The sequence below is a fragment of the Trichosurus vulpecula genome, chromosome 8 (assembly GCF_011100635.1).
Source record: "Trichosurus vulpecula isolate mTriVul1 chromosome 8, mTriVul1.pri, whole genome shotgun sequence".
Classification (NCBI taxonomy): domain Eukaryota; kingdom Metazoa; phylum Chordata; class Mammalia; order Diprotodontia; family Phalangeridae; genus Trichosurus; species Trichosurus vulpecula.
The window spans coordinates 213,951,596-214,023,684 of record NC_050580.1 but is presented as its reverse complement, the minus strand read 5'-3'; the positions used below and the strand labels follow the sequence as shown (position 1 = coordinate 214,023,684).

The 72,089-nt window shown below is 38.8% G+C and overlaps 1 protein-coding gene across 1 annotated transcript; it reads left to right on the top strand.

Moving 5' to 3' along the window:
• The first annotated feature begins 25,524 nt into the window (after positions 1–25,524).
• On the top strand, positions 25,525–59,068 carry LOC118827971 (potassium channel subfamily K member 16-like). The gene is made up of 5 exons (XM_036734331.1): positions 25,525–25,719; positions 33,990–34,110; positions 36,412–36,578; positions 47,140–47,308; positions 58,734–59,068. The coding sequence occupies exons 1-5, from the start codon at positions 25,525–25,527 to the stop codon at positions 59,066–59,068; spliced, it is 987 nt and encodes a 328-aa protein (XP_036590226.1).
• The last annotated feature ends 13,021 nt before the right edge of the window (positions 59,069–72,089 follow it).

The window sequence follows — 72,089 nt, the reverse complement described above, 5'->3', positions numbered from 1 at the left end:
TGGAGTTGGAGTAGGGACAATACATTCAGTGGCAATCTTTGCTAGTCGATCCGCGTGTGCATTGTACTCACACTCTGGTGTGGTCAGGGTCGCGTGAGCATCAACATGAAAAACTGACAAATCCGTAACCAAAGACATGTCCCATATATTTTCCCATAACTCTTTACCCCAAACTTGTTTGCCATGAATCTCCCAATTCTGATTCCTCCATATAGGCATCCAAGTAGCTAATCCATTAGCTACCGCCCATGAATCAGTAAATATATGACACTGTCCTCCCTTCTCCATTCTGATGGCCTGATGTACTGCCATCAGTTCAGCATATTGGCTACTTCCCCCTATCCCAGAACTTTCCAGAGTTCGCCTAGTACAGGGGTTATAGGCTACTGCTTTCCAATGTCTCTTCTGTCCTAAATATTTTGCTGTCCCGTCAGTAAACCAAGCGTGTTTCTTCTGTTCTACACTTAGTCCATCATACCCATTATTCCATTTCACTAAGGATGGCACCATCTGTTGCTTAGATTCAATGGGTTTTTCATTTCTCTCAGTGCCAATGTTCGCCACCGATTCATGTAAAGCAGAAACTCCACTTTTGCCTGCTCTGGACCTATTCTGAATATACCACTTCCATTTGATTATGCTCGCCTCTTGTGCATGTCCAATTCTGTGAGAAGCTGGGGTACTCATTACCCAAGTCATAATTGGAATTCCAGGCCTTAATATCACTTCATGGCCCAGGGTTAGTTGCTCAGTTTCTACTAAAGCCCAATATGCAGCTAACAGCTGCTTCTCAAAAGGTGTATACTGCACTCCAGATGAGGGCAGTTTCCTTGACCAAAAGCCTAAAGGTACACTTCGGCTCTGTTGTTTTTGCCACAGACTCCAATTTGCATAGTCATCTTGTACAGTCACTTGTAACTCCACTGGCCCATTTTGCATAGGCCATAAGTCCAGAGCTAATTGTATAGCAGCCTTTGCTTCCTCAAAAGCTCTACTTTGTTCAAGGCCCCAGTCGAATTCATATTTCTTTCTGGTGACTTTATACAAGGGTTTTAAAATCTGTCCCAAATGTGGGATGTGGTGTCTCCAATAACCAAATAGCCCTATGAACTTTTGGGCCTCTTTCTTATTAGTAGGGGTGGGAAAATCCTGAATTTTTTGTCGAGCTTGTGGGAGAATTTCTCGCAGTCCTCTATTCCACTGTATCCCCAAGAATTTTACAGTTTGAGCTGGCCCCTGAACCTTTGCGGGGTTGATTTCCCATCCTTTGCTTTTCATATGGTCAGTTAATAATGCTAAACTCTCCTCCACTTCTTTTATATTCTTTCCCTGTATCATGATATCATCTATGTAATGTGTAAGCTGTACACCAGGTAGCTTTAATTCATCCAAATGCTCAGCTACAATCCTGTGGCAAATAGTTGGGCTATGAATATATCCTTGTGGCAGGCGTGTAAATGTATACTGTCGGCCTTGCCAAGTAAAAGCAAACTGGTTCCATTGCTTGAGGTCTATTGGGATCGTAAAGAAGGCATTGGCCAAATCAATAACTGCATACCAAGTCCCTTCATGTTTTTGTATTCTCTCTATTAAAGTAACCGTGTCTGGAACAGCAGCATACAAGGGAGGAGTCACTTTGTTCAGCTGTCTATAATCTACTGTCATCCTCCATGTCCCATCTGACTTTCGGACTGGCCAGACAGGGTTGTTCCATTGAGTAGTTGTAGGGACTAACACTCCTGCCTCAACACATTCTCTTATAGTGTTGGCAATTTCATCTTGCCCACCTGGCACACGATTTTGCCTCAAAGTAATTACTTCAGAAGGTTCAGGCAAAGTGATTGGATCCATCTTGATTTTCCCCACAAAGACTGCATTAATGCCTATTTTCCTCACAGCAAATTGGTATTTCCCTTCAGGTAAATTTAAGGTCATACCCTTCAAAATGTCTATTCCAATGATGTATTCAGGAATAGGCACAATAACCACACTATATTCTTTCTTGGGCAACTGTCCAATTTTCATCATCAATTTAACTTGTCTGGCTGATATTTCAGTCCCTCCTAGTCCTGTGATGGTAAAAGGAGTTCCATGGCTGAATTTGTCTGGATTCCCATAGATAAGGGTGGCCTCGGCCCCAGTACCTATTAATGCCCTAGTTACTGTACTTGACCCATTTTTCCAATATATGGTCAAGTTAATGTGAGGTCTGCAATCCAGCTTACGTATTTCCTTAATTTGGGCTGGGGCCTGGCCTGTTTCCTAGTATTCCCTAGCATGTGATTCACTTGGGTATGAAGGTTCAACATCTGTAGCATTTGCAGGAGCAGTTCTGATTTCCCTATCTCTCCTGTTATCGAGTCCTTTATCTCGGTACATCCTGTACAATTCATTGGTTGGAATGCCATCTATCATTTCAAAACCCACCCCTGCTCTCAATAGAGCAGTGAACATTTCTTTTCTTGTCACTCCATTTTGGAGCCAAGTTTGCTGGCTGTTCACCCTTCTCTCTCGAGGAGATCTGTCCCTTCTCCAGTCTCCTAAGTCATGTAACTATAAAATCTTATTTATCACCTCTGTAAGATGGGTCCCTACTTCCCCAAGTAACAGATTCAAAATTAGTTGTTTATAAGCAGGGGGAGCTGTCCTAATTATTAAATTCCTATGAGGGATTCCTATGGGATCATTGTAATATTTGTCTGCAGTTCCTGTCATAATAGCAGTCTTCATTACCTCCTCCTTTAGTCTCATGATACAATCTTTAAGTGAATACCAGGGTCTGTGCTCAGTGGGCCACATAGAATCATTAGTATATCTCTTATTGCATCCCGCAGCAGCTAATGCCAACAGAGTAGTCCTGCTAGCATCATCTCCTCGCTGATGATGTTCCCTAAAAGCTTGCTGAACTAGAGGATCGTCGCTGATACCTATGAATCTCATACAGTCCCTCTTATCTACTAATATTCCACCGGCCCCTTGATCACTGAGCCTTACCATCCAAGATATTAATGGTTCTCCTACTCTTTGGCTGAATCTACTCAAAATATCTGTGACCTCTTGTGGTGAGAAATCTTCCTGAAATTCCCTCGTAACTAAATTGCCACCTCTGGTTTCTGTCCTCCTCCTCTCTACGGGACGAACGCTTGTCTGAGTATTTAACCATCTCCCATTCTCTGTGCAAGGGATGTCCTGAACCCTAGTAGCGTTTTCTGTCTCAGCCCCTAACACTGTCTCATTTTCCCCCCACTCGCTTCCCCTGCCACCATGGCAAGGACAAAGCAGGCGGTCAGGCTTGGTCTGGGCTGAGTTGGGATGCACTCTTGGCTTATTTGGCCTCCTGTTGCTCCTAGCCACATTAATAGAAAAGTTCTCATCTGAGTCAGTGGGTTCTTGAGCAGCAATTTGTTCTCCTGCTATCTGAGATTCCCGTTCTTACTGTGGGGTAGGAGTGCCCCCATCTCTTTCACTTAATCTCAATCTTTCATATACTAGCCGGTAGGCTGATAACACTATCCAGCTTTGCCTAGATAGCGATGCCCCTGACTGAATCCCAACCTCTTGTAAACACCTTTCCAAATCCTTAGGATCTCCTCTCTGTAGCCTTGGTTCCCAGTTTTCACAGGGTCCGGCTTTTTTAGCCAATTCCTTTGCTAAGGAGGAATAAAAAGGATCCTCCCACCCTGGGATATTCATCTCTTCCTCTGAAGTTCTTCTGCTTCTGAACAGAGATCTTATATCTAGCGATCCCATCCTCGTCGCCAAATATATTAGGAAGGCAGAATTTATGATTTCAAAGAGAATCTCATATGTGCCTAAAAGGTCCGGAACCGCAGGATATAAGGAATTCTCTAGGCAGAAGGCAGGAGAACTAAAGCATGTATTTACACTCCACAGTAACAATCCCACAAACCAGCGTCCCCATTTTGATATTTTCATCAAAAGCTTCCAGGCCCAATAAGTCCGCCTCACAAGAGTAACTAGGAGGCCACAGAGAAGCGAGATGGTATAAGGCAAAATCGTATACATGCTTCCCCTCTACGGTAAGAAGATTACCCACTAGCCTCTAGTCAGCTCTGCTACCGGCAGCTCAGCTTCGGCTGTAGGCGTCTCTGGCTCCAACCGGAAAAGGAAAGGAGGATCTTCAAGCTGTCCTCTCCCCTCTTATAGAGTTTTTGACATCATCAAGCGCCGCCTGAACGACCAGGGCCGATTGGTTCTTGACTTGGCCCCTCCCCCAGCGTAGACCACGTTAACACACCTCCCCTCAGCCAGCGCCACGACTCATCACACAGGAAGCTCTGGTCCTGCCCCGGAAGAGCAAGCCCCAGCGTCCAGGGAAGCTCAACGAGGCAAGCTGAGTCATTCAAAGAAAACAAAGTCCATTCTGGCTACAGTACACTGGCAAAGAAGATGGTGATACTCCTCTTTAATAGCATTTCCACTGACAAAATTATATGCTGACATATAGAGCACTGGACAGTGCCAAAGAGTTTGGTGGCAAGAACTTTCTTTTCAAGGTCTTTTGCCTTGTACATTTCATATTTTGTTGAGTGATTTTCTTCCTCTTTAATCAGGTTGGCTAAAGCTCTATCAATGTTGTTAAGTCTCTTCAAAGAATCACTTATTTTTGTTTATCATTTCTATAGTACTTTTGGTTTTCGGTTTACCTGTTTTTCTTCTCATTTTTACTACCTTTCTTTTGTGATTTTTTTAGGTTTGTTAGCTTTCTAATTTTTTTTTTACCTTTATTGAAGTTATTTTCTTTTTCTCAATTTTTTTAAAAATTTTTTTTATTTTTAGTTTACCACACATGGTTCTACATAATTTTGAGTTCCAGATTTTCTCCCCTCCCTCCCCAAGACAGCATGGAAGCTCATATAACCACCATGTATAACTTTGCATTGAATTAATTTATACACTAGTCAAGTTATGGAGAATAATTATGACCAATGGATTGAGTTAGGGGAAAGAAGAGACAGAACAAAAAAAAACCCAAGAACAAAAACAAAAGGGAAGAATAAAGGCGAGCATGTAGTGTGCCTCAATCTGTATTCAAACTTCACAGTTCTTTCTCTTGATGAAGATAGCATTCTCCATTGTGAGTCCCCTGGAGTTGTCGTTGCACCTTGCATTGCTGAGAAGAGCGAAGTCTGTCAGGGTTGGTCCTCACGGAATCCATATATCTGTGGTTGTGTACAATGTTCTCCTGGCTCTGCTCCACTCACTCAGCATTATGTCATGTAGGTTTTTCCAGGTTGTTACGAAGTCTGTATCATCCCCATTTCTTAAGGCACAATAGTATTCCATTACCTTCATATACCACAGCTTGTTCAACCATTCCTCAATTGATGGGCATCCCTTTGATTTCCAATTCTTGGCTACCACAAAGAGAGCCGCTATAAATATCCTTGTACATATGGGTCCCTTTCCCTCTTGTGTGATTTCTTTGGGATACAACCCTAGAAGTGGTATTGCTGGGTCAAAGGGTATGAACATTCCTATGGCCCCTTGGGCATAGTCCCAAATTACTCTCCAAAATGGCTGGATCATCTCACAACTCCACCAGCAATGTAACAATGTTCCAATTTTCCCACATCCTCTCCAGCATTTGTCATCCTCCTGCTTTGTTATTTTAGCCAATCTTACAGGAGAAATGTGGTATCTAAGAGTTGTTTTGATTTGCATTTCTCTAGTCAGTAGTGATTTAGAGCATTTTTTCATATGCCTATAGATGTCTTTAATTTCTTCCTCAGAAAACTGCCTGTTCATATCCTTTGACCATTTCTCAATTGGGGAATGACTTGTATTCCTATATATTTGGCTCAGTTCCCTGTATGTTTTAGAAATGAGGCCTTTATCAGAGATACTAGTTGCAAAGATTTTCTCCCAATTTTCTGCTTCCCTCCTAATTTTTGTTGCATTGGCTTTTTTTGTACAAAAACCTTTCAATTTAACATAATCAAAATTATCCATTTTTGCATTTTGTAATGCTCTCTATCTCTTGTTGTGTCATGAATTCTTTTCTTTTCCATAAATCTGATAAGTAGACTATTCCTTGCTCTCCCAAATTACTTATAGTATCAGCCTTTACTCCTAGATCATGAACCCATTTTGACTTTATGATGATTTATCTAGAGAATCCTAGTGAATCAAGTAAAAAACTACTTGAAATAATAAACAACTTTAGCAAAGTTGCAGGATATAAAATAAATCCACATAAATCCTCAGCATTCCTATACATTACTGACAAAGCCCAACAAGAAGAGATAGAAAGAGAAATTCCATTCAAAGTTACTGTAGACACTATAAAATATTTGGGAGTCTATTTGCCAAGACAAACCCAGGGCCTATATGAACATAACTATGACACACTTTTCACGCGAATAAAGGCAGATCTAAATAAATGGAAAAATATCAGTTGCTCATGGTTAGGCCGAGTTAATATAATAAAAATGACAATTTTACCTAAATTAATCTATCTATTCAGTGCCATACCAATCGAACTACCAAAAACCTATTTTACTGAGCTGGACAAAATAATAACAAAATTCATCTGGAAACACAAGAGGTCTAGAATATCTAGGGTATTAATGAAAAGAAATGCTAGAGAAGGTGGCCTAGCCATACTAGATATTAAACTGTACTACAGAGCAGCAGTCATCAAAACTACCTGGTACTGGCTAAGAAACAGGGGTGTGGTTCAGTGGAATAGGATAGGGACACAAGATGGAGAAGTCGACAACTATAGCAATCTACTCTTTGATAAACCCAAAGAGGCCAGCTTCTGGGCTAAGAATTCACTATTTCACAAAAACTGCTGGGAAAATTGGAAAAGGGTAGGGCAGAAACTGGGCATAGACCAATATCTTACACCATATACCAGAATAAAGTCAAAATGCGTTCATGATCTAGGAGTAAAGGCTGATACTATAAGTAATTTGGGAGAGCAAGGAATAGTTTACTTACCAGATTTATGGAAAAGAAAAGAATTCATGACCCAAAAAGAGATAGAGAGCATAGCTTTCTAATTTTAAAATGCATTTGTATGTTTGTTGCAAATGTATATTTGCTCATCAATACTTTCCTTTTCTAATTTTGTTAATTTATCTTTGTAAGAATATAATCCCCCTCCATAAAGACTGCTTTAGCTACATCCCAGAAATTTTAATGTCACTTCACCATTATAATTTTCTTTCACAGAATTATTAATTTCTATGATTTGTTCTCTGACCCATTCATTATTTGGGATTTCATGGTTAAGTCTCCATCTGGATCCAGGTCTTTTGTTTTTTCTCTCTGAACTAGTTACTATTTTTATTGCATTATGGTCTGTAAAGGATGTGTTGAATGTCACTGCCTTTTTACATTTATCTGTATCTCAGTGTCCTAACACATTGTAAATTTTAAAAAAATAACATGTGGTGCTGAGAATATGTATATTTTTAGAAGTCCCATTTAGAAGATGCCATATTTTTCTGAAAATATATAAAATGCTATATTGTATTTTTTGTTTGTTTTTTTGTTAAATTTGTACAAAACTGAGAGGACAGTAGAGTCTTTTATTACTTTTGTATTTCTGTCTACATTTTCTTATAATTCAGTTAATTTTTCCTTCAAGAATTTAGAAGTGAAGGATTTGTGGCACATAAACTTTATATTGATATTGGTTTGTTGTCTAGGATTCTTTTTATTATGATGTTTTCTCGTTTGCTTCTGTTTTGTTGTGAATTTTTTTTTTTTGCAAAAACAACTTTTTATTTTTTTTTTGAACATCTGCTTTTAAAACTTTTAGTTCCAAATTCTCTTCCCTCTTCCCTCCCCACCCACCCTCCCTAAGAAGGCAAGCAATTCAACATAGGCCACACACATATCATTATGCAAAACCCTTCCACAATACTCATGTTGTGAAAAACTAACTATATTTTGCTCCCTCCTATCCTGTGCCCCTTTATTCAATTTTCTCCCTTGACCCTATCCCTTTTTGAAAATGTTTGCTTTTGATTACCTCCTCCTCCTATCTGCCCTCCCTTCTATCATCCCCCCTTTTTTATCTCCTTCCTCCTTCTTTCCTGTGGGGTAAGATACCCAGTTGAGTGTGTATGTATTTCCCTCCTCAAGTCAAATCTGATGAGAGCAAGATTCACTCATTCCCCCTCACCTGCCCCACCTTCCCTTCCAACAGAACTGCTTTTTCTTGCCACTTTTATGTGAGATAATTTACCCCATTCTATCTCTCCCTTTCTCCCTCTCTCAATATATTCCTCTCTCATCCCTTAATGTGATTTATTTTTTTAGATATCATCCCTTCATATTCAACTCACCCTGTGCCTTCCCTCCCTCCCTCCCTCTCTCTCTCTCTCTCCCTCTCCACCGCCCCCAGGGTGGTGGCCAACTGTCAACTCCTTTCACTCTGTCCCAACAATTTTTTCCCCCTAACTTGCTCTGCTGTCTTTGGCATTTGTGGGTTGAGAAGTCTGGTAACTGCCACAGCTCACTGATTTAGGGTGCTACGCCTGTTCTACCTGGCTCCTGGTCTGGTTGGTCCTGGCGCAGCTCACGCTGGACTCTGCTCTGCTCCCCTCCCAGCTCTGTGCAATAGACCTTACCCAGCGACCATCCAGGCTGTCCTGGGCTAGAGCCCTGCTTCCCTATGCTATTTCGTGGGTTCTGCAGTTCTAGAATTTGTTCAGAGTCATTTTTTGTAGGTGTTTGGAGGGACCTGGGGGAGAGCTTTAGGCAAGTCCCTGCTTTCCAGCTGCCATGTTGGCTCTGCCCTCCTTTGTTGTGAATTTTTGTTTCTCTTTTTGGATTCACCTGATATATACTAAATTTTGTTTTATTTTATGAGACATGACCAAAAAAATAGGGGACAAATAAGTTCTATAAGACAACAACATTGAAACCGTTTAGAAGAGAAAATTCAAAATACACCTTAAAATCTTTAATTCCATGAAAAATAAAGACTGAAGAAGAAAAAAAATAAGTATAGGGACTATGACTTAAAGAATAAAAGACTAGAATAGGAAAAACAGTAAAGAGAATTCATGAAAAGCATAAAGGAATGAAATCCTTTTTAGAAAAACATGCAGAAAAACTTGAACAAAATGAGTTGAAAGGAAGGTGAGAAAGGAAGATTTAACTAATTCAGAAAAAAATCTTAAAGATAAATGGACAAAAAAAAAAAAACAACCCTCATAACTTTGAATGTCAAGGGCTTAAACAATCCAATAAACAAAAAAGCTACATATTCCATAAGAAAACAAAACCCCATAATCTCTTGTAAAACAATATAAGGATCATTGTCTCCCAGAACATGACAAATCAAAAAGCCTGAACATAGTAATAAAGAAAATAATAATATAATACTGCTTAGAATTTATTAATACAAAAAACAAAGCAGCGATTTGAATAATTCATATGTCACCTCCAGGAAAGGGGGAGGGAAGAAAACAAACTATTCTTAAAACTCATATAGACTATATATATATATATATATATATATACACACATACGTCTATATAGACATATAAAAGTTAAATTTAACAATTTCAATGACAATCAATAAATTCTATTAGTGGCCAGGAAAAAGACCTTTAAATATAAAGGAAAGGACATCAAACAATACAAAATTATTCCAAAGTGACAAGAAACCATATGAGGGAATGCAATAGAATATACTGAAAAGCAAAGATGTTCAAATTGTAACACAAAATGACATGCCCTGAAAACTTGAGCCTAGTCATTCACAAGAAAAGATGGGCATTAAACAATGGAGAAGAATTTGAAATGTTCTTTTTCCTTTTTAAAGACATAAACAGAATAGTGGACTTTCACACTGCCCTACCCCAATACATAAATGTTAGTTGTTTATATACAATATTGCTGTTACTATGTAGATTATTCTCTTAGTTCTTCTCCTTTCACACTTTTCATTAATTTCTTGTAAGTCTTACCAGGTTTTGCTGAAAGTAATCCTATAAAGCATCCTGTTATAAATATTTATAGCTGTACTTTCTGTTGTAGAAAAGAATTGGAAACGAAGTTCATGCCTATTCATTAAGGAATGGCTAAACAAATTGTGGTACATGTGTAATGGTCTATTTCTGTGCTATAAGAAACTACAAATATGATGACTTCAGAGAAGCATGGACAGATTCATACCAGCTGATTCAGAGTAAAACAAGATATGTGTGTGTATGTGTACGTACATATATACATATATGTATATGCACACATATATATTATGCACATATGCATATTGATTACAATAATGTAAAGAACAATCACAAAATAATCAAAAGTGAAAGTTTAAAAATTATAAATAACAAATTTGGCTCTAAAGAAGAGATATGACAAGACACCCTGACATTATGTATTTGTGGGAAGTGCAGAGATCCACAGGTTTGATAGACTATACACATTTTTGGATTTTTTCAACAGACTTGCTGGTTTTCTTTCTTTTTCTTTAAAAATATTATTTGTTATATTGGATGACTCTCCAGGAGTAGTTGGAGGAATTATAGTTATGTTTTTTAAAAAATCAATAAAATTTACTTTTTAAAAAGTTGTTTCTGTGCATCCTGTCACTTTAGTCTGTAAAGTCATTTTAATGTTGTTCCTTTTTCTTTCTCTTCTGCCAGATTTTCTACCAGCAATATTTTTTTTTACAAAATCTGTTAATTTCTCTTTCGCTTTTAGGGAACTTTTTATTTCAAATTGATTTTTTTTCTATTCTGTTAAATCAGTTTTAAAATTCTCCACCAAAAACTGTAAGTTCTATCTGATATTTATTCATATTTTTTTCTTTTGTGTATTTCATTTCTATTTAAAATTATTTTGGAGCTATTGGCTGTTGTTCCACTATCTCTTGGGAGTTTAAAAAATTCTGGATTTTTTCAGGCATTGCTTCACTGTCCTTTAATTTTTTTTTAAAGAGCTTTGCATTCTTTTTGAGGATTTAATTAACACCAATCCTTTCTTCTTGTTTTGCTATCTTCTTTTTTGATTTGTAATCTAGCTTTTGAGGATTTGAAATGATTGATTTTTCAGTCTTTTGTGGGATATTTTCTCATCATTCATTTCCTATTCCTTCCCTTTTGCTGATGGGTCCACCCCCATTTGGATCTTGTAGGCTGGCCCATTCTTCTTTCATTTGGGCATATAATGTTTGCTGACCTGGATCCCTTTTCTGAATATCAGCTGGGGGGGGACAGGACTGGCCCCAGTTAGGTTTCAGTCTCTTTTTCTTCAGGCCTGGTGTGATCACCCATGATTGTACTCCTACTCCCACCTCAATCCTTTATTTAGTTCTCCTCCTTTCTCATGACTAGACTGAATAAATCTTTACTGTGTTTTGGAGGTTGGGGATTTTGGTTGAGAACAAACCCCCAAACCTGAAATAGTTGTATAAAGGATTTTGTGAGGTCATTTGGCAAAGGAGAGAGCTGAGGAAATGTGAGGTTCCCTCCTCTAGTGTTTGTGAGGTTATGTTATATAGAATTAAGACAAGGGCATGAGGATATTTCAGTTTGTAGTTTCCAGAGAAGAGCAGTTTTGGATGTATATCAATGGGTAAGTATAAATGTTCAATGTAATTTGGGGAATCCAAAACACAAGGTTTAGATGGTTCCAAAACAAGATCTGAGCAAACCCCAAATAAGCACTGGCTGGGATCTACGCATTCCATACAGCCAGTCAGCTTTCCTAGAAGTCTCTGAGATCAATCTGACCTCCATGGTAAGCTTTTGGGTTAGACAATTTCTAGCCACATAAAGCTAAGTTCAAACAATATTACTAATTAATAAGGTTTTCTAAATAATTTAATAAATATTTTTCCCAAAGTGGATGGTGTTTTGGACAGTCTTTTGGGGGGTTCATAGCCAGGCGTTAGCCCCATTCATAAAGCAGAATATTTTTAGCTCCTCTCCCCCTGTTCCTCATTTATCTGAGCAGAGTCATTGTCTGTTGCTTGTGTAGGGTGGGGCAAAATTGTGCTCCCAAAGTCTCTGTGGTGGAGAGGATAACTCAATGGACCCCAGGCTTGTAAGTCAGCTTGCGTCCTTGACATTGAAACATGGAGGCTGATGGGGAATGTGGTTCTAAATGAGGGCTTTGAGGATTAGAATTCTCAGGTCTTAATACATAAGGATTTTACCTTCTTGGGGGTTCTCCTTTTTAAATGGATTTATGTGTAATTACTCTACATGTAGCATACAATTTCTTTCTTTCTTTCTTTTTGGTGGGTGGAGAACTAGAGAGTTAAAGGGGTCTGGAGAAAGTGACTAATCACCCATCATCCTCCCGGTTGTTTGGTCCCACATGGAATTGTGGTGGTAAAAAACCTGATAAATGGTTCAGAAAGATGCAATTATCATGCATTTGTTTTTAGAAACACTAAGTCATATATTATCATTTATGAACCATTCTTGAGTCTGATGAGTATCATTTTGGAAAGGCAGCAATCTCCCTGTGGGACTAGGAATTGTATTCTTTTTTTTTCTTTTTTTCCTGGAATGGAACATCAACAGCAGAGATTCAAAAGTCTGGCAGTGGCAAGAAAAAAAAAACAAAATAATGAAAGATCCACAATCATTAACATAGTGAACAAATAATTACAGTCCTAAAATAGACCCTGGAGAGATAACAGATGTTACTAGCAATTGAGAAGGAAACTGCCTGGGTATATATGTGAAAGGGAATATATCTTTGCCAATGCTACCCTTTGGCAGAAGAAAGGAAAATGAAAGCTTGCAATGCAGCAGTCTGAAAATTGGTGTTTTGAGTTTTTTAAAAAAAAGCATGTGTGGGGAAATAGGTTGGGGGAAAAACCCTCTTTTCCTTTGTTCTTCACTTTATTTAAAAAAGAGAACATCCTGTTTGGAAGCGAAAGGTTGACTACCCAGCTCAAAGGCACCACCAGTTTTCAAAGGCTCTTCCATATAGATTGGGTTTGGTTTTGTTTTCTCCAGGAAAATTACCCCAGGTGAATCTAACCAAATGTTTCTTTGATGACAGTAACCTGTCAGAGAAATTGACCAGCTTACCTAAGAAGCAAAGACACTTTGGGGTAGGAATTGAGGTGGGGACAAGGAAGGTGTGTTCTGATTCTAATCTAGAGATAGCCATAATGTAACTGACAGAGTTGACCTTGAATAAGGAAGTCCCACCTCCAACAACACTGCTTGTGTGACCCTTGGCAAGGAACATAACCTTTTAGTGCCCCAGGCACTAAGACTAAGACTAAATTGCCAAGCAGGAGCCAATTTGGGTTAGTGAAAGGAGTTTCTTCCCAAGGATTTCCTAATGTGCATGAACCCACCCAGCTAGTTCTTCCCTACCCCCTCAAAAAAAAAAAAAAAAACAAGAACAAAAACATAAGAAAACAATCCTAGCCTAATTTAGTTAATTCTAATAAGCTTTGCGGTTATACGCTCCGATGCCTCACTTTCATTTGGTTACATACTACACATGTTATTGTGTGGATTTAACCATCATTTTCCTGCATTTTGACTACAGCCAGGGATTTGTTTTTTAGAACTGGCTGATGTTTGACTCTATGGAAATGCAGTGCCTTAAGGTTCTTTTTTTTTCCTGTGTAATTACAAATTTGAATTTGTTCATATTACAAAAGCTCAGCCTCCTTTGATGTTTTTCTTTGCAGCATTTCATACAGTTGGTCACACCTATTTAATATTGTCACCTCTTGACTTCTGTGATACCATATTTTCCTGGTTTTCTTCCTTCTTTGACTTTTTTTTTAAACTTAACATATGCTTATTAATTGTCTTGAGCAATTCATCACTGATATGCATATCAAAATGTATGCCTAAGCTTTTAAAATTTATTTTATTAAAAAAAGATGATTGCACATGTAACTGCAAGTCTATTGTGTACAACTTGTTATTCCTTTTAAATATATAATAAAAAATATGATGTAACTTTCTTTTTCTCCTCTTTTTTTGCCTCCTCCCACCCTCCGCCCCCAGAGAAGGCTACATAAATGTGTGTGTATATACACACCTATGTAAAATCATTCCATATATACTGCTATTTATCAGTTCTTTCTCTGGATGTGGATAGTATCTTCTTTTATAGTCTTTTGTAGTTAATTTGGGTATTTATTATAGCCAAAATGACTTAATTGTGCTCAAAGTTGTTCTTAAGACAATTTTGCTGTTCTTTCTATCTCTTTCTTTGTCTCCTCTTTCCCTTCCCGACTCTTGAAAATAATGCCCAAGGGAGTGTGGCCCATTCTCTTCTTTTCACTCTCTTTTGAAAATCTAATTCACTCCTAGAGCTTCAAATATCACCTCTCTGAAGATCATTCATGTGTATATATAAAGTTCTCTCTTGTGCTTCAGATTCATATTTCGACTAATTTAAAAATCATCCACTACAAACATTTATTAAGCACTTACTATGTGCCAGTCACTACCATGGTGAATTCTGGGGATACAAAGCAAGACAAAGTCAAGGTCCCTTCCTTCAAGGAGCTCACATTCTAATGGAGAAGGCAACAATGTAAGCAGCTACGCACTCATGAGATATATACAATGAGTAAATGAGAGGCAATCTCAGGGAGAAGGCACTAGCAGTGGGAGAGACAAGGAAGAGCTTATAACAGAAAGTGGGATTTGAATTGAGCCTTGAAGGAAGTCAGGAGATGGAGTTGAGGATGGAGAGCATGGGAAACATGACAGGTTCACTCTTGATCTGGTCAGACAGGAAGACAGCTTTGGAAAGGTTAATAATCTTTATTCTAGTCTAGTCTTCTCACAAGAGGGTTGCTAATAATGGGAGCACCAACTCCTACAGCACTCCCTAATCACCCTTCTCTCAGGGGCCGGAAAGAAGGGGGTGCAACTACCCCTCCATCTTGATGAGTTCAATCAAAACAGGTACAGCTTGTGTACTCCCCTAAATCCCCTCAAGCTTCAGTTGGGGCAAATTGAGGCGAGCACAGATTCCCCCCCAAGCCTCGATGGGGGCCAATCAAAGCATTCCAGCTCGTGCATTCAACCCTAAGGGTTCCCCACTCACTAACCAGGGCCCATCTGCTTTATAGGGCAATAGACAAAGAAGGCATATTGCTAGCAATAGCCTCACAACTTTATATCATCTCATCCCTGTATGTCACTGTGCAGTTGCGATGGATGTTTACAGTTTCAGCACACATGTTTATATTATTTATCATTATATAATGCTGCACAAGCATGGTGGAGATGTTCACAAGTCATGAGCCTGGGAAATAGAGATTGCTATGGCCATGGATCCTGGGAAAATAAACTCTAAGAAAGAATAGCAAAAATCTGCCTTACACATGCTAAAATCTACCTTACTTACGCATGGGTAGTGAAGACACTAAGTTGGGTGCTGAAGTGTAATATGATAAAAAAGAACAAATAGACCATTGTCAATGGGTAACTAACTGAGTGCATGGAGGGGAGCAAAGTCTAAGAAGACTGGAAAGGTAGGAAGGGGTCAGATTGTGAAGGACTTTAAAAGCCAAACAGAATTTTGTATGCAATCCTTGAGGTAATAGGGAGTCATTGGAGTTGAGTTGGGAGTGGTGGTGGTGTGTGACATAGTCAGACCTGAACTTCAGGAAGATGACTTTTATAGCTAGGTGGAGGATGTTCTGAAAAGGAGGAGAGAAATGAGGCAGGGAGCAAGCCAGCAAATCATTGCAATAGTCCAGGCTTCGGGTGATGAGGAACTGACTCTCATAGTGCAAGATGCATGAATGGAGAGAGGGGGATGTATTAGAATGACAAGACTAGGTGACAGATTAGATATGGAGTATGGGTGGGGGTAAGCATGAGTGAGCTGTGAGACTGGGTGACTAGAAGGATGGTGTGCCCCATACAGTAACAGAGAAGTTCAGAAAGGAAGGTTTAGGGAGAGATAACGATTTCTTTTTCTGAAATGTTGAATTTGAGATGTCTATGGGACATTCAGTTCAAGATGTTCAATAGGGAATTTAGCAAACATTTTTTAAATGCCTTCTCTGGACAAGACATTTCCAATTACCAATTGCTATCCTCCTAGTGCCTAGTGAAGTGCTTTGCATATTTGTTGTTGTTCAGTCACTTCATTTGTCTCTGACTATTTCTGTCCCCTAGGCAAAGATATTGGAGCGATTTGCCATTTCCTTCTCCCGCCCATTTTACAGATGAGGAAATAGAGGCAAACAGGATTAAGTGACTTGCCCAGGGTCACACTGCTAGTGTCTGAGACTGGATTTGACCTCAGGAAGATGAGTCTTCCTGACCCCATGCCTGGCACTCTATCCACTGCAACACTTAGCTGCCCTGCTTTGCAGATATCATATGCTTAATATAGGTGGCTGGGTTTTTTAAATGAATGAAAAAATGGGTTCAGCCTTTAGGAAGCTGGGAGTTCAGAGATGACCTTAGGATGAGATGAGGTATAGGACCAAGTAGAAGTACATGCTACCCACATTTAAATAATGTATTAATGTAAAAGAAACCTCCCTGTCATAACCATAATATTTCTAAATTCTAAAGTACTTACATCATTCCTTTGAGAAATGATCATTCTATGGCCTACATAGATTTCTGGTAGGTTCTACTGAGGATTCAGCTGAAAAAAAAAAAACCTCTTCATTTTAAGTTTGCTTTATGAATGAGTAGATACTAACATCTAAAAACTGGATCAGAGGCCAAGAGAAAGTTAAACATGAAGAGCAGATATTAAGAACGCTATTCGGGAAAATTATAGCCAAGATAGAGATTTTGTGTGACCATAGATTTAGAGTCCAAAGGCATGGACGGAGCCATCTAGTCCAAGATCCTCATTTTCAGAGGAGCAAACAGAAATCCCAGAGAGAGAGGAAGTGATTTATCCAAAGCCACAAAGGTAATGAGGGACAGAGCTGGGAAACAAACATGGGTCCCATGACTGTTCTTTCTGATGGACTGTTTCATGTGAATTTGCCCCAGCTGTAGAACAGTGTGTCAAATCACTTTGAAAGTTTAAACAAAAGAAAACAAAGAACAACTTTTGAATGGTTTATAAAGAAAAATAATAGATTTCATTTCAGCAATCACAAAAGCATTGATTGCAATAAGTTGGGCACTACAATGTGCCTTGAATTAGGCTGCTTTCCAAAAAAAATTCCAGCTAGAGGTTCACCCCATCAAGTCAACCTTAAACATAACACAAAATGCATTTTTCTTGGTAAGGGGCCCAAGGATGTTATAGAAGGACCAGAAAATAAAATTTCTTTGCCAAATGATTACTAATTTAATTCCTTTTGTTCTACAGTGTTCCAGTGATATATTTGATTCAAAGAATAATGGAATGTCAGAGCTGAGAGGAACCTTAGAAGGAACCTATTCCAACCCACTCTTAGCTGAGAACTTCCCTTGATATAAAAACTGAGGTTATTTGCTGAGTGTTCCCTCTTCTCCTCTCCTCATCTCACTATCCAGATACTTTCCCCTACTATCCTTTCTTCATTCCTATCTTATATGAAAAGATGGCCTTTCTGGTGAAGATAAATCCCTCTACAAGCACAGGTGATCCCTTTCTAGTTTGTCTTCTCTACCAGATTGCCCTTTCTATTATTCCCAGTCTTTCACTTATTTTCAATTTTTCACTATCTACTGCCTATAAACATGCCCATGCCTCACAAGCACAGGTGATCCCTTTCTAGTTTGTCTTCTCTACCGGATTGCCCTTTCTATTATTCCCAGTCTTTCACTTATTTTCAATTTTTCACTATCTACTGCCTATAAACATGCCCATGCCTCCTTCATTTTCAGAAGTCCCTTCCTTGATTTGTTCATCTCTGCTAATTGCCATCCTGCATCGCTCTGCCCTTCCATGGCTCAGCAACTTGAGCAGGCTGTCTCCAAAAGGTGCCTCAGCTCCCTTCCCTCTCCCTCTCCTCTTAACTCTCTGCAGTCTGACTTCTGACTTTATGATTTAACAGAAACTGCTCTCTCCAAGGATATTAATGATTAATTTCCAAATCAAATGAGCTTTTCTCAATCTTCTGCCGCTTTTGACACCAACCATTCACTTTCTTCTCCTTAATGCTCTCTTTTCTCTAGGGTTTCTTGTCACTGCTCTGTCCTGGTTCTCTCCTACCTCAATCTTCCTTGCTGGATCATCATGCAGGTCTCACCTATTAACAGTGGGTGTCTCCCAGTGCTCTGTTCTGGGCCCTCTTCTCTTCTATACTATTTTACATGATGATCTCATTACTTACCATTGTTTCAATTAGCTTCTGTATGTATATAATTATCAGATCTATTTATCCAGCCTTAACTTCTAGACCTGTATCTTCAATTGCCTAGTAGACATCTTGAACAGGATATTCTGTATCCATCTTAAATTCAATGTGTTCAAAACAGAACTCATTATCTTTTCCTCCAAACCCTTCCTACTTCCTAAATTCCATGTTATTGTGATATAATAATCTTCCCAGTCACTCAGACTCATAACCTAGGTGTTAGCTTCTACTCTTTACTCAACATTCACCGCCCCCATTTCTAATTCATTGCCAAGTCCTGTCAATTCTAACTTCATAACATCTCTCGAATACACCCCCTTCTCTTCTCTGGCATTGCCACCACCCTTGTCCCTACCCTCATCACCTCACCTATCAGATATTGCAATAGTCTTCTGGTTGGTCTCCTTGCCTCAATCCTCTCCTTACTCCAGTCCATCCTTCATTCAGCTGTCAGATTTATCTTCCTAAAGAGCAGGTAAGACCATATCACCTCCCTCCCTTCCCCAATTCAGTAAACTCCACTTGCTCCCTATTACCTCCAGGATCAAATAAACTCTTGTTTTGCTTTTAAGCACTTTGTAACCTGTCCCCTACCTTTCTGGTCTTCTTATACCTTATGGCTACCCATCCCTCATATATTTTGTTCTGTGATATTGGCCTCTTTGTTCTTCATCAAACTCTATATTCTGACTCCAGGAAGTTCGCATACATAGGTACCAGGCCATCAGGTGAAAGTCCCAAACATCAACTGGACTTCTATTTAATTGTGGCCCAGATCCATGGATATTACGTATAATCTTTGACATATAAAAAGTTTGAGAGACATAATTTCTGGGTAATTAATCACTTTTTTAATTATGACTAGCAAGTACGTAATAAAAAGATGGTCATTTGGCCATCTCTCATGATGGATCACGGTGGCTTCTTGTTGTTTATATGCCCTTTGAAGAATGGGTGTTCCCAACAGGCAAAAATCAACTCTGATTAGTTAATAATTAATGAGAAGAATGAATATTACAATAAGAGGTGGACCTATTCTAATGAGGGGCTGGAGGATGTGATTTCGATTACCTCCCAAACCACCCTAGCTGGCAATCTAGAGAAAGGATCTCCCCCTTTACCCCCCCAAGCCTGAGTAGAACACAATGGGCCAGAATTCACTTAGTGAAAGTTTTTCTAGTTGAGTGGGGCAACAACTCCACCTGGACAAGGTGGTCTAGGAGGTGGGGTAAATTTTTGAGCAAGGTTAGAGATCTCTCTGAAAGACTGGACTTTGAGTGAAGAAATAGGAGAAGAAAAAAAAAACCTGAATCTCCCCAATAATTCATTAGTTGATAATTATTTCTCTCAAATCTTCACTCTTTTCTTAGGTATCACCATAGCTTTGATGTCATATGGCCTTTAAAACAGAATATCTGCTTACAGATTAATCTTCCCTGGCTGATAGCATATGCTGAATTCCTTTTTGGCTAATGCTGTTACCTCTTGCTGGCCATTGACACTTGTCAATATATGTCAATGGATTGTTGTCAGTCCATAGTTGTAGCTTTCCTTGCTACACACAATCTTTGAACTTTTTAGTGATAGCCCACTCCTAAACCCAAGAACTCCATCTGTGTACGGGTAACAGATCTTGCTATTACTAAGCCTCTGCTGACAAATGAAACTGGCTTCTGGTGGCCATCACTTTATTAGAACAAGACTGTTTCCAAGCCCACCAAGCTAGGATTTGTATACAGGACAAAAGTATGCTTGGACCTGCATAGACCAACACTGGTACATGTTTGAAGCAGTTGACTACATCTTTAAAAGCTTGTTTACAGCTATCTGTCTTCAAAAGATATGAATTTTAAAACAATTTTGCATTTCTTGCCATTATGCTTCTGGGTCTCCTCAGTCATCTGTGCAGGAGTGAGGTCATTCAGCTAACAGCAATAGCAACGTAACTTTTAACAAAATTATGATGACTCCCCAATCCTGGAAAAGTCCTTAGATTGCAGAGGCTTTATGGATATGGCCAAGTTAGGAGCCTTTTCAAAAATGATCATAATAAGACACTATCTACTGAAAGCACTATTATGAGAAATATGCTTTTAAAACATTAATTAATTGATTAAATTGGTGTGCTGAAAAAAGATAAAGTGTCCTGCTGTTACGCATTTATTGTGGGTATTATGAGATAAAAACAAATTGTCTATGAGGGAATTTGGGAAATTCCATTAATTGGAATTCAACTAACATCTGTTAAATATCTACTTAATCCTGTGGAGTGGAGGTGACCCTGAGTGTTGCAGGTGCATGAAGCTGTAGGGGTTAATAGCAAAAGAGGAAGACCTGTGCACCCCAGACAGGAAGGTACCACAGCTGCCAGTTCTAGTAAAGAGCATCGGGATGTAGCCTCAGGACAGATTAGTGTTGGTTGTTGTATTAGCAATTTAGATTTGAAGATCTTTCCCACCCATTAATAGGCCATGTGACCTGCTTATGTCACAAGAAGCCTAAGTCACATGTGGTGAGAGGAGCTTACTGAGAGGAAAAGGAAGGTATGTCACAGAAAATGCTGAGAGAGAGAGCCTTTATGGTTGTTAATGGCTGTTGTGACTGTTAGAGCTGAGGTAACGAATGTCGACCTCTGATAGCTGAACAGACTGTGACACCTGTACTGTGAGTTTGTTTTTGGGAAGACCCCAGCAGGGGGTTGGAGAGGTTTTGGGATGGTGAGGCTCCATGTTGTGATATTATGTATTGAATGCTTCACTGCTGTGATGGATTGAGTAGATGGCTTATGGAATATGGTTCTCTGGTGTCTGAATAAATGGTTTACTTCTTCTACCTTCTATGTGGAGAGTCTCCTATACTTTACGATACAGAACTACATGGGCATTTTGACAATTATCATCTACATTGTTATTATTGCCTTACTGATACAGTTGTTTTGTTAGAAAATGGCAAGGTACATGAACTATGAGAGGTTATTTAGTTTGAAAGAAGTAGGGAGACAGTTTTGATCGTGGGAGCTTAGAAAGAGAAAAGAGATAAAGACCCAGACCCAGATCAAGTAAAGAGAGAAATCAGTGTGAGGACCTCTGGTTAGGAAGGCGATATGGAAATTCCTAGATGAGCTCAGCTCTTCCAACAAACACTTTCAACAAATCTATAAAAATTCACCACATGAAATAACTAGCTGCAAAAACTGACCTTCCCAGTCAATCCAGGACAGCATAAGAAGGTGGCCAGAAACCTGAGGCACTCTGAGCAGGGACATACAGTGGTACCTGAAACTAGCCCAATCTCCAATAAATGGGGCTCTGGCCTGTTGGAACTGAAGTAAGAGCCAGAGCCAGCTCCTAGTAGGTCACTGTGTAGCAACTGGGGTCAGGGAGTTTGTGTACACCTTGAATCCCTCCAATAACTTTAAAATCAACACTATTGTCAGAGTAACAGCAGGAGGGAGGGCCAGCTCCCATAGGAAGATTGCCAAGGAGGGAGATCTGGGAAGTCTTTGGGGACTCTAGAAGTCTTGAGACCACTGCAATCTGTGACTTTCTGTCAGAGCCACAGCAAGGGAATGAGTCAACTCCCTACGGGTGATTGCTCAAGAAGAGGCAGACAGATGCAATGTAGAGGCCTGGACCTGCCCTGATCCATTAGAAGATGGAGGCAGAAGCCACGAATTGCAGCAGAAATGGAACATGGCTTCACTTCATCTGTGATAAGGCAGAAGCAGTGTGCAGACACACAGAGGGATGAGTGCTGCTGGGACAGGTACAGTCTAGCTACTCCATCTGAGAGTGTGGTCTGGGATGAGACCGGTCCATGGCAAGAAGCAGCTTGGCTTTTTCTGTTTCATAAAGAGATTTCATTAGTTCTTGGCTGTAATAGGTATTTTCTCTCTAAAAGGAGATTTCTTGTCCCAGGAGCTAAGCTCACAAAACATAAAATAGCTGCACAGGTCCTAAAGATTTCAAATTTATTTTTTAACCTTTTAACTTCTTACTCACTAAGGCTAGAATCTCTGCCTCCAACTGCTAATGACTTAGGGTTAGAAAATCCTGCCTTCTTTCCCATTTTGTCTTCCCTACACAGGAAGGCCCTTAAAGGGTACAGATATATCCTTTGCTTGAAGAAGGGGGTAAGCAGAACAGATCAGAGGCTGAATAAAAGTAATAAAATTAACTTTTGATGTCTATAAGGTCTTTCGATATCTAAACTCCCGAGTAAATCAGTAATATGGCCTTGAAGTGTTGAAATCCAAGGCCTGCAAGTTACCAGTTGCCAGGATGTGGGATTTTTTTTAACATCTAGAATACCCAAAGTAAAAAAAGTTAAATATTTCTTCTTCAAACAGAATAAGGAAAACTGTAACTGGGTTAAGTAGTGATAGTTGAAGTTTAGTTAGTAAATACATGATAGTTTGGGGGAAAAAATTATTCCACTGATGTAGAAAAGGGGAGATGGTTAAAGGATACAGTGTAGATGTAAAAGAAATTCATTGAACAAAGACAAGTTCAGAAATTGGAAGCAAGGGAAGGTAGGATAAATACAAATGTGTGTTCCGTAATCCTACAAGAATAGTGTCAGTAAGGCTAAAGTTTAGGATGAGCTGAGGCTGGCAAGGAATGGTAAGTATAATAAAACAGGATTCTTAAGGTAGAGTGTGTATGTGTGGGTGGTGGTGGTGGATGTGTGTGTGGTGGAGGCTAGGAGAGATGATCAACAAAGACGGGTTATGACAGCTTTCCAGTAACAGAATACTGATCGAGTATGATGGAGAGAAGACAGAACCACTCAATTCTTGTTTTGCTTCTCTTTTTTCCTTTCAAAGAGCTTAATCTTTGGACCACAAAGGACAGATGAAAAATGGCCAGTGGGAAGTGGAGACTCAAAGGGTATAGGGAGAAAGGGAGGACCTAGCTATCCTTGAGGAGCAGAGGTGCCACTAGACTAGAAAAAGGAAAATGTTGCTCTGATTTTTAAAAAGGTAAGAGAATGGAATATGAGAATTATATTCATATATATTCAATTCCTAGAACAATTTCAGAACATTTAAAGGGGTGGTTCATGAACATCTAGAAAAAGAAGTACTGATCGGCCAAGCAAGGGTTGGTCAAGAACAGGTCATGTCAATCTAAGCTTTCCTCCTTTTGTGAAAGGGCTCCTGGAATAGAGGAATCCTGTAGTTTCAGTTTATCTAGACTTTTGAAAAGCACTAGCAAAGTCTTTCCCACCATTCTTGTGGAAAAGCTGGGGAAATTTGAGCTAAACGAGAGCACTGTTAAGTAGATTTAGAACTGAGTGAAGGGCCAGCCCCAAAGGGTAGATGGTCCTTGTTTAATGTCAACTTGGAGGATAGTCTCTAGTGTATCGGAGGGATCTATCCCAAGTCCTTCACAATTCAATTGTGATTGATAAGAGCAGAAATATCACACTTATCTGATTTGAATATAATAAAGCTGAGATAGGTAATATACCAGATGACAGAATAAAAATCCAAAAAGTTCTCTATACGCTAGACCATTGGATTGAATTTAATAGGATAAATCTGAATAGGAGTAAATGTGAAAATTTACACTTGGGTTTGAAAAGAATTTCACAAATTCAAGATGGCGGTAGAAGGAGAGCCAGGGATTGCAAACTTAGTGACAATATATCATGGCAGATTAAAAAAGTTAATGCAATCCTAGAGTACATTAGTGTCTTGCATTTTTCCTAAATATTTAATTTTTGATATCTATTTTTTAAAATCCACTTTATTTCCAAGTATATTTCCCCATCTCTTTCCCATCTGGCTGTCTCTTATAGCAAAGAATCAACAAGAAAGAAAAAAAAAATTAGCAAAAATAACCAAATCTGAGTCTTCCATTTCTTCAAAGGTAGTTTTTAATATATTACAGCATCAAATCACATTACACAGACAGAACTGGCAAATTTCAAACAGCAAACAAAAGGGGTGTTGCTTTTTAAAATTGTCATTTAGTGTATCACTAGGTCACAGTGCGGTATATCAGGGATACCTTCAGGATATTAAACTGTACTAGGATGAAACTGTGAGACGTTTTGTAGTACCTGAAGAGTCTGGCCTAGTTAGAGTCATATGTGCATCAGAGAGTCTCAGCAGGGCAGGACTCCTGGGTGATGTAGGTGCCCTCTACATAGTGTTTAGGGATCTAGAAGAACCAGTCTTTAGGGTACTCCTGATAGCAGAGCAATGTAGAAAAGGTGAAGAGAGAATTGACCTGGCCTCTTAGGACTTCAATTGGCTCAACAAATCCTTGAGGTTGTATTTAGATTAGGACTTAAAATCTAGATTTTTAAACAACTGGGCATTCACTGCCCATGGCTTCCTTTAGAGACCACAAGAGCGGGAACCAGACAAAGACTCTCAAGTCACCTTAATGTAAACTTGTCCCTTCAATCCCCTAAAAAAATAACAAGACCCAAGAGAAGAGGCTTTTCTAGACACAATCCAAATAAGTTTTTTTTCAAGTTTAATTTTAAATAAATATACAAAGGAGACTAATCTCATATTAATGGTGAAGCCATTGAAGCACACCCCCCTCCCCACTCCGCACCCAAAGAATTTCCTAGCTGTAGAGCCAAAAAGCTATCTCCCTGCTTTATTGTCCAATTCAGTCTTGGTGAAAATAGTTCCATTTTCATATTACTGGTCACCAACGCTTTCTCTCTCCCACCAAACCCCCAACCCCTGCCCAATCAAGGCAGAATTCTATAGAAGTGAGAGTCACAAATTAAGCCCCTAGATAGCTGGTCTCAATCAACTCATCCAAGCCTAAAAACAAAATAATGGGCTTGTCTCTTTTAAAAAATCAACATGGAAAGTGCCCCCAAGGACAACCATTATATTCATATCTTCTAGCCTCTAGCAAGTCTATGCAACTAGTTTATGTGAACTAGTTTCTGGCCTGGTGCCAAGTTCCCTCCCCACTTTTACCCTGATTCACTTGCCAGGGGAACTGAGAAATTCAATATTTCACAGAGTGAAGGAAGTCCCCGGTCAGGAAGAGTTCAATTTTCCTTTTCCATTAATATTATGAAAGTAGTCTCCTTTGTATATTTGTTTAAAGTTATACTTGAAGACAAAAAGCCATTTAGATTCTGTGTCTTCCTTCCTAGGCCTTTCCTCTTGGGCCTTGTTTTGTTTTTTTCTTTTTTAAGGGTTGAGGAAGGAAGCAGTTTTCTACTAAAGAGATTTGAGACTCTTTGTCCCTCTCTGGTTCCCACTGAAACCAGCTGTGCAGAAAGCCATGGGTGACTCTAAAATCCAGAACAGCCTACTGCTGGCTAGTTATTTTGTCTATTTACTATTGGGATCTCTGATATTCCAAGCCCTGGAGACTGACTTTGAGAGAGAACTGAAAACATCAGTGTATGAAATGAAAGCTGCTTTCCTAAGAAAACTTGGTGATCTAACTCCAGAAGATGTTGAACAATTTGTGGAGGTAAGAGGGAGCAATGGGTTTGCAACCCATCCTGGAGAGAGGTAGTAGTAGTAGTGGTAGTAATAATAGTAGAAATAGTGATAGTAGTAGTGATAGTGGTAGTGATAGTGGTAATGGTAGGGGTAGGGGTGGTAGCGGTAGTAGTAGAGGAGTGAAGTGGGAAATTTGAGAGGAAAAAAGAGAAAAACAAACAAGGAAGAAGTTGAAGCCTTGGCTTCCTTATTTGCAAAATGATGGTAGGGGAGGGAGTTGGACTAGATACCTACAAGGTCTCTTCTGCTTTTAAACCTGAAATGGCGACAGAGATAAAATTGGGGGAGAGAGAAGTTGTAGTACAGACTTTCAGGAGTATAGGAACTTGGGTCACTTCTGCCCGGTCTCATCATCTGGGATGAGAGGGAGGGAGGTTTAAGGGTACCATGGAACCCTTAAATTTGCCCCTGTTTAGTTTCTGAGTAGCAATACACTGCTGGACACACTATTTCAACATTGCTATTCCTCTCCTGTAGCCCCTTGCCAGGTGCCCTGGGCATCGCTCTTGAGTCCAATATTCTAGAATGTAAAATTTTTTAGTTGTTTTTAGAAACTCTCTTTGGGTTGTCTGTTTGCTATCTGAATGAAACTGCAATCACCCTTTGCTCTGGTTTGGTTAACCCACAGCACTTGGTTATTACAGGAAGAGGGCAAGGCTCAAATGAAAATCATTCTAATTTCAAGTCACCTTACTGAGAATGCCAGGGGATGAGACAAACAGGAGAGAAGCTGTAAATCTAGGAGATTGGAGAGGAAAGCTAAGGAGAAAAGGTACTAAAAGGTACTAGTAGGTAGAGACGTTTCAGCATGGCCCCTTTTGATAATGGAAAAGGATGATCAAGAGAGAAAGGAATAAGATGGGATTTTAATAGTCAATCGCATTTAATAATGACCAACCAATTTCCTTCTCAGTGTGCATTCATCAACACTCCTCCTCCATCTCCAAGGAATGTTAATATCCTCACGAAAAGGGTGGAGGGAACTGAGCTATAACTGTGACATTGACTGTCACAGGATTAAAATGTATGAATGAAACCATGTGACATAGTTGAAAGAGAGGTGGATTTAGAAGAACTAGGGAAGACCAGCTGTGTGACCTTCAATAAAAAACTTCACCTTTCCAAAGCTGTTTCCTCATCTGTAAAATGGAGATAATGCATATCCTACTCTACCGCAGAGAGCTGTCATAAGAAAAGCATTTTTAAACCTCAGAGTGCTACAGAAATATGAATGATGAGGACAAGTTAGGTTATTTACTACTGTTATCTAACCAATAATGAAAGGAGGACTTGCCACCTTTCCAGACCTAGTCAAATGTGAAATGTTCTTAACAGCCAATTAAATATAGCCATTCTGTAATGCATGTAAATATTAGAGAATCATGTTTTCCTTTACAACCAAGATTTCTAAGACACCTTACAATTTACATTAAACTAGCTTTAACCCTATCCAGTTCAGCCAAAGGAGAGAAGAAAAGATAGAAAACGTGAAAGAGAAAAATATCCTTGAAGGGGAAAAAGGAAAGATTCATTACCATCTCGACTGCTTTCTTAAAATATCTATTTAACACTTATATGCACAGAATACTATAATAGGTCATGTACCAAAGTTGGGCAGAGATATCTCACAGTTGTACAATTAAAGTATAACAGAGAATCTAGGAAATGGGTCATACTATGATCTACTACAGAATGGGCAAGGGCCTTCCTAAGTGGAGAATCTATTTTGTGGGAGATATTCCAGGATTATGCCCCAGGTGGGTTGGAGAGAATGACCATTCACTATCATGATGCTTGTTACACACGTAACATATGAAGTTTCCACTCAACTCTGTAATTCTTTGAGATATATGCATATATATATATACATACATATGTGTAAAAACACATGCACACACATACACAAATATACATGCATACAAAGATACATACATGCACACATATATGGCACACATGTATATATGTATGGATAGAATAACAGGCCTGGAAGTCAGGAAAACCTGAACTCAAATCTGGCCTCAGACACTTACTAGCTGTGTGACCCTGGGCAAGTCACTTAACCCTGTTTGCCTCAATTTCCTCATCTGTAAAATGAGCTGGAAAAGGAAATGGCAAAGCACTCCAGTATCTCTGCCAAGAAAACCCCAAATGGGGTCACAAAGAATGGAACATGACTGAAAAACAAATTAACAATAAAAAAGTTTTTCCACAATATTCAAATTGTTTCTTTCTGACTACTTGCAGTATTTTCTCCTTGACCTGGGAGCTCTGGAATTTGGCGACAATGTTCCTAGGAGTTTTCTTTTTGGGATCTATTTGAGGAGGCGATCGGTGGATTCTTTCAATTTCTATTTTACCCTCTGGCTCTAGAATATCAGGGCAATTCTCCTTGATAATTTCTTGAAAGATGATATCTAGGCTCTTTTTTGATCATGGCTTTCAGGTAGTCCAATAATTTTTAAATTATCTCTCCTGGATCTATTTTCCAGGTCAGTGGTTTTTCTAATGAGATATTTCACATTGTCTTCCACTTTTTCATTCCTTTGGTTCTGTTTTATAATATCTTGATTTCTCATCAAGTCACTAGCTTCCACTTGGTCCAATCTAATTTTTAAGGTAGTATTTTCTTCAGTGGTCTTTTGGACCTCCTTTTCCATTTGGCTAATTGTGCCTTTCAAGGCATTCTTCTCCTCATTGGCTTTTTGGAGCTCTTTTGCCATTTGAGTTAGTCTATTTTTTAAAGTGTTGTTTTCTTCAATATTTTTTTCAGTATTTTTTTGGGTCTCCTTTAGCAAGTCATTGACTTGTTTTTCATGGTTTTCTTGCATCATTCTCATTTCTCATCCCAATTGTTCCTCTACTTCTCTAACTTGCTTTTCCAACTCCTTTTTGAGCTCTTCCCTGGCCTGAGACCAGTTCATGTTTTTCTTGGAGGCTTTTGGTGTAGGCTCTTGCACTTTGTTGACTTCTTCAAGCCATATGTTTTGGTCTTCATTATCACCAAAGAAAGATTCCAAAGTCTGAGACTGAATCTGGGTGCGTTTTCACTGCCTGGCCATGTTCCCAGCCAACTTACTTGACCCTTGAGTTTTTTGTCAGGGGTATGACTTTGTACTTTGTTCCAAGCTTGAGGGGATGTACCATTGATTTCAGAGCTATTTCTATATAGCCAGCTCTTCCACCCCAGCACTCCTCCTTCCTCAAGAACCATTAACCGAGACCTGATGCAAATCTTCAGCAGGCTCTTCACTCCTGCTCTGATCTGCCACTTAATTCCTCCCACCATGTGGGCCTGGGGCTGGAAGTAACTGCAGCTGTAGTTCTGTAGCTGCCCCACCTCCACTGCCCCAACTGTGAACTCCTTCCACTCCCGCAACTTTTCCCACTAACCTTCTCTGTTGTCTTTGGTGTTTGTGGGTTAAGAAGTCTGGTAACTGCCACAGCTCACTGATTCAGGGTGCTAGGGCCTGTCCTGCCCGGCTCCTGGTCTGGTTGGTCCTGCTGCCTCCCAGGGTGAGCTCTGCTCCCCTCCACTCTGTGAGCGATAGACCTCATCCAGTGACCATCCAGGCTGTCCTGGGCTGGATCCCTGCTTCCCTCTCCTATTTTGTGGGTTCTGCAGTTCTAGAATTTGTTCAGAGCCATTTTTTATAGGTTTTTGGAGGGATGTAGTGGGGAGCTCATGCAAGTCCCTGCTTTCCAGCAGCCATCTTCTTTATATTTGATCTTGAAGGTAATAGGGAGTCACTGGAGTTAATTGAATAGGAGGAAGAGGGGGTGACATGATCAGATCTGCACTTTAGGAAGATCCATTTCACAGCTCAGTGAAAGATGGATTGGGGTGGAGAGAAGCAAGGTGACCAACTCTTAGGCTATTGCAATTGTCCACGTGTAAGGTGATAAAGGCCTATTTATTCCAGGATGGTTTCAGTGTCAAAGGAGAGATTTACAACCTTTGGAGGGAATAGGAGTGGTGCTTCCCATTCCCCGATGAACATTCTCACAGTTGCTCATACTCTGCATGCCCCAGTGGTTTTGAATACCTCTAAGTCATCATTCAAATCCCATTCCCCATCAACTCACCGACCAATTTCTTACTCTCATCCCTCTCAACCCTCACATTGCAAAGTCCCAGCCAAACACCATCCAAAATCCTTCATAACCTAGCCCTCTCCTACATTTCCAGTCTTCTTATATCTTATTCCCCATCATGTGCTCTTCGATGCAGTGACAATGGCTTCCTAGTTATTTCACAAGCAAGATGCTCCATCTATTTCTTGGCTCCAGGCATTTTCTCAAGTTATGCCCCATGCCTGAAATGCTCTCCGTTCTCATCTCCACCTTCCCTGGTTTCTTTTAAGTCCCAACTAAAATCCTACCTTCTACAGGAAGCCTTTCCCAACTCCTCTTAATTCTAGTCCCTTCTCTCTCTTAATTATCTCCTATTTGTACTGTAGCTTGTTTGTACATAGTCATTTGCTTGTTATATCCCCCATTAGATGGTCAGTTCCTCGGGACAGGGCGTATCTTTTGCCTCTTTTTGTATCCCCATCACTTAGCAGAGAACCTGGAACTTAGTAGATGCTTAATAAAAGTTTATTGACTGACTGATAGGAGAAATGTGTGAGAGATGGTACAAAGATGAGAACCACAGGACTAGACCACTGACTTAATGTGAAACAGAAGTAAAAGACAAGATAGTGGCAGAAAGCATCTGAGTGATGTGAGATGAGGGACAGCGAAGAAGAAAAAGCTCTCTGAGAGTTTCTTTTAGTCACGTACTTCTGTACCATACAAACTATATAACTTATTAGAGCTTGGCACCTAAATCAGTACTAAGTATGGGAGGTAAGAGAGAATGAGTAGTCAAGAATGACACCTAGCTTGTGAGCTTGGGTAACTGGGTGCTTGATGGGGACCTGGAGATGTGAGACTGGAGATAGGGAGAGAGGTTAGGGATAGACAATAGGATCTGAAAGTCATATGTGTAGAAATGACTATCAAAATCGGGGAGCTGATAAGATCACCAAGTGAAATAATACAGAGGGAGAAGAGAAGGCAGCCCAGGGCGGAGGCTTGGGAGACCCTCACTTTTAGCAGGTGTGACCTAGGTGAATATCCAGCAAAGGAGAAAGAGGAAGAGCAGACAGGTAAGAGGAGAGTCAGGTGAGAGCAATGTCATGAAAACCTAAAGAGAAGAGAGAAACCAGGAGGTCCTAGAAAAAGTCATTAGATTTGATAATTAAGAGGTTTTAGTAAGTGTGGAGATAGGTCTGACAAGGTCAGAAGCCAGACTTCTAAGAGTTAAGAAGAGAGTGAGAGGAAAGGAAGTGAAGGCACTTATTGTAGACAGCCTTCTAAGGACTTTAGTCACAAAAAGGAGTATGAGACAATAGCTTGTGGGGATAGGTGGATCAACAGAAAGTTTTTGAGGATGGTGAAGAGTTGTAGGCAATAGCATGATTGAACATTAGTGAGAGAGGAGGGTTTATAGAGGGGGCACTCTGCTGGCAAAGACAGGATGGAATGGGATCACTTGTACATGTAGAGGGGATTGCCTTGGCAATGAAAATAGCCACTTATTCATGTGAAACAGAGATGAAGAAGAGAGCAGCAAAAGGCATTTGAGTGCTATGAGATGAGGAATGGGAAAAGAGGGAACTCTCTGAGATTTTCTTTAAATTCTGTATTATGTAAACTATATAACTTATACCTAGACCCTGGCACCTAAGTCATTGGGAAGTTATAATTTCCAAGATAAAAAAACCTGCAGCATCTAACAGTCTTTGGGAAGATGAGTGAGTTGGGTACAATTACAGAAATTCAAGACAAATGCTGCAAGCTCTACCCTAACCCTTCATTCTTGCCAAAGGGAACCTCTAGCATAACTTGCAAGGGTAATGTTAGTTTCTAAGAACATAATGGGAATTAAAATATTGTCTTACCCTAACCCAAATATCAGACAGGTTTGGGGTAATTGATGCTGAGGCACAACAAAAGCAATTAAAAGTAGTCGCGACCTATTAGCTTTTGATCAGTGGGTAGGTATGGAAGTGGGTCTGACTCACAAAAGAGGTGAAATAGCTCTGGACACTGCCCTATGGGGAAGAGACCACATAGCCCAAATAATTTATCCACAAACCAGTAGATGGCTGCACAGAGGGGAAGACAGTCTAGCATACAGCACTAACGACTACAAATACAGCAGAGAAAGCGGTTTAGTGGGGACAGCTTGACAGGTGACTTTGCCAGAACAGCTGATGATCTAAGTCAGAGGTGGGAAACCTAAGGCAGGAGATTTGTCCTCTGAAATTTGAATTCGAAGTGTCACACTTGAGGTCCTAGAGGGCCGCATGTGGCCTCGAGGGTGCAGGTTTCCCACCCCTGATCTAAGTAATTCTATGTATGAGGAAGCAACTAGTGGCAGTGTTAGAGGCAAAGACATATTCCAGCTGTAACACAGTCCTAGGGGTGTGAGTTGGCTAGGGTACATGTATTCTCTCTTATATGTGTTTCTTGGCTACGTAAGTTTCCTGGATGCATGTGTTCCCACTCCCATGTGAGTTCTCTCTGTGTGTTTCCTCTCTCACACATGTCCTCTGCCTATGTATGTTCCCTATTCATATTCTTTTTTTTCCACTAGTGGTATGGCAGTCTGTGGGAGGATGTGCCCTTGTGTATAGAGGTGGGAGAGGGGGGTTATTTATCTTACTCTTCTGTTTTAGATAAATATTTGTGCTTTACATTACTGTGCACTTTGGTCTGGCAAAAGAGAAACATCGGTTAGAAGGGTGGGCTGTGGTTTTAAATAGATGTTGACCCAAGGCCTTCCTTCAACCTGGGTATAGCTTTCAGGATCCCATATTTGGTGGTGGTTAGGGAAGGAAGGAGCTACAAATCTAAAATGCATCCTGAAAGCTAATAATATGAATTAGACTTTGATAGATGAGAATTTTATAAGACTGTTTTATTTCTTGTTCTAGGTTTTTCAGTCATGTTAGGTTAAAGGTAGATGTTAGAGGCAATCTAATCCTAAATACAGGGCAGTTGGATAGAATGCCAGCCCTGGAGTCAGGAAGAACTGATTTCAAATCTGGCCTCACACCCTTACTAGCTGTGTCACCCTGGGCAAGTCACTTAACCTTGTTTGCCTCGGTTCCTCATCTGTAAAATGATCTGGAGAAGGAAATGGCAAACCACTCAGTATCTCTGCCAAGAAAACCCCAAATGGGGTCAGAAGAATTGGACATGACTGAACAACAACAGTCCTAAATAATGGTTGGAGGAAAGCAGTTAGGGTAGTCCCACCAGGATGCAAATAGCTCATTATAATTCAATCTGGGCTTTCTGAGAAAATTATTTCCATTTCTTTGGCTGACTCTAAATTAACCTTGCAAATGACTAGATCCACCAATGTGTTAGTCATCCCACAAAATATATAGATATCCCTTTCATGGGCTTTCAATAATAAAAGCCTATTCGTACACCTTGTTTCGATCATTACCACGCCTTGCTCTGATACACAGTTCCTTCTAGGGTCATCTCCCCAGAGGTAGGTAAGACAGCTAGCATTTTATTTCAACTTTTAATGACCCTCAATCCAATTTCCCAGAGCTTATTTCAAGATTTGAATTTGACTTTAGTTGACAAAGGCCTCAATTTTCCATTATTGCTCTAAAGAAAGGATGACAATAGTAACAAGAAATGAGAACTTTTATTTATATAGTGCTTTAAGGTTTTGCAAATAATTCTCCACACAAAGGAAAATAGGTGGCACAGTGAATAGAGTGCCAGGCCTTGAGCTAGGAAGACTCATCTTCCTGAATTCAAATCTTCCTTCAGACATTTACTAGCTGTGTGACCCTGAGCAAGTCACTTAACCCTGTTTGCCTCAGCTTCCCCATCTGTAAAATGAGCTAGAGAAGGAATGGTGAACCACTCCGGTATCTCTGCCAAGAAAACCCCAAATGGGGTCATGGAGAGTCAGACATGTTTGAAATGACTGAACAACTCCACACAAAAGCCCTGTGAAGTCAGTTAAATGATCATTATCCACATTTGACAAATAAGGAAGTTCAGGTTTTGGGGAGTTAAGTGACCTGGCAGTGATTTGTGGTGGGATTTTAATTCAGGACCCCTTGTTCCAAATTCAATGTCCTATTCATTACACACACATGATTCCTATAAAAATCACAAGCAGATGCAAATTTAAAGATTGTTTTTTTCCCTTACTTACAGAATCTGACTCATGCAGTCCGAAGAGGAGTATATCCCCTAGGAAATGGAACAGAGGTTGACCATAACAATTGGGATTTTAGCAACTCTTTTTTCTTTGTGGGCTCCATTGTATCCACAATAGGTGGGTATTACACTTATTTTCCAACCACCCTTCTGAGATTTTCCCTAGGACCGTAGGATCACAGATTTGGAGCTATAAAGTACCTTGAAGTGCATATAGTCCAACCTTCTTACTTTATAAATCAGGAAACTCAAACGAAGTAAATTACTCAAGGTCATGAAGGTAGTAAGTGGTAATTTAATTAATTTGATTCCAAATCATCTGTCTTAAAATCAGTGTTCTTACATGGGAACACTACCTGTTTTAGCTTTGTCTTAGAAATCCTAAGGAGAGATTTTCAAGAAAAGCTGGAGTGAACAGAAATATCCAATTTTTCTAGTGACCATAATGACAGTAATTCATACAACCTATAAGGTGCCATCAAAAAATAATTGCTTGAGTCAGTTGAGAATCTGTTATCAGTAACAACGATAAAAATAATACCTGGGAAATGGAAATGATATCTGAACAAAAGTTTAGTCCCCCAAAATGACAAATCAAACATTTCTTTTAGTCATTAATATGTATTTCATGAAAGCAAATACTTGCATCTAATTCCATGTGACATTATAATAGCAATTTTTTTTATCGTGGATCTGTAATTTCATCAGTGAGGAAGAACTTCCAGAATGAAAAGTTTCCTCACCCCTACAGATAGGAATTTTGCCTGTTACATGTAGTCTTCGAGAGTTACTTGGAGGGAATTTATAATTTGAGTGACTTACCCATGGAACACATAGCATATATTAGGGGCAGAACTTCAACCCAGGTCTTCCTGACTTAAATCCTAGCATTTTGGTTTAACCAAAGATTCATTAGTCAAGTCTCTGTCAAACTTCAATAATATATTTGACTAATTTAATATATGATTCCACAAAAGATTATGAGATTTTTAGCTGTTTGGAGAACTTTAAGATGCCAATAGAATGAAAGGAAAAAATGTTATCTAACATCAACTTTACACAAGAATAAAGGAATTACTGTCTGTCTGAACTAGAATGGGTAAACTGTGTCACATATAAAGAGTAAAAATTAGATTCAAATGGAAGCTAAATTCTTATTTGCTTTTGTTAAAAAAGAATCTGTTGTGAGTTGATTGTGACATATCAACCAGGCACTGAGATTCCTATGAAAAGAACATGGCTGTACTTGAGCAAGTTAGCCAGGATGTAAAATCCATGAAAAGCTTTGGAAAAACAGTGATGCTTGAAAACATTAAAGTGCATTATATTATTCCCAAACACTCAAGATAAATTTTGCCCCAGGGACACTGATGGCAGAAAATGAATTCTTAAAAGGGAGGGAACTGAGGGTTTTTAGCTCTTTAAGTCAATAAATTAAAGGGAAAAATAGCATTTGGAGAGATTTTCCCACAAGCAATGCCAAATCCACAGTTGAGAGAAAAGAGCTTTCAGTTAGTCATGTAACATGTGAGATAACAATCAGTCCCCAAGGCTATAGTATGACAAGAAATGACCACAAAGTAAAAATGGAATTGATTTCCAGGAATAGGGATCCCCTGATTCAATTGTAATAGGCAGTTCTGTTCATGCTTGGATTTTTATTAGCTTCTTAGATATTATCTGGATTTTTGTTGTTGCTTAGTCGTTTCAGTCATGAAGTCACTCTTTGTGATATCATTTCGGGTTTTCTTGGCAAAGACCTGGAGTGGGTTGCCATTTCCTTCTCCAGCTCATCTTACAGATGAGGAAATTGAGGCAAACAGGTTAAGTGACTTGCCCACGGTCACACTGCTAGTAAATATCTGAGGCTGGATTTGAACTCAAGTTTTCCTGACTCCAAGTTCTTTATGCTATCCACTGTGCCACCTAGCTACCCCTTTGATTAAGCGTACAAGGCTTATGTATTGTGGATATGAACAGAAAAACAAATTCTTCCTGCCTCAAAGAGCTTATAATCTAATAAAATATGTGTACAAGTAATTACAAGGGAGGAACGGAGTTCCACATAAAGGTCTGTAAGAACATTCAATGAGAGAGGATCTATGTGTGATTCATGTGAGCACAGATAAGTACAGGGGAAAAAATGTTCCAGACTACAGTAAACCCTAAGAAATTAACTGTCCCAATAGCGTTTTCCTTTTTGTACCTGAGAAGGCCAAATGATATCCTATTAGACAGTCTTAGCTTGGAAAATATGCCAGGCAGGGTATGTCAAGGAATTTTGAAATTTGGTTTGTTTTCTCAGTCTATACCGTACAGTTACATGTACACTCTGTACATGTTAAAATCACAATAATCACAGACTTGTAGCAGCAAACGGAATGAGAAGACATTCAATTTGTTGCTTTTTAAAAACCAGGTTATGGGACTCTATCTCCCAAGACAGCTGGTGGACAGATTTTCTGTGTCATCTTTGCTTTATTTGGAATCCCTTTAAATCTCATGTTCCTACACCGAGTGGGGAAGACGCTTTCCCTGTTATGTGAAAAGCTTGGAAAATGCCTTCAGCGTCAAGGGATGAAAGAGGTAATAATTATTCAGTATTTCAATGCATGCTTGTTATCCGCATTCTGCTGTCTTTAAGAAATGTTAACTGGGGCCAGGGTACTTGTTCAGAATAGGGGTGCCTAATATATTGTATTAATTAAGAAAAATCAAGCCTGAGAGGGCATTACAAAATCTACTGGGTACATCCATGATATTAATATTTGCAAGTCTAGTATTCTGGAAGTTGGTGATTCCTTTTAGGTCCTTTGTCTGCAGTTAGGGTAAGCTGGTAACAGGTATCTAAGAGATGCACTGATGATCATTTCATGGTAGAAGCCTGTAGAATTCAGCCATAGACATTTTTAAAGGAATGAAATTAGTATGCTTTATACCATATATGCTTTTTAATGAAAATATCTAAGTATTAACATTAAATAGAGAAGTGTTCTAAAGAGATCTGGAAAGTAGTTTTTTTTAAAGAACATTGGAGGTAAGTAGCTACTGTGATATTCATGCACAAGTGTGGACCATTTATTTAAAGTGCAAATTGTGAGGAGCTTACATGGTATCCTCTGTGTCTCACCATTTGAAGCATGAACACATTCTTGAAGGAGAAAGGAGAGGTAATAATAAATGCAAACCTACCATCAATTGAATTAGGCTTAAATTGTTGGGCTAAAATAATTTTGGTACCTTTCTCACTAATCCTTAATTTTTATTTAATACTATTGCTAAATATTGTCATTAAAATTCACATGTACTGAATTATTTTAAAACTTATCAAGTACTTTCTTCACAATAGCTCTCTGAGTTGGCTAATGCATTATCATTCTCTCTTCACAAATGAGGAAATTGAAGCTCAGAGAGTTTGTAACTGGCAGTGAATAAGCATTAGACTTACTAGCTGCAAAGCCCTAGGCCCACACCCTTTTGCTGATTAGGTTGAAGCCTTCAGCCCTAAGAAGGGTGTATAAATTCAGAGGTTAGCATTTTGTTTGGGGCTCTCACTCACTGGAAGAGTGTCCTGTGATTTGACCAGAGGGGTCTCTGGGTAGCTGCTGGAGCCCCCAGGCTTTGAGAAAACCCAGATGCCAGAGCTTCTCTGGTAACTACTTATTGTGATTTGGTCTGTTTATATTGTCTTTGTTTGTATTTGCTCTGAAGTTCAGAGCGCTGGCTTTTCCTCCTGAACTAAGTGAATGATATATGTATGTTTGAATAAACTGAAATTGTTAACTCCTTAAAGTTGCTTTCCTTAGAAAAGCAGATCAAAGAACCTGTGCTGGCAGCCCTTCTGTGTGCTCTTGTTGTTGGTCTTACACAGCCACAGTAGCGGCTAGCCACGTTGTTGTCACATTTGGATATTGCAATTGCCTTTTGGACATCTCAAATATCCTGTAGACATCTCAAACTTAAGTCCAAAACAAAACTTATCTTTTTCCTGAAACCTTCCCTTCTTCTCAACTTTCCTATTGTTATAAAGGACATCATCATTATCCTCCCAGACACCCTGACTCCTTATCTTAGTTGCATCCTCAGTGCATCATTCACAATCACTCTTTATGTCATTGTCCAATGTATTGTCAAATCTTATAATTTTTATCTTGATGACATCTCCCATGTACATTCCCTTCCCTCTGCCACCATGCCAGTATAGACCCTCATTACCTCTTGACAGGAATATTGCAAAAATCTTTTAATTCATTTCCCTATCTTAAGTCTTTCCCCATTCCCATCCATCTGCTACTCATCTGCCAAAGAAATCTTCCTAAAGTCCAAGTCTAACTGTTACCTGCCCCTCAACCCCAACCCAATAAACTTTAATGGCTCCTAATTACTTCCAGGATAAAATATAAGAGGCTCTGTTTGACCCTTTACAACCTGGTCCCTTCCTACCTTCTTAGTCTTCTTATACTTTACTTCTCAGCTGAAGACAAACAACACAGAACAAACACCCTCAGGCCCATTTTTCAGAGCCAAGGTTAAAGAGAAGTAAGTAGAAGTGTGCCTTCCCTCTTACCAGTTCAGTTCATGGCATGGATGCTAGACAGAGCATATAGAAGTCACAGAAGGATTAAAAAGAGGGCAGCCAATAGAAAACAGAGGCACTTACAGAAAAGGATGAATGGCTCAGTCTTGTCAGTTTTAGAGATGGAGGAGGCCAAATGAATGTGGTAAGGGATCCAAACTGGGCATGCTCAAAACATACTTAAAGAAGCCCAGATATGCAATATTCTCCCTCCTCACCTCTGATTCCGGGCTTCCCTGGCTTCCTTCAAGACTCACCTCAAAAATCTACCCCCAAAGGAGGCCTTTCCTGGTCCCCTTTTCCCTACTGCTAATCCCTCCCCCTCAGATGATCTTCCATTTCCACTGTATATATTGATATATGCATAGTTCTATGTTGTTGCATCTATTCGGATGTGAGCCCCTTGAGAAGAGGAATGATGCTTTTTTTCCTTTCTTGGTATCTCCAGTGCTTAGTACAATTCCTAAGCAAGTCCTTAGTAAAATGTTTGTTGATTGACTGACTTTACAACAAGACCTCCGACTAGTATTCTTATTCAATTCAATTCACTCAGCAATTATTAATTACCTGCTATGTGCCTGGGATTATGCTGAGACCTGTGGATTTCAATGTTTTAAGCAGAGGTTCCCAAAGTGGGCTGTACCACCCCCAGGGGGTCCTGGAATGATGGGGGAGTCTAGTAACCTCAGGTGAAATTGGAGGGCCTTGAATAAATATAAGGAGGCAGTGGAAGCATAAGGAAAGAAGCAAAGATAAGACAATTTTGAAAAATCATTTGTACATGTTTCATCTGTTGTATAACAGAGTTATAGTCATAGAAATTACATTATTTTCCAAATAAACACACAAAATGCAAGTTATGGCCCATTAGTGGCCAAGTCCGCCTACAGGTCTTAACAAGAAAGTATTGACAGGTGAGTGTGTCACTCATTGTCAGGAAGTCCAGCATGCATCAGCAGGAATATGTGCATGTGATGACTTGTTTACAATGGATACTATACAGTTACATGATGCAATATTGCATCATCAAAATTTCAGTGCAAGAAAAATCTCACAAATTTATGATAAATTATTAAATTTAAGATGCATCATTTAAAAAAATTTGTATTTTTTGAAATGACACAAATTTCCAGAAAACTGTTAGAGGGTTAAAGAAAGCAGATTTCCAGTGGAGCACTGAGTAATTTTGTTTTGAAAAGGGGGCAGTAGGCCAAAGAAGTCATCAATCTACACAGGAAGAGACTTCCACTATCTAGTCCAATTTCCTCATTTTGCATATATGTCCTGTTGTCCCTCTGCCAAGGACAAATACTGCTGCAAATAAAAGTTCTACACACAGGTCAGGATGTACATTTATCAGTATATTTAGCAGGAGTTCTTAACATTTCATCATGGATGAAAGGGGAAATGAGATGCCCAAGGACATACAGCTTGTTGTTGGAGCTACTTTGATGGGAAGCCCCTACAAGCAATATATGCCTGGTGGCTCAGAGGTTCAGCAAGATGTGCACTCTGTTTGAAGACCCCCAAAAGTTGCTTAGAATCACTAGAACTTAGAGTTTTTATACAAAGGGCTGATGTGACAGTAATAGGGGACTGCCTTGTCATCTGTGAGGCAAGGCAATGGGCAATCATTTGGACCTTTGGAATGATAGTCATTCCTTAGTAGGAATTGTCATTCCTTAGTAGGAATAAGGAGGAGAGATAATCAAGAAATTTAACTCTGACTGTGCCACAGCATAAAAGTGCTTGGGCCAGGTCTCTCAGGTCAGCTAAACCTAATCATACATGCATCCTGGGGGCTGGGACTGAACTAATCAAATTGAGTTTCAATAGCTCACATTAGCAGACAAGAAATGAGTGGTAATAGACACAGAATTTCAGAGTCAGCTGTTCATGTGTATTTGTAATGGAGTTACAGGCCAAGGTCAAAGAAAATAATACGTTATGTGGCATGAGGACAAGAGGAAGGTATTGTGTGCAGTTGCAGCAAGATCGATCTGTTTTGTTGAAATCAGGAGTCATTTGGAAAAATAGAAAATGGATTGTTGAAAGGCACTACCTTGGACTATCCCTGTCTCCTAAAGACATTTAACTCACATATCAAAGTCGCTGTTTTGAGGCTGAAAGAATTCAGAAAGAATCTTAGACAACAAATAGTTAATCTTCTTGTTGACTGGAGAGGTATGGTAGCTAAAGGCAATACTGAACTAGAATCATAAGCTTATTTGCAAAACATCACAGGGCACAAAATAATGAAAAGTAGTTGTGGAGAAAATAAGTCTCCAGAGAGCTTAACTTGAGATATAGCAAAGCCAAGAGCATTTGTGGATAAAACTGGAAAGGGGACGACAAGCGTAATCACCATGGAACAGAGTTAGCAGAATTTTTGTAGTGTTCTATTCTCATAGATGATAATAGTGGAAGCACCACATTTAGACCCTTCCATTTCAGTGCTTCCATTTTATAGTGCTCTATGGGTCCATAAATAGCACTTAAAAATATTGAGTTAGGAAGAGCAGCTGGATCTAGCTGAAAAAAAACAGAAGAAATCTATAGTGGAGACAATTATCATTTTAAAGGTACTTAAGGGATAGATTTTCAGGATTTCTAAAAGAGAAGATTTGAAAAGAATGGAAAACATATGGTGTTTTAATATATAAAAGGCAAGCGAGAAGACATCAGCATCTATTGACTCGCATGCCTGCTTTCTGTCTCCATAAAATCTTTATGAGAAGGTTTTGTGCATGTATTGATGGTATCTTTGATAAAAATATGAGAAGAGAATAGGCAGGCTTCCATGGAGAAGTTTCTATAACAAATGACATCTTTATGGTTACACTACCTCCTGAGAAGTATAGATAATATATGACCCCTCTGGACCTCTTTTTTTAGTGATTTGAAAAAAAATAACTTGGCTTAGTAGAACAAAATATAATTATGGTTACTTTCTTCAGATAACAACTCTCAGATATTATGTAGATAGATAGATAGATGAATAGGTAGATAGATAGATAAGTAGGTAGCTAGTTAGAGATAGAGATGGAAATAGCTGATGGATGGATGGATGGAGGGGCAGAGAGAGAGTGAGAGACAGGAGAAAGAGCAAGAGACAGGAGAGAGAGAGATGGGAGAGAAAGAGAGAGAGACAGGAGACACACACACACACACACACAGAGAGAGAGAGAGAGAGAGAGGGAGAGAGAGAGAGAGAGAGAGACAGAAGAGAGAAGAGAGAGAGAGAGAGAGAGAGACAGAGAGAGAGAGAGAGAGACAGAGAGAGAGAGAGATTTATCAAGGATTTACTATGTGCCAGGTACTATACTCAGTCCTGAGAATATAAATAGAGGCAAAAACCAAGATAGTCTCAGTCAAGTAAGCATGGCTGGCATGTGTACTTCCTCCAATTGTGGTCCAGGGATGAATTCACCAATCAGAGAAGGAGACTGTAGAGGTAGAGGCATTGATAGCTTGAAGATGCCTGATGGGGTAGAAGTCCAGGAATCCAGGGAGTCATAGGCTGAACTAGATTTGTAGGAAGCATGGCTGGCATGCAGTGTTGGGGAGGAACTCACTAGAAGAGGAAATCAGACATGGCAGTGTTACCAGTGTGAAAGTGGCTGCTGGGGTAAGGTTCCAAAAAAAGTTATATAAAATCTTACAAAGACTCCAGGAGATATACATCTGTGGAAATTACCATCTTCAGTTTCTATAGGATGTTAATTTCAAACAAGGTGAAAAACAGGGAAAATAAGCTTATGTAAATCCCTTGCTACAGCAGCTAGGTGGCACAGTGGATAGAGTGCCAGGCCTGGAGTCAAGAAGACTCCTCTTCTTGAGTTCAAATCTGGCCTCAGACACTTACCAGCTGTGTGACTCTGGGAAAGTCACTTAACCCTGTTTATCTCAGTTTCCTCATCTATAACTGGAGTAGGAAATGGCAAACCACTTTAGTGTCTTTGACAAGAAAGCCTCAAATGGGGTCACAAAGAGTCAGCCATGACTGAAATGACTGCAAAACAAAGAACTTCCTTGCTGGGGTCTTGAAAGATATTTTATACAGATTCCAAAGGTAAACAAGATTCTATGTTGTGAAGTTCTCGAAATGCTTTTATTTGTACATAACATTATTCTAATTGCATTCAGCCCTGCAATACTATAAAGCCAGTGAAGGACAAAATAATGACACAAAGATTTGCATAATCATACATATCTGAAATACAAAGTAGATGAAAAATGCATATTGAAAAACCTATGTCACAGACCACTGAATCAGTTCATGGGATAGCTTTATCCATATCTATACCTGCATCTAAATGGTTGCCTTTATTTTATATATAGATATTGCTATCTAGGTGTGTAAAGATATTTCTATTTGTCTACTGTTCACATTGGAAATACAAATATATCCAAATCTATTTTGATAGAGAGATAGTTAGACAGTCAGGCTACTACCACCTATTAATTACCTATTATATGCTAAGTACTGTGCTTCTGGAGAGACAAGGAAAGGGAAAAAAATAAAAAGAACCCTCCAAACTCCAAAACAACAAATTACAGTCCCTGCTCTCAAAGAGCTCACACTCTAATGGGGGAGATGATGTGTGAACAATTAAACAAGATAAATGGGGGATAGTTTTAGAAGGAAGCATTAAAATTAAAGAGGACCAAGAAAGTTTTCTTGAAGAAGGTGGAAATTTATAAGACAACCAGGGAACCTAGAAGGTGGAAATGAGAAAGGAGAATATTCAAGCGTTGGGGATAGCCAGTAATATCACTCAGAGCAGGGATGAAGTGTCATATTTGAGGAACATAAAAGAGGCCAGTGTCACTTGATCACAGAATATGTGGGAGGGAGTAAGGTGTAAAAAGAGTGGAAAGGTAAAAAGGTGGCCAGGTTACGAAGGGCTTTAAGAGTCAAACATAAGATTTTATTTTTGATCCTGGAGGCAATAGGGAGCCACTATAGGGGAACTGACATAGTCATACCTGTGCTTTAGGAAGATCATTTTGGCAGCTGAGTGAAAGATGGATTAGAGGAGAGAGAGACTTGAGGCAGGGAGATCAACCAGCATGAAGTGATGAGGACCTACACTAGGTCAATGGCATTGTCAGAGGAAAGAAGGGAGTGTATATGAGATGTTAAAAGGTAGAAATAACTGGACTTTAGAACTAAATGGAAATGAAAAGTGAGAGAGAGTGAGGATGACTGGAATTATGGTGGTGACCTCCAACAGTATTAGAGAAGGGGGGGGTGGATTTGCAGAGAAAGAGAGAGAGAGAAAGAAAGGAAGAAAGAATAAAAGAAAGAAAAAGATGGGAAGGAAGAATGGAAGAAAGGAAGGAAAGGAAGGAGGAAGGAAGGAAAAAGAAGGAAGGAAAGAAGAAAAATTGGAAGGAAAAAAGAAGGAAGAAAGAGAGAAAAAAGGAGTGAAGAAAAGAAGGAAGGAAGGAAAAAAAGGAAAGAAGAAAGGAAATGGAGGAAGGAAGGGACAAAGATAAGCTAACATAATGAGTTACCCTATGGCATTTTTCATGACACTCTTGAGCAACTTCCATAATGATCATATGCTTCCATGTATTAGACCTTGCTTGAAGTTAGTTCAGTGGAATGTTGAAAAAGATAGAGCCAGAGGAATTTTACATGATCTACACTTCTTGACAGTTTGTATAACCACAAGGATGTCACCCACTACAGAAAATTGTCTGTGAAAGCCTGTCCATTTCTTTCTTATACTTTCCATCAAGAAATATGTTTCAGCAAGTATTCTCATAAAGATTTCATTGACACAAGAAAACAGGCATATGAATCAATAATTGTTGTTGACTTCTTGGTTTTCTATGTAGATATACATAGAGCCTATTATATATCTTTGTACCTCTCTTGAATAGGTACTATTAATTAACAGGGCCAGAATTCTCCAGCACAAAGAGATTAGGAAAGATCACATTTGGGAAATTTTGCAGTGCTTTTATTGATTTCAAAGTGTTCATTTCCCCCAAAATTCATCTCCTTAACACCACTACTCTAGTAGTAAATCATGAAGCATTACAATCTTGGAAATATAAAAATCATACCACTTAAGAGGCAGGAGGCAGTATTGTAGCGGTACAGTAAAACCAGAACTGATTTTCGAATTAGGAGATCTGGATTTAAATGTTGCCTTAGTTTGATTGATGCTTGCTACCCCTGTGTCTTTGAATAAGTCATTTAATTTCCGTGGGCCTTTGTTTCATCATCTGTAAAATGAAGGGGTTCACCTAGCTGGCCTCAGAGTTCTGTTTTCAACAGTAAATTGTGCATGGGAAGCGTGCAGAACACATCATGAGGGGCTTACACCAGAGTCAAAGGAGGTGGCTGGTAATGCAGCAAGAATGAATGATAACAGATGGACAGCTCCAATATATGCTGCTACCGCAAGGTCCTGAAAGGAACCGTAGGTTTCTCTTATAGGTTAGAGATATTCTCAGAAAGGATTTATGTAAAGCTATGGGCAAGAATTGTACAGGTGAGGAGGCATGCAGGGGTTTAAATCTATATCAATGGAGTAAGTGCCCACACCAGTAAAAAAGGAATCCAAAGGAAGCTTAAAAACTGATGTTTCAAAACAGAAAATGTAAATGTCTTCATAGTATCTCTATTTTAGAAAATGCTTACAGAGAGTTTTTTCTGCTTATCGTGTTTTTTTTTCCTCCTAAGAAGCTTGTCATTTACAGAAATTTCATAGATCTCCAACATCCGCATGGAGTCAGTGAGAAGTTTAATTTGCTCTGACACTGCTGCTCACTGTTGTAGTAATCATTGTCATTGATGGTTAGTCATTTCAATCATATTCTACTCTTTGTGACCCACTTTTTGGGTTTTCTTGGCAAAAATCCTGGAGTAGTTTGCATTTCCATCTCCAGCTGATTTTACAGATGAGGAAACTGAAGCAAACGGGATTAAGGGACTTGCCCAGGGTCACACAGCTAGTAAGCATCTGAGGCTGGATTTGAACTTAGGTCTTCCTGACTCTAGGCCTGATGCTCTATCCACTGCACCACCTAGCTACCCCAATTGTTCATTATACTATACTGTTAGTTATCTTTCCATCTATCTATCTATCTATCTGCCTGTCTGTCTGTCTGTCTATCTATCTACCATGCCCCTGGTGAGATGGCTAGGGTCATAGCTTATACTTCTTTGTCTTCTCAATGGTACTCTGCGTACAATTGAGGGGTCTGGACTTATGACTGAATGACAGTGGGGAACTCCTGGTATGAAAACTCCCTCACTGATGCATATTGGCAAATTTGCGACTCGGAGATTTGCCTGGGTCCATTTGGAGGTTAATGGACTTGTCCGTGGCCATGTAGCCAGTTTGTATCAGAGGGAAGGATGGAACGCAAGTCTTCCCGATTCCGAGGCTAGCCCTCTGTTTACCATACCATACTTCCTTTTGCTTTGCTCATAGTACAAAATAAATATGTATTGATTTATTTATTGTGAATCTGCTTTATAAATGGAGAAATTGAGAAAAAGAAGTGAAGCAGCTTGCCCTTTACAATGCACTGACTTTGTAACAGATGTAGCAACAGATTCCAGTTTGGAATTCATCTACTGTAATACCCCTCTACAGGACAAAATTATTTATTAGAAAACTACATAATAAACCTACAGTTGATGTCACTTCATTGTGGGATATCTAGTGCTTAGTAATTTGTTCTTAGTCTTTGGACAGGGTTAATAAACATGAATATTTCCTCTCTTGACCGTGTTTCTAACAATAATGCTGGTACCTGAGAAATCAGTAAAACAAAAAAGACTACATTGTCTCCCTCTTTATCATGCAAATAGTCATAATAATTATGACTAGCATTTACATAATGCTTTAAAGTTTTCAAGTGCTTTACAAATATTATCACATTTAATCCTCCCAACAGCCCCGGGAGGTAGGAACTGTTATTATCCACATCTTACAGATGGGGATACTGAGGCACAGAGAGAATAAATGACTTGTCCAGGGTCACATGGCTATGTAGTGACTGAGGCAGTATTAGAGCTGAGGTCTTCCTGACTCCAAGTCCTATACTCTATCCAAAATTCTGTGTTTTCAGATAAGAGGAAAAAGTAATTTGAAGCTACCTCAGGAAAGCGACATTTGACCCCTAAAATGAACAACATGCTCTTAAAATACATATAATTGTCATAGCTCTTCATACAATGTCAAGTTCTTAATGGGTGCCCCCAAAGTCTGGCTCATGATAATGCATGCACTTAGCCTGTCAGTGTGCAATAAATCCTGTCATCAGGACTATAAATAATTGTGCCATAAGCATTGATTCACCGTAAGGTGAATAAATAAGAAGCACATCCCTAAGACAAATATCTCAGTTATAGACTAGAAAAATGAAAATGCTTTTTCCCTTCAATTAAGTCTTAAAGATATTGGAATGAAATGTGATATTTAAATTCAAAATCCCATTGTTGACTTCAATGAAAACCCTGAGCTTAGAGCAGAGAGCAACTATTTGAATCACGTCAGGTTTGCTGTGTACCTAACTTTTTATCTCTTTTCATTTTTTGTCTAGAAAAAAATCAAATTTCTGACACTTCTGTTTTTCCTGGTGACTGGAATCCTCATATTTCTTGGATTACCATCAATTGTCTTCCATTCAACAGAAGGTTGGACCTATAATGAAGGAATTTATTTTGCATTCATCACTCTGAGCACTGTTGGTTTGGGTGATTATGTAGTAGGTAAGGACTCTCGTGTTCTATTCGAAGTAGCTTTTTCATTTAAGGCAGCAGACTGAAATAGGTTTGGAAATGAAATGTCAACTTGAGATGCATCATGTATTTAATGGAGTTAAGAAGTGCTAAAACTTAAACATGCACATGTGTACACACACACACACACACGCACTTACACATACAATAAATAGTAGACAACTTCTCACAGCAGCTAGTCAGTTTTATCTAATCCAGGCCATCTTTATTCAGCTTTCTTTCTCTTATGGGAAGAGGCTAATAAGAAAGGAAGGAAAGAATGAATGAAGGAAAGAGGGAAGGAAGGGTTGAAGGAAGGAAGGAAGGAAGAAAAGGAACAAGCATTTATTAAGTGCTTACTGTATGCCAGGCTTAACAAATATTGTCTCATCTGATTCCCACAACAACACTAGGAGGTAGGTGCCATTATTATCCTTATTGAAGAAACTGAGGCAAGCAGAGGTTATGTGACTTTCCCAAAAGCAGTAAGTGTCTGAGGCAAAATTTGAACCAACATCTTCCTTATCCAGGCTCAGCGTTGTAAGACCACTGCGACTCCTAGCAGCTAGAGGAATGATTCTCCACTCTTACCCTAGCTTGTCCCCACTGGATGTGCAAAAAAGCAATTGTAATGAAAATAGCAGACTCAGTTAAGCTATTTCGTTCTTTACATTCTGTGATTTTTGTTAGTATGAGGACTTTCAGGTGAGGAGTCTCTCTACCTACTCTGATTCATCTTTTTGACTCAGTGGATAAGGCTTAGGACATTGCCTGTCCTAGGTTATGGGTTATAGGTTAAGTGACTGGTCCAGAAAACTTGCCTCCAAAACGTGGGTAGATGTGTGAAGGACATAAATAGAGAGCAAGCTGAGTTCAAGTATCACCTCTGACACATACCAGTTGTATGACTCTGGCCGGGTCATTTAACTTCTCAGTATACTCAGGCAGTTCTCTAAGACTATAGGCTACATTGATGGAGGGGATTCCTTAGCAGGTTTTTCCTATACCAATGAAATCAGAAATCTAGGACAACTTCTAATACATATTCTTGCTTCCTAAAAATCGGTGTGCCAAAGAAAGGGAAAAAGAATACCTAGAAGTTATGTTTTCAAGCCAACATCTACAAATCAAAGTTGTTAGCCAAGAGATTCCATTTGTGGAGGGCACTTCCATACTGGCAGAGGTTCCTTTTTGTGTGATACATATTGAATGAGGAAAGCCACAAGATTGTACTTCACTGAGAAGCTCCCTTTCCCCAAATCCTCAACAGCCCAGTGATGCTTCTAGAAAGCCATCATTTTTTTTGATGTTTCGTCATGGTATAGTGATCACTCCATATTTGCAAAGACTATAACAGAATTTCAAGTGTTCTGGTTGTCATCATTAGGTTGAAAAGATTTTGAGTATGGGCTCAGTTACAGATTGCAGAGAGGCTTACCACTCACAACCTGGTGACGTGAAGCAAAACTTTGGATGTCATAGTTAACCATTAAACAATGGCATTACCACTGTAAAAGTTATTTTTTAACATCAAGTCAGAAGAACGTAAAGGTAACACCCTATTTCAATTTGTATATGCTCACCTCAATTTCATTCATAAAAGAAATCTGAATAAGACAGGCAACATGATATAAAAGAAAGAACTCCAAAGACAGCCTGGATTTGTTCCTAGGTCTGTGTGCAACTGACTGTGTGAAAAGTCAGTTAACATTAGTTGCTTTAGTGCCTTACTTTTATATTCTGTAAAATGATGGACTAGAAAACATTTATGTTATCCAACTTTCTTTTTCTTATGGAAAGAGGACTACAGGGAAGGAAAGAAGGAAAGAAATAATTTGAAGAAAGAAATTGCTATGTGCTAGGCACTGTATGAAGCACGGATGATACCTGTAAAAGCAGAAAGAGAGTCCTATCCTCAAGATGCTTACATTCTAATTGGGGAAATTGTTATTGTTCAGTCATTTCAGTCATGTTCAACTCTTCATGACTCCATTTGGGGTTTTCTAGGCAAAGATATTGAAGTGGTTTGCCATTTCCTTCTCCAGCTCATTTTATAGATGAGGAACTGAGGCAACCAGGGTTAAGCGACTTGTCCAGGGTCACACAGCCAGTAAGTGTCTGAGGCCAGATTTGAAATCAAGAAGAATCGTCTTCCTGACTCCAGGCATGGCATTGTATCCACTCCTGAAAAGCACGAGGGGAGCAGGAATGGTACTTGATGCAGATGTAGGGTTTTGAAGTCTGAAAGTCAGGAATAGGGCCAGGAGGAGAGTGAAGGCTGGCCTGGGCCTCTCCACAAAATGGAGGCTCCAGAAGGAACACAGCAATTGAAGAAAGGGGGGAGGTCTTACTAAAGGATATTCCAAACTGAAAACATTTCTTTCAACTAAAAGAATGTATGATGAAGTCTACAAGAAATTGCCAATATTCAGATGCCCATCCACAGAAACAGAAAACTTCTTATTTCTCACACTTGTTATAAAGATTAACTCTACATTTTTGGTGTACCTCACCAAAAATACTGCATTGAGATTGCAGGAATATATTCTTCTACATATAGGATCACTGTCAGATATAGGATAATTGAGTGCTAGTAAATTAAAATAAAGACATTTGACAGAGGGCCCTGACATCCCATCAAATTGGTCTCACAAACATCTATGCAGAAGAATGAAAAGAAAATTGTTTTGGGATCCTGTCTTAGGATCCTTGATTTTAGAACTAGAAGGTAAGTTCAAGGTCATTTAAAACAGACCCATAATTTTATAGAGAAAGAAACTAAAGTCTTGAGATGTGTGGCTTGCCCTAGGTCACACAGCTTGTTATTGTTGTTCATCCTTCATTTTTGAACAGGACCAATGACATCACGGGGTGATGTCTTGGCTTGTGTGTGAATTGGATTTAAGTGAGGTCACACAGCTATCTGGTTACTGACTAAGTAACTATTCACTGTTTTCAGTAACTACACGATGAGGTCCACTATGAGAATCTTAAAAAGAGAGAACATGGCTGTAGCCACTAACTAGGGCAGGGCAACCAGAGATTTTCCCCAGGTATTGGCATCTGGAAAAGTACATTTCCTCCCCACAGGGGTTTGCAGTCCTCTGCCAATCGATGAAGCCCTGATCCTTATCCTGACTTCTCCATGGTTCTTTTGCCATAGCATCCTTTCCCCAGGGCCCATCTTGCCCCTCCCCTTCAATTCCATAAGTTGGCCTTTCTGGGGGCTGCTCTCATGCTATAAAATGAGAATACTTGGACTGCCTTTGACTACTTCCCCATCCCATTCCCTACCCCATTGTAATGTCTCCTGTTCCACCCTGCCCCCTTTCTACCGTTTTTGTCCTGGGTAAAAGGAATCCTGGTTATAGCTTTGCCAGGTGACATGCCACTGAAAGTGGATGCATATGGTTATAACATCTGACCCATATTTTGTTCCTCTGTTAGTTTTCATGCTGTGTGTAAACATAATTGAAATGTTCTTCTTGTGCTGAATTTCCTCTAATGTTTTCTCTGTCTTAATGATGGGTCAAGCATGCTGCTCACAAGCTGTTCCTGCCACAGTATCCCTGCAGGGCACAACCTTTTATTAGAAAAGTACATAAGGAACCTACGTTTGGTGTGGCATCTTACATCATCATGGTATAAGCTGTTTGTTTCAAATAGTTTGGGGATAGGAAGAGATCATATTAAATCTCTGTTTTAAAGTGCCTATTTCAAGTGAAGAATATTGTGATTCTGTTAGAGCTTTAAGCTTACACAGTAGCCATGTGTTGGATCCATGTGTACTTGCCTGAAATGGAGTGGTTTGTGTCTGGGAAACTTTAAAAGGACTTTAAGGAAAAAAAAGAAGCATGGTATATTAGAAAGAGCATTGAACTCACAATCAGGAAGGACCTAGATTTGAATCCTACCTTTTATACTTATTAGCTGTTTGACTGAGGATGTGTAATTCTAAACTTCTATCATTACCCCGAATGTAAAACGAGGAGAATAATGCAGCATTATTGCAAGGTTGTTATGAGGACTGACAGAATGTATACAAACTCTTGCAAACCTTAAAGCACTTTATAAATGTCAGGTATAATAATAATTCTAATAATAATAATAATAAATGTTTTTGTTGTGCTGAGCAAATCAGTATTCTGATGCCTAAGTTATGAAATTTTGGACCAACAGGAAATTAAAAAAAAGAGATGATTTCACTGCTCTGGTAAGAATCTGGGTAGACAGGTTTAATTTTTTAAAATTAAATTTTCTGTTATTTTCATCTCTCCTTTCCACTCTTCCACCCCACTCCTAACCTTACCTCCCCCTGATCCCAGTTGAGAGAGCAAGAAAAACAACACCTCTGATACACTATGATACAAACACATATAGTCAGGCAAAACAAATTCCTGCACTGACTGTGTCTCTCTTCCTTAACACTGCTCCCCCTCTCCATCCGCTGCCCCAAATAATATGCTTAAATTTGCACTCTGAGTTAAACAACTGTCTAGAGATGGGTAGCATGTTTCATTTTGAGTCCTCTGGAACTGCCCTTGGTCCTGGTATTGATCAGAGTTCCTAAACCTTTCAAAGCTGTTTGTCTTTGGATTATTCCTGCTATTGTCTAAATTGTTCTGCCAGTACTGCTCATTTCATTCTGCATCAGTTCATACAAATCCTCCCATGTTTTCTGAAGCCCTTCCCTTCATCATTTCTTATAGTACAATAGTATTCTATTACTTCACACTCCGCTGACCCCATGCCTGGAACACTCTCTCTACTCCGCTCTGACTACTGACCTCCCTGGATTCCTTTATGTCCCAACAAAATCCTGCCTTCCACAGGAAGTCTTCCCCATCCCTCTTAAGTCTAGTGCTTTATCTCTGTTAATTATTTACTATTTATCCTGAATGTAGTTTGCTTCGCATATATTTGCATATTTTCTCCCTCATTAGATTAAAAACTCCTTGAGGGTAAGAACTGTCTTGCCTCTTTTTTTATCCCCATTACTTAGAACAGTGCCTGGCATGGGCACTTAATAAAGACCAATTGATTGATTAATCCAATGTACACATAAGTTGTTCAGCCATTCCCCAATTGATGGACACCTTCTCAGAAATTGATTTAATTTCTACAATTCAAGCTCACTTTACCACTATTCACTCTACATCAGAATTTAATATAAGGTGGGTCCCTAGATGGAAGTTGGTTTAATGAAATACAAAAAGAATTTCAATATAAAGCTTTCCCAGCTGGGAAGTTTTTCAGGATCTCAGAATGTTATAGCTAAAGGGGTTGAGGTTTTCCATGTATTATAAAAAGAAGATGAATAAATTTATGATTTTCCACCACAGGCAAGACTGAATTTCCGTTCCTTGAATTCAATTGCATATGGATCTCTATGTCTTTATTTAATTATAAATTCATTTCTTTCCATTCTGTAGATTTCCTTAAGGTTGAATTTCTACAAAGCAGGCACCCGCAGCTTATCTCAATATTTTGATGGATATACAATCTCGTCAATGTGACTACTGCCTCTAACAGAATACATGACAATCTAACTTAGCCTTCTTATCCTGTGTTAACTCTTGTGCTATTGGAGAGGTATCCAATCAAAATTCTAGGGGCCTCCCTATAGATTTCTTGCCATTGGGTGAAAATTGGTTTTTACACATGCTGCTCTTAAGTTACCCTCACTCTCACTATATGACTATTCCATCTCCTTTTCTAGTCATCCATCTCTCAAATTCTTTATATGGCTGCTCCAGAGTAATTCTTCAATGGTCCAAAAGAAAAAAAAACCTCCAGCAGTCTATTCACAACCATCATGCACCTCTCCATTGTCCTTTTGTGTGACTTGTAATTTAATTTTTAGTGACTGATATTTCATGATTTGCAAAGCATCATCGGAAATAATATTGATAATGAAAGATAAGCCTTTGTTTCAGGAAGGAGCTTCGGATCATTAAAAGCACTGAACAATTTCCCAAATGCAACTGAGCCCACTCTCTTCCACCTAGTCAATTATTCTTGTACCAGTTAATTGGACCAGCAAGTAATACAGTGTTATATGGGTATGTGTATGCATGGAGGTGTGGGTGGAGACAGGGAAAGACAAAGAGACACAGAGAGATAGAGAGAGAGCACAACTCTATGGATTGTCCATCCAACTGAATATCATTGTCTGTACAATAGACATTTTTCACCTATTTGAGTGTTCTTGTGTGAATAGTTAGGTTGAACCCTTTTGAATTATCATGGATCTCTTTTAAATGACTCATCAATGCTCCAAGGCTTGATGCAATTAACAATGTCATCTTCAAAAAGGAGAGTCTGGGTTATAGGGAATCTCTCTTCAATTTATTCCCTTCTCCAGACACCTACATGACAATAACAAATATCTACAACCAACAATAAACTTCTCTGTTTTATGTCTCACTTAATATTAACGATCAGAGAGTTGTTAAACATCTATCTCTGTTATGCCTTTTTAAGAATTTTGTTTTTCCTTCTACTGTTTCTACTTGTTTTATAGGGAGACATTGCTCATACTCTTCCTCCATTCTCCTGTGTTAAATATTGATTTCTTTTCTAAACAAGTGCTACCCTTACTTGTCATTGAGTTCAAGTGTTTGCTGTCTAAGGGATTTTCTTGTCTTTTGTTTTTGTTTTGGTCTCTTCATTGTCCTGACTGATTTACATTTGTTAGACTTCCTCAGAAAATGATGATAGTATATATCGTCAATTGGTTTTCTAACAATTTCTCATTTTCCAGTGTTAACACTGGTTAAATAGTGTTCCATGTAGTATCTTCTCATCTTGCCTAGTTTGAAAAGGAGTTTTGTCTTTGCTCTAATGAGTTAATAGTCTGTATACACATATGACTATTTCAGAAATGACACACATTACAAACTAGTGATTTCCCAACTTAGAATACAATAAAAAATTGTGATGTTATTCATTGTTCACCATGTGTACTATTTCCCTGTTTTTTTTAAAGAAAGCACTCGTGATATAAAGGCTTGAGTTTTCTATAAAGTTGATGAGCCTTTGACTACTCTTATTTGTTACTCCTAAGACATATTTTTTGGCATCCTTTTTACTATCCTTCTTTTATGCCCACATTTGCACCGAGATAACTGAGTATTAAAATGTATGTTGATTTTATTTAGATTTTTAAAATTTTTTTTGGAGAATTTCTCTACCTCCCTATCATCGACAACAGATGCTGAAACAATGAACTGCGTTTCTCTCTATGGTGGTCTTTTTTGTTGTTGCTTTTTGTTTTAGCAAATGCTCATCATTAAAAGCAATGCCTGTTGAACCAAGTATCCTGTGAAAGGATATTTCCCACAGAGTGTGACCTAAAACCAGAAATATTCTAAAGCCAAAAAGAGAATAAGAAAAAAATTAGCAGTTACTCCAGTGCTAATAAAGTGGCCAGGGATGGACAAGTGAAGTCCCACTAAATGCTGAGAGCCAAAGGCAAAGCCTTATTCCTGAGAGAGTTCTCTCTTACTAATGAGCTCAATCTCCAGTGTCTCAGAGGAAAAGTATGCCTTTTGACCACATACGCTGATGTGCTATGTGTTGAGATGGGTGGGAAATTTTCTACAAACTAGGTCTTGGAGGACAGAAATCTAGATGAGACATATGACTCACTAGGCTCTATTCCAGTCTCTACCACTATCTCCCTTGTTGCTACTAGATAAATTACTTAATCTCTCTGTATTTCATTAATCTGCTACAAAATGGAGACAATGAAATTTAACAACCATTGGTTTTTCAAGATTTCTTTTGGATGAAAGGCACTATAGTACATAAATACCAAAGATTATGGAGAGGACCAAATCTAAGATTCTTCCATTACATGTCTACTGCTTGTTTATGTCAACATTATGCAATGTTTATGATCTAACATGTGCCTGCAGACATATTGCATTACAAATACTTTTAACTAACTCCACAGGACCAAAATCCCTCAGACTTCACTGGAGAATGGATTACTTTAGACTAACCAAATGGTATGGGTTTACTTAAATGGCAGGTATGCAACTTTGGAAGATATTAAACTATTTGTATTATATGGAACATGTGTCTTGATCCGTTGGCTTGGAAGATTGCCAGTTGTGTTCTGTTGTGTAAGAAGAAAAAATTCACTGATTATTTAAGATTTTTTTCCAGTTTATTAACAGGGTTAGTAGACCTTGGCCTTGACAAAATCATAAATAAATTGTGTTTTCCCACCAGCTGGTAAGAATAGATTGTTAATAGACAATTGTTTTGTATGGAAACAGGATTTCCACCTACTCACCTCAGAAGCCAGTTCATTAAACAACTGGGAGGAGCCAAAATTAGACTGTCCTGGTTCCGTATGTGTTAATGCTTCATTTAAATAGATTTTGTGGATGTATTCTGGCTTGACGAGCCACAGGACGCCACATGCATCCCAATTGTGTCTTTGGCAGACTCCTAAATCACACTCTGGATGGTTAATGTTCTTACTGACAACAGCATCTATATTTGAAAGGCCCCAGAGGTGAGGTGGGGAGGACAGTGGGGAAATAAAACATATATAATTATGTTGTTGGTTATTTAATGAGATCACAAAGGGCAACACAGAGCTTCAGTGACTGTGAAAATAATATTATTCCTTCACATTTATAACTGCATTAAATGAGGCAGAGTGACCCTAAATCCAAAGCTGCCAGAACCTGAAAGAGAAAACAAGTGAAATTGTTAGGAATGAAAGCCTATGGTATTGATGATGATGATGATGATGATGATAATGATGACATTTATATAAAAATGGAAATGCATCTGAATCTATGATTACATTTGTATGGGGTGTTCTACTTTCTTTACCAATGCAAATCCTCAATTTTTATGCAGTTTATAGTTCTAGAGAGTTGCTTCCAGCCCTGAGAGATCTAGCAACTTGCCCAAAGTCACGTCCCCAATGTGAGTCAGACACAGTCTCCTGTTCCAGGTCTTCCTGACTTTAAGGCTGGCTCTCTATTAAACATGCCATGCTTCCTGGAGACATTTATATAGTGCTTTAAAATTTTCCAAGGACTTTGTATACACGATCTCATCTAAAAGGCATTATTATTCTTATTTTACAAATGATAAAATTGAGATTCAGAGATTAAGTGATTTTGCCATGGTCACCCTGCTGACAAAGGTAGGATTTGAACTTGGATCTTCCTCTATCCACCATGCCCAGTTGAAAGGGCATAACATTATTCCCTTAATATGAACCTCTTTTGGAATACTTTTGTATAATGTATATTATATATATGTATATATTATATATAATATAATAATATATGTTAGGTATAATATATGTATAATATATACATGTGTGTGTATAAAACTTTTCCCCAATTACATGCAAAAACAACTTTTAACATTTGTTTTTTGAAATTTTTTTGTTTCAAATTCTTTATCTCCTTCCCTTCCCACCCCCCATCATTGAGAAGGCAAGCAAATTGATATAGGTTATACACATATAGTCATGCAAAATATATTTCCATGTTAGTCATGTTGTGAAAGAAAACAGATTTTTTTTAAAAAAGCAAGAAAAATAGAAGAAAGAAAAAGTATGCTTTGATCTACATTCAGAGCATTTTTCATTATCATATTGCTGAGAATAGCTAAATCTTTCATAGTTGATCATCTTACAATGCTGCTGTTATCATATACAATGTTCCCTTGGTTCTGCTCATTTCACTTTGCATCAGTTCATGTAAGTCTTTCCAGATTTTTCTGAGAGCATCCTGGTCATCATTTCTTATGACACAATAGTATTCCATCACAATCATACTTTGTGTGATAATCTATTTTCATTTCTAATTTTAAAATTATCAGGCAATAGTAATAGAAAATTGATGGTCACATTGACATGTATCCAAAATGTTAGTTGTGTTCTTTGGGGTGCCCAGAGAAAAAGCACCCAAAGCCAAGCATCTGGGATCAATGTATTCCAATGGGTTTTTTCAACCTGAGAATCAAATAACAGTTGTACTTAACCTCAAGTTGTGGGTACTTTGATTTACATAATTTGAGTTTTCTTATTAATAGATATTTTCAGTTTTTTTAAAAACTTCCTCTTCATATCTTATTGTTTTTCAGTTGGAAAACAAACAGTGAGATTGGTGTTTGGGAGGCTTGGGCTGTGAGCATATCACTGATCGTATTACTAACTCACAGTGTGGCCTTGGGAAAGTCATTGAGCTAATCTGAGACTTAGTTTCATCATCTATAAAATAATCTCTAAGGTCTCTTCTATCTCTTTAAATCTATGATTAAGTCAAATAATTATCTTTATTTATTTATTGCTGAATAGCTCCTAAAGTCTTAATCTGATGACTTGGGATGTAATTGGATTATTGAAGGTATGCCAATGCTGGTATAAGCTCTGGCAGATTCTAAAAACCTGAAAAGGCTTGGTCTGGTGATAGATTGCATGTTGGTCATCTGAGTCAATCAATAAACATTTATTAAACACATACTGTGTGCTAGGCACTGGGGATACGAAGAAAGGCAAAAGACAGCCCCTGCTCTCAAGGAGCTCACAGCCTAATTGACCTGCAAGTAACTATCAACTATGTACAAAGACGCTATAAAGACAGTTTGGTGGTAATCAGCAAAGAGAAGGCACTAGAGTTAAGGGGAATTGAGAAGACTTTCTGTACCAGGTAGGATTTGAACTGGGGCTTGAAGGAAGCCAGAAAGCAGAGATGAGGAAGATGAGAATTCCAGGCTTGAGGGACGTCTAGGAAATGTAGTGTCTTGTGTGGGGAACAGTAGGGACACCAGTGTCACTGGAGCATAGAGTATCTGGGTGGGTGGGAGGAGGTGAAAAGGGAAGCCAGGGATGGAGTCAGGAAGATGTGTGTTCAAATGTGGCCTTAGATGCTTACTAGTTGTGTGACCTTGGGCAAGTCAACTTAACCCTTTTTGCCTCAGTTTCCTCATCTGTGAAATGACCTGGAGATGGAAATGGCAAACCTCTCCAGTATCCTTGTCAAGAAAATCCCAAATGGGGTCACGAAGAGTTGGCTATGACTGAAATGAGCAAAAAATTTTAAAGTATAAGAAGACTGGAAGGGTAAGGGTGCTGGACTAGCTGATTTGAAGGCTATGAAAGGCTTTGAATGCCATCTGAGGACAATTATTGCTAAGTCTGGAAAGGCCATTCCCAGGTTGGGCACAGGGTGATGAAATTTTCAGCTGCAGTAGTCCTCAAAGTCCACATACTAAGCACGGAAAGGTGGCATCCACCCCCTAAATATGAAGATTACTTGAAGAAGTGAAGGCTGTTAAATGGAGAATGCCCCGTACTATGATTGGAAATTGGTATGTGTACAAAGAAAGAAATATAGACACTAAAGTCAATTTTTGTTGATTTACTTCCTACTTCTAGGTATGCAGCCTGGAAAACAATACTGTTCCTATTATCGAGCCCTGGTAGCCATTTGGATTCTCTTTGGCCTTGCCTGGATTGCTCTTCTATTTAACTTATTGACCAGAGTTTTGGAAGACACAGAAAAAAAGATAGCTGAGGACCTCCACAAAATAGGAAAAGTAGGAAGAGAAAATGGGAGAAGCCTGAAAAGATTCCAGTGTGTCAGCCCTTCTCCTAAAGAGACCTTACCACTGGACACTAAAGAAAGTCCTCAGAAATTTATTTTTGAAACAGAAGAAAAGGACAATGGAGAAGAGAAAGAAACCAGTTTTCTTTGTGAATCCGTCTTGTGATGCCTCTTGAACTGAAACTATATTGTGGTGTTTGGTGAGCTATATTTTGTAAAAGGTTGTTTTGAGAAGATGATAGTCATGCTAAAAATAAATAAATTTATTTTTAAAAGAGGAGACCCTAGAAATCACCCTCATTTTACAGACAAAAAAAAACCAAAAAACAAAAACAACTGAGAACCAAGGAAGCTAAGTGACTTGGCCAAGACAAAACAAAGAAGAGGCAAAGTTATAATTCAAACTTAGGTCCCCACTCAATAAAGCTCAGCAAACATTTATTAGTTGCTTACTGTGAACAAGGTACTATGTGAGGCTCTGGTGATATGGAAACAAAAATGAAAATTTTCCACACCCTCAGGGAACTTACATTTTTCTTAGGGGGCAATATCCAGGGTCCTGTTGCCATTCTACTCCTTTTCTAAGTCCTTATGGGGGCAGTCTTGATTCTTTGATTATCAAGAAATTCTAGAAATAAGTTTGAAGACTATTCAGATTTTTGGTGATGAATTATGTCATCTGTTATCTTCAATGATATATCTAAGAAGCCATTTCAATAAATATTTGTCAAAGCCACAAAAGTTCAAAGTGTTTGCTTGTCCTGTACCTCAGAGTACAGAAATATCAGACATTTTGTGCCTATAAATGGCCCCCAGATAACCACCTCTTTAAACACCTTTTACAGACTAAATGACCTATACATTACATTGACAAACCAAGAGCACAACTTTAAATCAGCACCTGTCCCATGTCCCAAGGGACTGGGAACACTAGGGAGAAAGGAAGGTCTTGAGAACCAAGGTAAAAGATGGGCTGGGGAGGGAATAAATAATGTTAACTCCCTTTCATTAGCTGGGAAAGAATCAAACAAGTGTGGCATGGGATCTGCAGATACCTCTGCTCCTTGAGAAATAGAACTGCATGAATATTCAATGAGAGAATTTTTCTGTGACTAAATTCAGCCTTAGAATGCTGTCCAGAAAAGGGGATCACATTTTCTTTTTGAAATTAGTCACTCCAAGGGTTCTGAGAGCCCTGGGCAGAAAAGATGTACAGAACCTTGGTCGCTCACTGCCATATGTAACTCCTTCCCTCCAGGTTCAGGAAGAAGAGGTGATTCTTCTAGGTAAAGTTAACCTGTACTCTACCTGTACTCTTGAACCTATGCCCTTCTGTGCCCTTCTTTCTTGTGCAACTTCGGTCTCTCCCTCTATCTCTATTGTTGCCTTTTCCCCATCATTGTGTGTGGGAGGGAATGAGGGAAAGAGGTGATTGAGAGGGTGGGAGGCCAAGTCCTTACTAGCCTAAAATGCAAACAAACAAAACCCTTCCATTGACAATTCCACCCCCTCAAAAGAGTTTCTTATCTTCTTCCTCCCTCTTAACTACATACTCCTAGAAAGAGTACTCTATGCTCAATCTCCACTTCCTTGCCATGTATTCACTCATCAGCCCCTTGCAAGATGGCTTAATATCTGAAATAGATTACTAATGATAGCCTTATCTCTAAATTAAACAACCTCTTTCCCATCCTCATTCTCCTTGACCTCTCTGAGGTATTTGACACTGAGGGCAGTGTTCCTCTCCTCCCAGGACTTCCATGTCACTGCATTCTCATAATTCTCCTCCCAAATGGTTTTTTTTCCCTGTCTCTGGCTCCTCATTCTCATCCCATCCTTTAAACATGGATGTTCCACAACATTCTGTCCTGGGCCCTTTTCTCTTCTCTATTTATACACTAATCCTTCGTGAAATTTTCTACTCCCACAGCTTCAATTTTCACCTCTATTCAGATGATGACTTCCAAATCATAGTCTCAACCCTCAGCCTCTCTCCAGAGATACAGTACTATATTCCCCACCACATGCTAGGTATTGTCAACACCTCTAAAATTGAATTCTTTTCCCTCACTAAACTTGCCCCTTCCCTTAACTTTCCTACTTCTATTAATTATATTAATACATTACATTAATATATTAATTAATTCCTAAGATCTACCCTTCAATTCACCCAGGCGCATCTTTGACTCTTCTCATTCCCTTATGCCTCTTACCCAATGAGTTTCTGAGTCCCGTTGTTTCTACCTGTACAACATCTCACAAATTTGGCTCCTCTCCTCTACTACCCCTGCAACCAACTCTTGTCAACTCTACCTCCACAAGAACTCTCACATTTGTCCCTTTTTCCTCACACAGTCAACCACCCCCATTCACCTCTTACCTGGATTATTACAACAGTCTCCCTGCTTCCAGTCTCTACCCTCTCCAATTCTTCTTCTTCCACATAGCTGAAAAATAATCTTCCTACAGTATAAGCCTAACCATGTCATTTTCTTGCTCAAAAATCTTTAACTTCTTTTTTTGTTTTGTTTTCGTTTGACTTTTATTTTCACTCTAATGTCATTTACTCTGGTGCCATAAGTTTTTGTTTCTTCAGTTTCTTCTGGGATATCTTTTTCTTTTGAGCAACCTCCTTTTCTGATTTAGGAACAACTTGTTCCTTTTCAGTAAGTATCATCTCAATACGGCAAGGAGAATTCATGTATGGGTTGATTCGACCAAAAGCCCTGTAAGTATGCTTTTGCATTTTGGAAACCTTGTTAACCTGGATATGCTCAACGACAAGAGAATCCACATCCAAGCCCTTCAGTTCCGTGTTACTCTCTGCATTTTTAAGCATATGCAGTAAGAATTCAGCACTCCTTTTGAAGGCCAATGACCCTGTGTCCAACCCCATTGCTTAGCCTGGGCACACCTGCCAACTCCACTATTATACTGACGGGAGGGAACACATTATTTCTTCAATGTGACATCTTTCAGATACTTGGTAGCTTTTTGGATATGCATGCCCTTGATAGTTCAGGCTGTTTCACGGGTGTTCTTGAAGTTCTTGAAGATCTGAACCCCTTGACTTGCATGATTTTGTGGGGTTCTCTGGATCAAGAGAGTACCTCATCATTTTAAATAATGGCTCAAGGGAAGAGTCAAAATGGGAACTTCTTAGCCTAGCATTTAAAGTCCTTTGCAGTCTGGCTACAACCTACCTCTCCAGATTTAATATACGTTATGCCCCTTCCTATATTCTATGTACTCTGAGTTTGGAATTCTACCTCTTGCCTCCAATGCTTTCATACATGCCTCATAGGTACACTGTCTATAGCTCAGAGTCTTAGAATCCTTAGCTTCTGTCAAAGCTTAATTTAAATATTGCCCCCTCCTCAAACCTTTTCTTGATCCCTCAGTCACTCATGCTTGCCCCTTCGAATTGCTTTACATTCACCTATTGGTGTTCATGTTGTATCTCCTGGTAGAGTATAAGCTCCTTGAGGACTGGAATGGTGTTTCTTTTTCTTTTTCTCTCTGTGTCCTTGGTACCCTTGTACATAGTGCATATTGAACTTCTGGGAAGTTGAATATTACTATTCTTCTTGTTGTTGTGGTTCAGTTGTTCCATTCATGTCCAACTCTTTATGACCTCAATTGGGGTTTTCTTGGCAAAGATACTGAAATGATTTGCCATTTCCCTATCCAGCTCATTTCACAAATGAGGAAACTCAGTCAGACAGGATTAAGTGACTTGCCCAGAGTCACACAGCTAGTGAGTGTCTGAGGCCACATTTGAATTCATGTCTTCCTGACTCTAAGTTAGGCACTCTATCCACTGTCACCTAGTTGCCCATCACTAAACTAGTTGAGGCCTTCATCAGTTCTCATCTAGACCACTGTAATAACCTCTTAAATCATCTCTTCATTTCCATTTGAAATCTTTTTCAATCCACCCTCCAAAGCACTGTCCAAATAACCTTTATAACACATCAGTATGATTGTGTCACTCCTCTCTTCAAAATCCTCAGTGTCTATTAAATAAATTATATATTTCTGATCCATCCAGCTTTTAAATTTTATAGATAAGGTAATTGAGACACAGAGATTTTGTTGCTCTGACTCTATCCTACCTGACTATCCTTATGTTATACTGCCTCCCTTCAAAGTCTAACTTACAGTCAAATTTGATTACTTTTCAGCTCCTGTTTGCCTTTTTGATCTGTCCCACGTCTGTGCCTTTGCTCATGCCACCCCTGATATGAGGAAGAAACTCCCTCCTCCACCCCAAGGATGCCTCCACCTCTTGAAATCCTTCCCTTTCTTCAAGAGCCACCTCAGATGTTATCTCCATAATGAAGCTTGTCCTATTCTGGCTCATCTTCAATTTTGTCAAAGCACTTTCCCTGGAATTCTCTGCACTTATCTCAGTCTCCTTTAAAGTTTTTTTTAAATTAAAATTTTTTAAACTTTTTTTTCCAAGCAGCAAAAATCTATTTTTTCTCCCTCCTACTTCCACCCCAGGCATTTGAGAACTCAGCCTCTTTTTATTAGAGTTATTCATCCTAGAGTTGTTAGCTCCCACAGAAATGGATTTACTTGTAATTATGTCCCCAGCAGCAATCACAGTGCCTTGCCAATAGTAGTCAATTAATAAATTTTTATTAAATTGAATTGATTTGCATCTTTTTGTTGAATGTAACCAACCCTTGGTCCTCCATAGATGGGTACTATTTCTTTAAAGCTAACTTAAATTTTTATTGCTATTTTAATGTGGCTTCCATTTTTTTTGTCCTTGTTTTGCCAACATTTCCAACTGTCTTTGCAAAGAGCACTGTGCTAGAGGAACTGAGAACCCTGTATAACATTATAATGTCACAAATATGAACAATATTTGTACTTGAATTCCTATACATAGCACCCATCCGTTCAGCTAATTACTCCCATTACATGATACCATTTAATTATTGCAGGGAAAGCCTTAGGGTTAGGAAAATGACAAAACTAAAAGGAGCATCTTCCTAAGGCATTCTTATTAGAGAGGGAACAGTTGTTAAGAAGCCTTGCATTAGTTTGAGATTTTTTTTCTTCTGCATCTCTCCCTTTTTCACCCTGACAGTCTTTCCCACCCTCCCTCCCCATCCATCCATCCATCCATCCATCCTGCTAACCAGAGATAGAATGATGGCCCCATACTTCCTGAAAAAGTTGTACAGACCCATTGCACAAGAGGTTTGAGGTTTGAGGCCCCTGAGAAACACAGGAAAAAAAACATTCAAAACTTTAGGCACTTCCTAATTATATTTGTATAGACATTTCTCACAAGTGCTCCTGGGGCTCTGCCAAGTAGGACAAACATCAACGTGTTGGCTTTCCAAACACATTAGGCTCTCACCCCTTCCTTATTCCTATTCAGGATTGCTCACTAGTGATAGAGTATGTTTGCCCAGGCAGTAAGACCTTCCCAGAAGCTAGGTTCTGAAACTCTCTCTCCAGGTCTTTAGCAGATTTTGAGACCCAAAATGAAACCCTGAAAACATATTATCCCAGAGAGGCAGTAAGGCCTCCCAAATGTATAGCTAACTGACTAAATCTGCGTATAGTTCTACATCAGAAATTAAACACCATGACAGGAAAAGAGAAGAAAATTGGACTACAGATAGATCCAATGGCATCCCATAGGTCTACAACCAGGTGCTTTCCTAAGCTTATAATTATTAAGCTACTTTTTTTCCTTACAAGTTTGTACTAAATGTACTAAAAAATAAGTACCATAGAATTGTAGCATTTTGATATAGAAGGAGCTTAAGAAATTATATAGTCTAACTTTCTCATTTTATAGGTAAGGTAACTGAGGCCCATCAACTTTTCATAACTTGATTATGGTAGTAAATGATTGACCTAAATCTCCTAATACCTAATCTATCAATCCCTATTCCATTATCCTGTCTTTCCAAGTGGAGACAATGGAGCACATCCGCTTAGCCTGTAAACGAAGACAGCTTTGGTGGAAAATCTGGTGGAAGAAAGGGCTTTGATCATAAATGAAAAAATGACCAGGTATGTCTCTGGGATATATTTGTATCTGGTCATACGTAAGACCTCAGGATTGGGTCTGTAACAGAACTAGCATTTCCCTGATGAAGCTTCTTTCCTCTTACTCACAGCATGGGGAAGTTTTACCTAAAAGAAGACAAAGATGCCCTGGGGCCAGATCAGTTTATGTGATTGGTTCCTATTTCCCTGCAGCTTTCTTCCCCACCCTACCCCCAACCCCTAGCCAACAAGAGGTAAGTCTAGGCCAAAATTGACCTTGGATCGCTTGGTCACAGATTCCCTGATTCAGCTTTCTTGCCATGTAAGGGCATAATAAGTTCGATCCGTGTGGAATTTATGTCCATCAGACTGCGTATATTTCCAAAACTCATGTGAGAAAAGTCATTCTGCTCTACACTACCAACCAGACTCATTTCTATATAGAGACTAAGGGGTCCATCTAAAGCAGCTAAGTGTCACCATGTCTTTTTTAATACCCGGGCTGAATTAGGGCAAAGTAAACCTCCTTTGTAAATGTTCAATGACTTGGGAGTGTCTCATTTAGTCTCAACATGGAATGTGGCCCTAGAAGGTACTGGTGTTAAAATTATACTAGTCTAAAATGAAAAACTTCAGGAATGACAATTTGAGTTTTGAGATTTCAGATCTGCTCTAAGGTATTACTAATGAAACCTCTGTCTTGGCATGTGGTACTTTGAAAAACTTTTATTTCATTTTGTTGAAAAGCATTTATTTTTTTCTCCCTTCTACCCACCCCCATTTAAAAAAGAAAAAGAAAAACATTTTAATAAATAGGTATAGTCAAACAAAGAAAGTCTTCCATTACCCTGTCCAAAAATGTATGTCTTATTCTGCATCTTGAGTCTGTCTTCTCTCTGTTGGGAGGTGGGCAGCATGCTTCACCATTGGTCCTCTGGAATTGTTTTTGGTTTATGAGTTAATCAGAGATGAGCCTTTTAAAGTTGTTTTTCTTTTCAATGTTGTTAATATATCAGTTGTGCTGCTCACTTCACTCTGTCTCCTTTCATGCAGGTCTTTCTAGGTTTCCCTGAAAACATCCCTTTCATCATTTCTTGTGGCATAGTAGTCTTTAATTACATCCATATACCATAATTTGATCAGCCACTCCCCAAACGACCTTCTTAATTTCCAGTCTTTCGGCACCACCAAAAGAGCTGCAATATATATATTTTGTACAAATGAGCCCTTTCTCTTTGAATTATTGGATAGTATTGGTATTGGTCATCCACAATTAGGGACTTTGGGAGCATAGTCCCAAATTGTTTTCAGAATGGCTGAACAGGTCCACCAACAGTCCATTGATAATTTACCTGTTCTCCCACAACCCCTCCGACATTTGTCTTTCATTTTTTGTCATCTGAATGTAGGTATTTTAATAAACTACAATAGGATCATCAAAAAGAAACCTATTTCCCCCAAAACTTATACTGCATATTAAATAAAATGATGCATGGAGACAAGTTTGCCTTATGAAATAACTCATAATAAATTTAACTAAGTGTAGAATCATAGATCCAGAAGCAATCTCAAGATAGTGTCTGGTCTAGCCCTGTGCCTTTAGACAGATTATTGTCTAAATCACCTAGGGTAGATTAATTGTATTAAGGCATGGGAAAGGCAGTATTGCATTTGTCAAATGGATCCTTAGGCTTGGCAGAAAATTAAATGTACTGCACCAATTCTAATAACTCCATTAAATGCTGCCTGTCATTTTATATGAAAAGATCACGTGGTCGTCTGTTATTTCACCACAAGAAGCTGTACTTACTTAAATGCTACTTTACCTTAAAATTTAATGCTGAAACAGTGTGAATGTTTACCTTTTACTTCTAATTTGCCAAACAAATCCCAGTTTGTAATATGAATTTTCTTTCTCTTCACTCCAGCTGTTTGGGGAGGATTGGAGTGATATTTGAAAAGCTGAAACTTTGGAGTAATTAGTTGAAAGCTCAAACAGCATAAAAAAAGGATAATCACATTTGGAGATGGACAAAATTAAGCCATTTTGCCTATGTCCCTAGGTACTATACCAAAATTGAATTTGAGTTTTTAAGTCTTAGCGCTTGTCCATTTTATTTATCTGTTCATTGGAATGGATATATACCTACATATATATATAATATGAATACATAGCTTTTATATACGCATATACATGTGTGTATATCTATATAGTCTATATATTACACATTAATTCATTTATAGTATAGTCTTTATACATGTATGTGTATATACACATATACATACCTACAGTTTTTAGACTACCACTACTTGTCCTGATGTGAAGAATTCCTTGGTCTCCTTCAGGTAGCTTAATGAGCAAAAATGTTAGGATGTTTTAAAAAGAAAATGTCTGTTTTCCTTCCTCATGCTAGGCCATGTGGTATTTAACTCAGATCAGTTCTTTTAATCTAAAATGTCATTTAAATTAATAGCCTCTTTTTAAAGTTTGGCACTCAGCAAAATGGCCCAGGACCAGAAGTTCTCTCTTATTGAAACTATTAAATTTAATGGGGTTTTTCAAAATGTCCAGATAAAAACCAATCTTTAATGCCATGTCCTAATTTAGCATTCTTATTAATAGTACAATTCTCTCCCACTGCCCAAGTAAAATTAGCCTTAAAATGAATGGATTAGAGACTACAGCAATAAGGTAGCAACAATACCATTTTTATCACATTTGTGGTCTACCACTAATGATGGGGGTGTGTCAAGGCACCATTTAGAAAATGAATGAAAAAATCACTTGAAAATATGGCAGGACACCATGCTGTCATCATAGCTGTCCAGAGAAGCAAGAGTTAGATGTCTTCTGTAACTAGTAGTAACAAAAAGACTCTGAGGGTGAATGCTGGGACAAAAGTCAGAGGTCATACCGGGAATAGTAGAGGTCAAATTTCCTTGATGAACATACCAATAAAGTCTAGGTTTCTTCTAAATGGTACCTAGTTTTAGAGGAATGTAGCAGCAAGTCCAGTCTAAACTTTCATTAGATGCAATCATTTTCAGCAGTTCACCATGAAGGCAATCTTGAACAGAGAACATTCACCATGAACAAAACCCAAACTCCCCTAGATTTGACAGGGGGAATAAAAACAGTGAGAATCTAAGAGTAATAGCACATGGGCTTTAGCTCCAGCTCTTGGACACATTAGACATTGTTTTCCAGTTTTGTGGCTCAGTTTCATCCCTTGTAAAATAGTGATGCTTCCTATCCCACCTTGTACACAGACCCTCCTCTATTTGTCACCTTCTTTATTAGAATGTGAACTCCTCAAGAATAGGATCTGTCTTGCTTTTCTATTTCTGTTCCCAGTGATTAGCACAGGGTTGTTTTTTTTTTTACATTGCAAACACTAAAAGCTTTTTCATTCATTCATATGTATAAAGATAGATTATATATTTAAAGATTATATATGTACATACATACATGAGAAATATTCTATGTATGCACACATTAATGCAAAAGCATTTAAGAATTACTATGAGGGAAGATGTGGGAGACAAAGGGAAAAAGAACTTTCCCATACCAAGAGTTGGATGCATTTAACCACATGTTACCTACGTCTGTGCTTCACTGCCACTGTGCTCTAAACATGGGCTCACTTTTCCTATAAACCTGTGTTTATTTGTGGGAGACTCCACCTCAAGCTTATGGGGAGAATAGTTTGTGGCAATTGTTCTCACATGTCCAAAACAGAAGTCATTATCTTTCGCTCTAAACCCTACCTGCACTCCTATCGTCCATATTAATACGGAGGGTAAGACCATTGTCTTAGTCCCTTAGGTTTGCAACCTGGGAGTCATCCTGGATTTCTCACTATCTCTCAATCCCCATATCCAAACTGTTGCCAAGGTCTGTCAATTTTACCTTTGCAGTATCTCTAGAATACTCCCCCTGCCCCGCCTTCTCTCCTCTGACACTGGTGCAGACCTTTATTACCTCGTGCTTGGACTATTGCAATAGCCTGCTAGTGAGTCTGCCTATTTCAAGTCTCTCCCCATTCCAATCTATTCTCCATTCAGCCACTAAAGTGATTTTCCAAAAGCACAGGTCCTATTATATTACTCCTTCCCCCAGTGGCTCCAGTGGCTTCCTCCAGGAGCAAATGCAAAGTGCTCTGTTTGGCATTCAAAGCCCTTCAGAACCTAGCCCCCTCCTGCCCTTCTAGAGTTCTTGAGCCTTACTCCCCAGCACATGGTCTTTGATCCAGTGACAATGGCCTCCTGGTTGTTCCAAGAACAAGATACTCCTTCTCAGCTCTCGGTATTCTCTCTGACTGTTCCCCATGACTGGAATGGTCTCCCTCCTCCACTCTGACTACTGACCTCCTTGGCTTCTTTTAAGTCCTAGCTAAAATCCTACATTCTATAGGAAGCAATCCCTTCTTAAATTCCAATGCCTATTAATTATTTCCTATTTATCCTCTATATAGCCCATTTTGTATATATTTATTTGAAAATTGTCTCTTCCATTAAATTGCAACCTCCTTGAGGGCAGGGTCTGTATCCCCATAACTTAGCACAATACCTGGTATGTAGTAAGCACTTTTAGAAAGCTGACTGATTGATCAATGGTGCTGTATGCCATTTCTATACAATATATGATACCTGGGCTTGTTCTGGATAGCATATGTACCCACTGCCCCATGCAAATATCTGCTATAACTCCTAGATAGTTTGGAACAAAGGAGTATCCCCTTCCTCCAAGGGAAGTTGAAGAGAGAGTCTCTTCAAGAGTCTTTACATGCTCTAAGGATAGGAGCATATATAAGCAGAGGAACAAAGGTCAAAATCATTCTTAATAAGGTCTGTTGAGTAGGCTGCTCTTCTGGACTCAAAGACCAATATTCTTTGATCCAAACCCCTCCTTCTGCAGTCTTCACAAAGATTGAAGGATTGGTGTCATCCCAAAGTCCTCCAATGCTATAAATGTGTCCCAGATAGCTGGGGAGCTCAGGCCAGTTCTACACGTGTTTCATGGGCTATGCCCCATAGGTCCATCACCCCACATATACCAGTGGATGTGTTCCATTACAATCTCTGATATGTGTGTAAGATAAGAGGGTAGGACAAGATGGTCTCTGAGGTTCCTTCCAACTCTAGACCTCCAATATCTCTCTTTCAAGTGATTGGCTTTGCCAAAATTCTCATTCACTTTTCATTCTCAGTTACCAAAAGTGACTCTCTGGTTCATGGTGGGAGAAGAGGTATATTCAAAAATGAAGGGGCTGTAGAAAGAAAAGACATCAATACAAAACTTTTAAAAATTCTATCATTAGAATTCATTTGAAAATAACTGCTTAAACTAGTTAGAAGGTTCTTGTCCTCTTTTAAAAGGTATGTTCTCATTAGTGTGAGAATTAAGTAGTTTAGAGACTAAAGGCAAGTGAAGACAAGCAGATAATCTAGGTCAGAATCTCCTTTGGCTGAATTTTCAACTAAAATTCCAGGTAAAATATCATTCACTATCCACACCAATAAAGTTCCTTGTTAAAACTTTAAAGCAGAAATTCTTTTCTACCACAAAAGGCAGTACAAGATAGTAAAAAGTATGTTAGATTTGGCATCAGAAAAAATGAGTCTGGTTTCTTCCTCTGCCACTTACTACCTGTGTGACCTTAGGAAAGTATTTTCCCTTTTTATTTTATTATTTATTTACATCTAACATTCATTAGAAAAATGTTTTTATGTTCCAAATCCTCTCCCTCCCTCTAGCCCTTCCCCCACCCATTGAGAAGGCAAGCAATATGATTACAATTATATATGTGAAATCATGCAAAACATATTTCCATATTGCAAAAAAGCAAGAAAAATAAAGTTAAAAATTATACTTCAATTTGCACTCCTTTTATCAATTTTCTTGGGAGGTAGATAGCATTTTTCGTCATGAGTTCTTTAGAAATATCTTGTATCATAGTATTGATCAGAGTACTTAAGTCTTCTACAATTCCTCATTACAATGTTGCTGTTACTGTGTACAATGATCTCTTGGTTCTACTCATTTCATTCTGCATCAATTCACATAGGTTCTCCTAGGTTTTTCTGAAACCATCCTGCTTGTTATTTCTTATAGCACATTCCATCTCACACATATACCACAACTTTTTAAGCTATTCCCCAAATGATGGGCATCTTCTCAATTTCCAATTCTTTGCCACCAGAAAATAAGCTGCTCTAGATATTTTTGCACACATGAGCTTTTTTCCTTTTTCATTGATCTCTTTGAAATATAGACCTACTAGTGGTATTATTGGGTCAAAGGGTATGAACAGTTTTATAGCCCTTTGGGCAGAGTCCCAAATTGTTCTTCAGAATGGTTGGCTCAGTTTACATTTCCACTAAGAGTGCATATTTTTCCACATCCCCTCTAGCATTTGTTATTTTCCTTTTCTGTCATGTTAGCTAATCTGATAGGTGTGAAGTGGAAGAGTTGTTTTAATTTCATTTCTCTAATCAATAGTAATTTAGAGCATTTTTTCATATCACTACAGATAACTTTGATTTCTTTTGAAAACTGCCTGCTCATATCCTTTGACTGTTTATCAATTGTGGAATGGCTCTTATGTTCCCTATATATTTGAGAAATGAGGCTTTTATAGAAGAAACTTGCTATACATCTCCCCCCAGTTTTTCCTGTTTTATTTCTAATTTGAAGTACATTAGTTTTGTTTGTACAAAAACTTTTAAATTTTATGTAATCAAATTTATCCATTACAATTCCTGTGATCCTCTCTGTCTCTTCTTTGATCATAAACTCTTACGTTATCTATAGTTCTGACATGCAAAATTTTTCATGCTCGTTTAATTTGCTTATCATATCACATTTTGTGTCTAAATCATTTACCCATTTTGACCTTAGCTTGGTATGTGGTATGAGATGTTGGTCTATGCCAAGTTTCTGCCAAACTGCTTTGCTTTTTGTCAAATATCGATCTCTTGCTCCAAAACCTCGGATCTTTGGGTTTACCAAACATTAGATTACTATGGTCATTTACTACTATGTATTGTGTACCTAATCGCTTCCACTGATTCCCCATTCTATTTCTTAGCCAGTATCAAATTGTTTTGATACTTAGCACTGCATAATATAGGCAGAATCTGGTACTTCTAGGTCACCTTCCTTCATA

Coding starts and splice junctions, on each gene's coding strand:
- LOC118827971 (XM_036734331.1), top strand. CDS start 25,525: ATGGGTGACTCTAAAATCCAGAACAGCCTACTGCTGGCTAGTTATTTT. Junction 25,720..33,989: donor ATGTTGAACAATTTGTGGAG/GTAAGAGGGAGC, acceptor CCTTACTTACAG/AATCTGACTCATGCAGTCCG. Junction 36,579..47,139: donor AGCGTCAAGGGATGAAAGAG/GTAATAATTATT, acceptor TTTTTTGTCTAG/AAAAAAATCAAATTTCTGAC.